We start from the raw sequence: 72,089 nt of genomic DNA, 5'->3' as shown, positions 1-72,089 counted from the left end.
TTTGGAGTACAACTGAGCAATTAACACCTATTAACTCACAGTGGGCAATCGACGGCAGCTGACAAATCTGGTCGCAGAAACCTGCAAAACAGGATAGGGGAGGTGTCGGATTGCAAAGAAAAGAGAACTGTCATAGCAGAGCAAAGCAAACCTGCAGTAGACCCGCCATAGAACACATTACACAAGATAAGCCAGGTTTTGGAAAGTACAAATGAAAGCAGGCTGCTGGATGCATGCCAGAAAATGGGAGGTGAAACGTTAAGAAATGTAAAGGGAAGGGCAAGAGGTATTCCACGGCAACCAAATGTAATTCAACACCAAAGGCACCACGATAGTAGTACCTGTCATAAAACACATAAGCTACTCTGTAGCTACGATCGTACATACACACCCTATGACATCATCAGTGTTCACAGCACAATAGTATAAAGTGTGAAGGCACCTCACACACACCTGTGTATTCCCAAACACTGCACCATCGGTGTAAACAGACGGGGAACTTTTACAATGTACATGTTGGGAGTTGCCATAGCTGTGATTCATCACCATGTGTTAGAGACTGAAGGTGTTGTGGAGGATGATGCTGACAACCACCGCAGGCCCCGGAGGAGGAGGAGAAGAGTGTTCAGACCAAGGGTAACCTACCAGGGGCTACATGATCTGGAGATAGTAGAGCGTTACAGGGTGGACAGGGACATCTTACAGCAAATAGTTGAGCTGTGCCGGCCACACCTGAGATCCAGAAACAACAGAGGGGAACCCATCCCAGTGTACACGAAGGTATGTGTAAGCTTGCGAATACTAGCCACAGGTACCTTTCAAAGGCCAACTGGAGATATAATGGGGATCTCACAGGCATCAGCATCCAGGGTACTACACCAGTTCCTGGATGCCATGTTACCACATGCCAATGAGCATATATACTTCCCCCGAACTCAGGAGGAGTTGGCCAGCAATATGTGTCTCTTCCACCATGTGGCACACTACCCGGAGGTACTGGGTGCGATAGACTGCACGCACATACATATCAAGTCACCACTCGGTGAGCATGGTAGGCGCTACATAAACCGCAAGGGATACCACTCCATCAACTGCCAGGCCATGTGCAATGCCCAGGGCATTATCATGGATGTGTGTGCTGGCAGCCCTATAAGCTACCATGACTCCCACATCTGGCATGCCTCACAGCTGTATCAGGTATTTGTCAGAGGGGACATCCCACATGGCCACCTTGTGGGGGATGCTGGCTATGCACTGGAGCCGTGGATGATGACTCCCATCAGAAATGCACACACACCCATGCAAGAATGCCATAATGAGGCACATGCACAAACCAGAATCATCATAGAGCATGTGTTCGGGATGCTGAAATCACAGTTCTGTTGCTTGGACATATCTGGTGGAGCCTTGCAGTACTCTCCAGGCATGTGTGCCCACGTCCTCATAGTATATGCCATGCTACATAATATTATCCTGTGGAAACAGCTGCAGCAGGGACATAATGGTGAAGGCCCTCACAGCCCACCACAATTGCCAAGGCCATCACAGGCACAGAGGGATTCAGACCATGAACACCCTGTGCCAGCCCCAGTAGGCAGACAGAGGCTTGCTCAATATGCCTACGCCTTGGCAAAGAGGGAACGTATAGCACATACTCTAAAAGTGTAGGCCCCTACGGACTGACACACCTCTCCACCTGCACACACAGTAAAATGGATGGCACACACACACGGCTACCTGTAAATTGTAATGTATAGGTGGCCTACTGTGTGAATCCAACATAGGCAGCCCTCAACCATTGCACACACACAACAGCTATTGGAACAAGGAATGTCAACACCTGAACAGTACACGCACCTATCAGCATATTTTGGTACTGTATGTATAGGTTCCTAGGTACATCGGTAGGTACACGCCCGATTGACAGAGGCCATTCATCAATTGAGGCAAACAGTGTCTGCTGTTGCCACCACATTGAGTAACCAACTGTCCCTCAGTGGAGCAGAGCCAATTGCGGGATCCATGTGTGTAATCACTGTTCCCCATGCACTCTGCATGGATTCCCTGGTGCGTTCATGAGGTGCTCCATATAATGTAATCATGGATGTAGTGGCAAAGCATGGGGTGTACCCACGACAGGTATCTGTCACCCCAGCATGCTCCACCTATAGTTGTGTGAAGGTGTAGCACATTATAATGTGTGGCTCACTGTGACATACATTCCCAATGCTGGAGCACATCCATTAAACATCACTTGGACATACCATTAATTGGTCTCTTCCATATATAAACTAACTGAGTTACCCATTTCATTGCAGTATGGAGTAACAGCCGTAGTACAGTCCACATACAAAATGCCATAACACATGTACAAATTCCAGATGCCCAAGTGGTAAATGCACTGACTGTCGTGCATGTTCCCAGTCCCACGTCCTGCAAGGGACGTTATGTAATTCCGAAGGCACGAATAATGGATGTTGGATGCAGGTCATCAGATCAGGATTAGCACATGTTAGCGGGAATATGCATTGCCCAGTGCGTGGTAAGCGTAGTTTAAACATGACTATACGGATATTAGCGAAACAGGGCTAAGCTTCTCTGAAGATCGCGCAGATCACTGTCAATGATGTCCAGAACAGGTGAAACTAGCATTATTCACCCCTGTACTAATAGTGCCTGCTCTGAAGGATAAAACGACCACTGCCAGGAGTAGAACATGCAATCATGTACACAATTACCTATCACTAAGCTACCCAAGATGTACCAACAGCAGGTGTGTAATGTGACAGGTTCAAACACAAACGTGCGGAGTCCAGGAAACACTATACACTGACATGTACACAATGAAAGGTGTATTCTCCCTCTCACTCTCTCTCTCATATATATATATATATATATATATATATATATATATATATATATATATATATATATATACACACACACATATATATAATAGAGATAGAAAGGGTGATAGAGAGATATATGTTGATGCATACGGATTCACCTATATCTGCAAATATATAGATAGGTCAACGACATGTACACAACCATGGGGGTACAAATAAATAGGATACTGCCAACTATGGAATGTGTCACATACCGACACGCGTAATCATGAGGCTTAAAGACCGAAAGAACACAGTACCGGAACACTAGAACCGCATGTAATATTATCACGATATTAAGGGACATTTAGTTATCTCTGTCGGTGTTGCGGTCCACGTAGGTACTGTGTTCAACTGTGTTTGTGATTGCTGTAGTCTGTGTATGTGTATGTTGATGGTGCCGTGTGCATTTCCTTGGGACTGTAATGTGTGTGTGTGTGTTTGCATCGTGTGTCTGTTAGTGCTAACTTGGAGGTAGATCATTACGGTAGGTGTGGTTATAGCTGGCCGTAGGCATACGTTTACCACCTGTCCCACTTTAAGAGGGACAGCCCCTCCCTGGGCAGTTGTGTCCTGACAAAAAATATTAAAAAGGGAAAATGTCCGAGATTGTAGGACATAATTATGACCCATATATTATGTAATAGTTGCATTAAATAGTTATGCCTGTATCTAAAAAACGTAAATGTTACATGAAACATGATAAGTAGCTAAAGTGCTACAAGAATAAGTATGTATTCAGGATAAAAGTATGCTCTATCCTGTGTACTGACCATGGGTATGTGTCGGCCTGTAAACACCGATGTGTGTCCTGCAAATGTCCCACTATGGCCATTTGAAAAGGTGGCAACCCATGCCAAAGAGGTTCAGTCACCAACACAACTGCAATGAGTGCAAATATCTGTGACAGAAATACATGAGACAGCTGTCATTTAGTAGCATTCCTTTACATATCGCTGTATTTCCGGAGGTATGGAAGTATCAACCTCACTTGCATACTAAATAGAAACTGATTAACAATGGCTCAATGTATAAGCCTGTAACAACCATAGTTTCAGTCTACTAACTGATAGGTCTTCAATTAGGGAAGGAGCCCACACACATATATGGAATATGTAGAAATGCAGTCCCCACAAACCTGTATATGCTATGTACACCCACCTACATCTCCCACACACCTGAAACAATTGCAATACAGACTGTAATAACATCACAAACATCCACTCACTCAATTACATCTGCAGAAGCGTTAACATACCTTGTGAGAGACACATTTGTAAAGACACCATGTGAAATCGTAGCTGTTGTATAATGGAACAGACGGCGATGTTACAGGTTTTGTTTGCAATAGTCTCTTATCAGATGGTTGAGATGACAGGTACACTCACATGTAGAACCACATACTCTAGCCATCACACGCAATCCACGGGGGACATGAATTCAAAATATCCGTATCTCTACAAATAGCAGTTGCAATTCCTCACAACAAAACATATACAGGCCGTCTCCCTGAAGGTAGGGCAAAAAGGCAACGCCCAAGTGGAGAATTCAATTATACCTCACTGTTGCCACATAATTGGCGAATGGAGTAGCTGCACAGCTGATGTGCATGTAATAATTTACTCAGGAACACCAATTGGTGGCAGGAAACCACATGTTACGGGTATCGACGTATATAAGGATGACTTGTCATACATTCAAACCGTATGCTCATACCATAGAACCGTTTAAACAGTAAAGGTGTAAGAGAGATATTTACGAAGATTCGGAACGCTAAAAAGATATGTAGAACACTCAGTATGTTAGTGTATGTAGAGCCTGTTTTGTAGTAATTAAACGTGTACGCAATGCATAAAGTGGGAAAAGTTTTATGTAGTGATGTCTTGTTGAGCACAGTAACGCTTGTAGAAATTGTGTGTCCTGCTGTAGGCCACAAGGTAAACATCACATACACCAGAAGGGATGCTACATGAGGGCATTAAACAGAACAATTCCATACCACCCGCCATCAGTGGTAGGGTATGTCCAACAAGTAAGTGCAATAGCAGGGGATAGAATATGTTGATATACTGTCACAGTATGCATGTGTATGGGCATATAACGACAAAAACATGCCTAAGGTGGTCCTGCTGTGCAAGTATGCTTTGCATTGTAGGATAATGTGTAAAATATGTGTAATGTACAGTATTGTAGGTAGATATGTCAGATATTCTGCACAGCATAACTGTTATATCATGCAAACAAAAGGTATTGTCTATTGGCATGTACAATACACAATAACAGGATACATATGGCTTGTAGTCACGGGACACTGTAACAGCATGATAGCTAATTGAAATGGAAGAGCTACTCAATTAACCATGTACAAAGGACATGTAATAGCATCACAGGTTCATAGTGAGGTACTATGCTGTCTGGCAAGTCTATGTGTAAGCCCAACTACAGTGTTTACACTGGTGGCACCTCTCTAGGGTAGTGTCCTGTCTGTGAACAGCAGAGCCATGTGTTACCTGCACCTCTGTACAGTACAGCCACTGCAGTGATCCCTGGCGTACATGTGTGTCTCCCATCCACCCATTGAGGTATCTCATGAACAGTGCTAGTGAGTGTCCCTGCTTGATGTACATAGGAATCATGTTCCAAAGCATGGTGAGTGTCTGGTTTTGGAATGTAACCCTCAAGCACATCCCACTCATCATTGCGTTTGTGCACATATCCATGAGCATGTTGCTCTCAGTGGCTTTTGCTTATGTCGCTTATGTGGAGTCCACATATCCATAAATATTGTTGTGAACATGGGCCCTGTATGTTCAGCAGAGGTCACCCCTGAGTATGCAGTATGCAAATGTATACAGTCGTGGTGTCCGTAGTTGTGCCGCATACGTCAACCTTCAGAGCTCAATAATCCTCATGGTGTGTTAATGTTGTGGTATGTAAAGCCGTTGCTGTTCTGTAAGGTACACCCCAAACAGGGTGTTGTACCCTTGAACGTGTTTATACGTCAGGAGTATAGAGGTACAATGGGTGCCTTTGTTCCAGCTACAAACCCAGTCCAGATAAGGGTGGCCATGTAGAAGGATATCCACTCCACATTGGCAATATGGTTATCAAAGGAGTGGGTGCTACATATGTGTGTACTAAGATCCCGTATAATGTCACATGTATGTAGGGGACTACCACCTATGGGATAGTCAGTGGGTGATTGGTGTAATCCAAAGGGGATGTTCATGCACCTTGTGTCATGCAGCTTGAGGCCATGTTATCGACATCAGGTATCTGTCACAGTGACGACCTTATGGAGGGTGTATGTATCGGCTGGTGGATCAATCATAGCGCCTTGTTTGCAGTTGTCTGGAAACCTAGTCAGGAAAAGTCCCTCTGTGCTAGCCTGTACCTCAGGGAAGCATATACCAAACATGAGGGGCCCTATGACTGAGGACTGTGGTATGCCAAGTGTAACTGAAATACAGTAGGTATTATGGTGTGCTACTCTCCTTGTGTGGGTCCTGTCCGTGAGCCACTTTGCATAACATCCTGAGATGTACGGGTCAATGTGCAGGTGGATGTGTATGTTGTCAATACCAGAATGGAGAACGGTGCTGAAAGCCAATGAGAGGACAATGTAGGCTGTGTAGACCCCCTTACCATCATCAACTACCCTGGTAACTGTATCAAAGGAGTCCACCAGGTGTAGGAGCCATGGTCTGGCCCTAACAAGTCCAACCTGGGTGGCATCAAAGGTCTGGAGCCCACCAATGTCTCTGTGAATGACTTCCATGATGATGTGCCCCATAGCCTTGCAGAACAGTCCAGTCAGGCATATAGGGAAATAGTCCCTCTGGTCCATTGTGGCGCCACCTGTGTGGAATGTGATAACTGTTGCAGTGTGCCATTCAGGGGCCACAATGTCTGATACAAGGCTATTAGTGAATCTGGTGGCCAAGTGGGGAGACATGTCATTCTGAGGTTTGTGTAAATCACAGCCTGGGATGTTGGACGGTCACATGGAGTCTGTGTTCCAGGCCTTAGAGAGTGCAGGTTGGAACTGTGTAGTTGTGACCGCAGGGACCCTGCAATGTTCCTGCATGGATTATGGCCCTGTAGGGAGTGAGAGGGTGTAAAGTTAGCATTGAACCCATCCGCCAGGATGTTGCCAATATCACTCGGTTCTGTAATGCTCCTGACTAACCATCGTAAGTCAGAGCAGATGTGGGTATTGCCATTGACTACTGACATACCTCCATAATGCTTTGTGGAAGTCCCTGGAATGTGTCGCAGTAATGTTTACGTAGCTAGCTTTGGAGGATGTGATAAGGGATCCCGGATTCCTACTGAGGCTGATCAGTAAGCTACCCCACCCATGGGATTGTACTCCACTTTGCAACAGCCTCCACCTTTTGTTGTACATTATGTCCATGGAACTGGACCCCCAGAGTGGCGTCCATTATCTGGTGGGTACCATCATGGCTCTGTTTAGAATAGCATGATCCATGCAGTCGTGTAAGTGCTAATGAAGTGCACTGGGGTATGTTTCAGCATTTGTATGTGCATTGTCCATCTGCACGGGTGTCATGACGTTTACTACTGCTGTCATAAGACGTCTGTAGTAGGCATTGTAGTAATCTTGTACTGTGTATTCCATGAACGGTGTGGTGTCGGGATGTGGATAACAAGGGTGATTAGCATATGTTTGGAAACTACCAATGAGGGGATAACCCCAGGTGTGGAACACCAGTCACATGTTGGTAATGTCCATGTCTAGGATATCGTTGGTCTTGGTGGTGGTGTGTATGGGTTGATCCAGCCGAGTGGAGGTTATGAATCCCAGACAGCATTGGCCTAATGTGTCGGTACATGAGTAGCTATCCCAGTTAAGTGTGGGGTAGTGTCAGTCTCACATCAGTAGTACCTGTCTGAACCCTACTGTCCAGTACACCAAGAAATGAGGGCCTGTAACCGTGGGGTATGTTGTTGAATCCGTAGCATGTTACAATGTGTATAGCAGTTCTGGCCACAGTTAGTTGCATGTGGATCACCTCTGATGCATTGTGCTAAGTAACCAGCCAGGAGGTGTGTACAACATTGTGAAATATGGACACACCTCCGCTGTGGGTGTACTGGTCCAGGTTACATGACTGAAAGGTGTGGTCTGCATATAACCTGTCAGTGCAGGTGTACTCTGCGGAGCCTAGAGGCAGGTCCCAGTCACTGCAGAGATATCGAAGTGGTCCATTATAAGGAGTGCCTTGCCTGAGCGCATTAGAGATGAAGATGTCAAGCATTGAGTAACATTACCCCAGGTTTTGCTTGCCTGTTCCCATTCTGGTGGTGAATGTTATTGGAAACTGTGCAAGACAGGCAGTATAGGAGCAACAAGAGCCTTACATGTTATCCTTACTCCCAGGGCTGACAGGTGCAGGTCATCTGTGCCAAAGCATCGTGTTTTGTTGACCAGGTCATTCAAAGCAGACAGATACTGGATGCCTGTGGAATGACAACAGAATCATAGGCAACTGTTGAAGTGAAACAGTCAGTCATTGTACAGTGGTATCAGTCTGGATGAATGCAGAATGCTTCTCAGGGCAATGCTGATACCTTCTGGGCTACAAGACCGGAGAGCTATTGCATGTCCCTGTACATGTAGTCTGGGAAGTTACATCTCAGGGCAGTCACACTAACATGGAGAATGACAGTCAAATTGTACCTGGTGAGGTGTGGCATGGGTGCATAGGTTATGTTGCAGATCCTGTTATCCGACAGCTTGATGTAAGCGACTATCGCCTTGTGTAGCCTGCTGAGTGGGACATCAGTGTGACTGCCTGCAGAGTCATCTACGACCGGTGTGTTGGGTATGTTATAACACCCTATTGGCTGTAGTTGATGGCCACACATGAGTCTGTGGGCTATAGGTAATTGTTGTTGTGTTTGGTGATGGGGGCTGCCTCTGGTGCCTACACAGAGTATGGAGAGGTTCTGCAAATGTCGTACTCATACTATGTGTGGCCTGTGGTGGTGGATATCTAGTGAGTCTATGTGATGAGTGGGGTGTGTTGCAAATATTAAATGTCCCCACATGAATGTCAGGTTCAGTCTGGGTTGGTGAGAGCATTACCCCCAGCATGACTACATATGTGCATCTCCCACAGGCTGTAGTGTCTTATGTTGGGAGGTGAGCATTGACTGAGTACATGAGACAATGCTCTACTGCCACATGTTTGCCATATTCATCATATAGACAGGCAATAGCACTGGCAAGTGACACTTGGACATGCCTGCATATTCAACCATGTCTCACAAGATATGTGAGTTACGTGTGTACAACAGCTGTTGTACTGTAAGCAAGCTGGAAATGTAAGGACAGACAGTGTACTTGTAAGAAATTAATTGGAATGGGTGCTATAGTAATTAGTAGCTCATGAAGTGCTTACATGTTCTGAACAAGTGCTGAGCATGAATATGCAATACAGATAGGGTGTTGGATAATATCAACCCACTGCAACCCACAAGTGGAGATGACATTCATAATTGGAGGCACTGCACTATTACCCTGCTGAGTATGGTCTGCAAGTCTATGAACCTTTATCAACGTAGATGTTAGCAGTACAGAAGTAGATGACAACATGGATGATTTCACACTGCATAGCATACCTGTGACAGGTCATAGGACATCATCACCCATACTGTGTTCCAGCTACACTGAGTATACTAAATGTACCTTCGTATGTCACAGGAATGTTCTACCAGTGGCCTGTTGACAGAAGCAACACTACAAAAGGTGTCCGAGTGACATGTGCATATCACACCAGTGGCAGCTACAGTAAAACAAGGTTAATGTTTTGTACTCCCCCCTCATTGTAGCCCATACCACACAGACAAATGGGAGGCATCTGTGTATGTAAGGATGTGAATGGCCATGACCTAGGAGCAATAGCTGTCTCAGTGTTATGGACAACATACAGAATGGGCTTTGTGGGTGTGGTGTGTTACATATGTGCACAATCTGACAGCTGATAATAGCATTGTCACCGCTACGTGAATAACCCTGTACCCATTAACTACCACCTAGGCAGCGGTCAACATTATGGACACTGTGTAAGGGATGGTGCTGTGCAGTTCACCTCCCTGAGTTGGTGACATCTCCAGGCCTATTAGGTAGTCATACGAGGCACCCATGTCATGACAGAGTGCCATCCATGAGCATGGAGATCATTGGACAGGCATACTCAGCACTCAGGTGACCAATATCGGATCACATATCACCTTTAAGGGGCATTGGCCATGCGTGGATGGGCGATACCAGCCTTCACAATCCTCACCTCCACTATGCAGCATGCTGGCTACCTTGCATAAAGACATGTGCTACACTGTGATGTTGGACATGCTACACATACATATCCTGATCTGAAAGACATACATCATGGACAGCCACCGTCCTACTACAAGGATGGCCACATGCTGGACAGATCCCTGTGCCATACATGTTACATACTCCTGCCATACCATGCAACCCTGTCCATCAAAGCTGCACATGTCATCTCTGTCATACATGGTGCGATGACCACATGGTAGATGTATTATTAACTGTTTGGATCAGTAATGTGGCACTGATGCACCTTGCGGTGGCAAAATGGCTGTTGGATACAGCTAGAAAACCTTGCCCATACATGCTATAGCTGATAACCATCCCTGCGAATGATGTCCAGCTAGCCATTGTCCCATGTCTATCACATGTGCAACACAGGCGATACTTGGCAGGATGTTGAACTGCTGTACAGTGCCGTGTAGATGTATATGGCAAAACACATGCATGTAAAGTTTTCCATCCGTATATGTGCATTGTCATTGCTCATGTCCATTAAGGCAGTGTATGTGTTGATATGTGACATATACACAGCATCAAGGTCAACAGCATTACTGTGGACACATCCAGGCATGTGCTGATAGGTAAGAACACCAGACAGGCAAACAGACATGCCCACATCAAGACAGCATTCACATGGAGTTTGAACAATGCAATGAGGTGACACACATATATGGTGATGATATCCAATGCATAATGGGTGTTACATGTGTGTGACACAAACATGTCAGTCATGTCAGTGTCATGACGATTTGCAAAGATAACTGTTCAGATGTACTAGATTTAATGCAAATGTATGTGCAGCTGTATCTCTGTACATCTCTGTGATACTGTGACCTGTCTCCATCATTATGTCTTCCAGATAATGCCTTGTTCATGCCTGCTAGTGTATAGCCGCCTCGAGGATGATGCCCTCATCCCGTACCTCCATGAGAGCTATGAGGTGTTGTTCAGCCATGTGCCACAGCATGCTCAGCAGTGTGATGACCTGTGGCAGGAACTTCGCAGGAGGGTTAATGATGTGGGTGGCCATAACCACACCTATCAGTAGGTGCACAGACACTGCATGGACCTGATACAACATGTGAAACAGCGTGCCAATGCAATCACCAGGGAACAAGGTGGAACAGGTGGTGGGCCACCAACCCAGCCCCCACTCACACCCACCGAGGAGCTACTGGCCAGCCTGGGGACACCCTCAGAACAGCATCCACAAACACTAGCTGCCATCGTGGAGGTGGGTGTCTCCCAACCAATGAGCCTGGAGTTGCCTGGTAAGTCACTACTGCACATATGACTATTATATCCCATTTAGTTGCATGTGTCACTGTACAATATGTAATGTAACATTATATGCAAGGTATGTTTACACACATGCCGCATACTACATACAGTATGCTACCCTGTGTATGCACACATGTGCATATTATATGCTATTGTACAGGTGAATGTGTTAACATGCACAGTGCACCCTGTGGCTGTCATACAGTCATGGATAATGTTCAAACTGCTGTGTCACCCCTATACAGGTACCTCTGCCGTGCCGCACAGACATCAGTCCATTGCAAATGAGACAGTTATCAGTATCAGGCATGTTAATGCATATATCTATTCGCCATGTGGCCAGTTAATACATGTACACATAATGTATGGTCCAGTCACAATATACAGGTCACATCTGTCATCATTCAGACTGGCTACCCATGTGCAATATACACAAACTAAATGAAACACCAACATGAAACCACAGTATCTGTCATTGCTAGATGTGTGGACAGCTGTACATACAATGGTGGAGGTGTTGTTCAATGTAGGCATATGTACTATACATTGGAACAACACATGCGTGGTATGCAAACAGTACCACACAGTGAGCTGGGATATGGGCAGCCCACAGGAGTCACCATTGTGTAATATGCCCCTGCAATGGGTGCACACATTGTGATGTGCCATCTGACATGTCCCAGACATGTAGTGTTCCGGCTGCAATATTGTCTCACTATCCCATAATACATACCCCACATACCAAACATACAACCATTTGTCTGCATAGCCCTGTGGACAGTGACATATCTGACATCTATGGGTGTATGTCATATGGGACAACACAGACATGTGAGATAGATGGCCATCACAAACATTTGGCCAACACATGTTCACACATAGCCATGGAGGGTGGCCAGAGACATGTAGCCACACAGTAGATGTGATGTGTATACACCCTGTTGCACATTGTCCACACATGGTCCAACTATAGCCTTAGTTGACTGATTATATAGTTGATGTGGAACACTGGACATCCTAAAAGCCTGTTCACAGCTAGTGGAGGTGTCACTTAATTCGACAATATAAGATGTGTTGAACATCACGACTGTGTCATAGCATGACAGTAGTCACCTGTACAGCTTCCACAGACATTGACACCACATCAGGCCACAGATACCGTACATTTCCCTTGCTGCTGTAGGACATCACTGTCAGCCGTGCACCTCGTGTGTGTGGTACATTAATGTCATGTGGGACATGGTGTATTGACAAGTCTGCCATGTGTGGACATGGTTGCCAGGCAGCTAAGACTTTGTAGTAGATGTGCAGGGGTGTCATCCATAGGTCTTCCAGTGACCTGTCACATGACACAGCATGGTTTGGTGTGTATACACCTCAGCGACGTGGGTCACAATCCACAGTTATGTAATGTGTATGCACGCAGTTATGGCAATGCACTGTGTGCGTATTACACACTGTATAGCAATATAGATGCCTCATGATGCCATGCAATGACGCAGTGTCTGTACTTCACACTGTATAGCAATGTAGACACCTCACACTATCCTTCAATGCTCATGCACATTTGCTAAAAGTGCATTCTATCTGTAGGGCATACAGACGACACTGCAATGTGATACCCATTACAATGCTGTACATGTGTCAGGACACTATTGTGTCAGACATGTATGCATGTCAATGCACATGTCAGCAGATTACATGTCAAGGTCACTTCAGCCATGTGTACTGTTAACCTGTGCTGGTCCACATGGTGTATCACAGGGATGCATGCTTACTACCATGATTGTGTGAACTGCATGGCTACTGATATGACACCTGCTTGCTGTTGTCTGCAACCCAGGAAGGTATGCTAACTACCACTATTAATGTCTGAGCTGCATGCCTTCTGCTGTATCACATGCATGCTTCATGCCATCTGTCAAATCACATGCATGGTGTGTCTGTGCCTGCGTGTGTGTGTCTCTGCCTGTGTGTATGTGTCTGTGTGTATGTGTCTGTGTGTCTCTGTCTGTGTGTCTGTGTGTCTCTGTCTGTGTGTGTCTGTGTGCTGTGTCTGTGTGTGTCTGTGTGTGTCTGTCTGTATGTGGCTGTGTGTGGCTGTGTGTGTGTGTGTGTGTGTGTGTGTGTGTGTGTGTGTGTCTGTGTGTGTGTGTGTGTGTGTGTGTGTGTGTGTGTGTGTGTGTGTGTGTGTGTGTGTGTGTGTGTGTGTCTGTGTGTGTGTGTCTATTGTAATGTAGAGTCTTTCTTTGCATTCACAGGTGATGTAGGTGCGTTACCCTCCTGCAGTCTGTTTGATGTTAGTGTCCCCACAGATACTAGCAGTGAAGAACATATGCATGAGGTACAGGCAGGGTTGTCAGGGGCTGAATCTGTGCCAGTGGTTGCCATCCCAGCTATGTCCCCCTCTTCCCCGCACACAGTTCTCATGTCAACACATACCCCATCACCAGTGGCCATAGAGGAAGGACAGTCAGCGTGTGTTAGCTTGGAACAGGATTGTGTGGTGGCTACAGAAGGTGTGTCTCCACACCATGGTGTCAGTGTAATGACTGCAGATGTGCCACACAGGCATGTGGCTAGTGCTGCTCATAGGAGGACCTCTGGCAGACATGCACCTGCAGGACAGAGTGCATCAGCTGGTGTCACCAGGTGGATGTTCCAGACTGTAATGGTGGCACAGGCACGTGCTGAACAGCAGAACAGAGAAGGGCTATCCGTACTCTAAACAACAACATCCAGGCATTGGCAAATGTACACCAGCAGATTGCTGATGTTCTGGACAGGCGATTGGGTGAGATGGTTGGAATCCTTGACCGTAGCATGGCAATCCACGAGTATGAGCAGTCTGTGCTGGAACATCTGGTAGGATTGAGGCATAGGCCATGTGGACATAGGCCAGCTACACCACCAAGTGCAGGTCAACGTGAACGAGCCACCTCACATGCCCACTCCCATAGTGCCGGTAGCAGTAGCAGTGCAGCTGGTGCTGCGCTGTCCACACCAGGACACAGCAGGCCACGTGGATGTGGCCCTGGATGTTCCCAGTGGGGACACGGTTCCAGTGGATATGTGTCATCGGACAGTAGCCAATCTGTACCTCCACCTGGTAGTGCCCGTGCAACCCCTGGCAGGAACTGGTCACGTGGCCGTGGCCGGACACAGTGAGCTGTACATCCTGGTCTGTACAATCTGGACCTGTCAATAATACCCCTGTGTAGGCCTGACAAAAGGCAGAACTGTGTGCACACATACACGCACACAACAGAAACATCTGTAGTGCACCGCAACACCCACATGCATAACGACCACACATGTCCAATCAGATCACTGGCCCTTACCCACACACATGATGTCATCCACTAGTGCAGCCTATGCCCCTGGCCAACATTATCACCCTGTGCATATGATGATGCCTGTGCCGCATCCCTGTCATCCACACCATCGGTGCAGGGACATGCTCATATGGTCTGATGCACAGGGTGAACAGAATAGTGAGATAAGTGTATATTACATTAGTTGTGTACTGTTGACATGCACCAGACATACCATGTAGTACAGGTTTATAATGCATTGTTATATGTTCACAGTATGTGTCTTGGTGACAACAATAACAGCATTTTGGTAATTATGCCCTGCTTCTCTCCTTAAGGTCTAATTGCATGTGCCATTATGTTACAGTGTTTGCAGTTGGAGTGCATTGTTATATGTTCACAGTATGTGTCTTGGTAACAACAGTAACATCATGTTGGTAATGATGCCCTGCTTCCCTCCTTAAGGTCTACTTGCATGTGCCAATAAGTAGCAGTGTTTGCAGTTTCACATGTGTAAATGTGGAGTACTCACAGGCATGTATGGCAATACCAGCATGCTATACGTAGCCTCAACCTCACTGTTAGAAAGGCTACCATTCCACAGATGTCCACACATCTACTGATCTAGAAGCATGCGGGCTGTTTAATAGGCTACAGTGGCTAGAGACGTGACATCCATACCAGGTCACATCACAGGTATGGTGACATGGTGCGGGAGGTTTACACAGCGGTCTGGCCGATGATAACGTTAGAGGCCACTTGATAGCATGAGGCCTCACTGTGTAGCAGTAATACACTGTCACATTACAGGATGAGAACACACACAGACATACACAGAAACACACAGTAACATGCCCACACTCATGGGGTCAACAACACTATAACGCACACTCTATAATGTTGAGGTGAGGACCCCTGCCTACGTGGTAATCACCCTCACAGTACTGTGCACCCACATGATGTGACACAGAGAATGAACATGTACAGGTAGCCAGTAGGCCTATGGCTATGAGTATGGCATCAACAGGGTAGTAGATTGCATCACCATGAGGGTTTAGGGATCCTGTCTGTTTTGCATGGTAGCATACACCCTCACTCCATGCACCAGACAGCCATACATACATACACACACACACACACACACACACACACACACACACACACACACACACACACACACACACACACACACTGTGGAGTCCACAAATGTCATTCACATACAGATAGCTGACATGTGTGTGATACACACATCACCCCTGCCTACGTCATGATTTCCACACTGCAGTATGTACAGATTTCTACAACAGTGTACAGGGGTGTGTAACAGTTGGGATGTATTCCCCACCATACATGGCATATATAGTCACACAAGCAAACACACTTGGCAGTACTGTGAATCATACACCTGCTATATGGTGATACGTCTGACAGACATGCAGCAGTATTGGCCGCATTATGTGTACCAGTGCTACCTTCGGCAATTGCACTATTATATGCACACGGGAGGATGTAAGTGTTACAGGTGTCAAGTGATTTACAGTCAGTAACACCCTGACCGCTGTGTAGGTTGTATGTCTTCACCTTCAAGTAGCAGTAACATAGCGTACTGTTTGCACATGTAATGGTAAGATGGCTTGTGACACACCGGTGAGCCGTCTTCAGCAAACATCCATCTGCAAAGGTGGATCACCACTTTATGTACACACATCCATCCATACCTGATGTACATCCTACCGTACTGTCAGTATTTCACCATATACAGGTGTCAGTGATGGGGCTGCATTGCAACTGCATGTTGTAGTTAGGCCCAGATGAATGACATACATCAGCTACTGCACATGCATGGTAGCTGCATGCACACCACTACATGTACATGTGTGTTGATCCTACATTCCTGTCATGTAGCCATGTTTGCATGCATTGCAATTGGTGGACATGTGTGATGACATACACAACACATGGACTGTTGTATGATATGATGGTTGTCATGGGTAACTAGTACAGAGGGAATGATTGCTACCTTATGTACTGTTAGCATTCAACACCCATGGACCTATCTTCCATGTGCATGCGTGTGATTGCTGTAGCTGCTTGTCTGCATGGAGGACAGCAAAATCTATGCTGTGTACATATGTGTTGTGTGTGTGTGGGCCATGTACATATCCACTGCGATTACATGTATGTCATATCCAATCATGAGTGTTCTTTGGTGTACAGTGACAGTCATCTGTTACAACTGTGTAAGACCCAGGGCCCCTGTTATGTGTAGAGCCGACCTGGTTATGAACAGTGGTATCATTGCATTGCATAACACATGATGGAACCCTGTCAGTACATGTGTAGTCTGCACAGTTGCTGTAGACCTATGCACAGTCCACTGGTCATGAGTCACATGGTGTTGTAGTAATGTATGGATGTGTGTTGCTGGTCCAAGGACATGGTGATGTCTGAGGGCTACATAGTAGAATGTGACATTTACCACTGTGGTCTGCACCTGTGACATCTGTGATGGCTCTTGAGTGTGTACTGGTCAGTACATGTGAGTGGCCTTCATGTACGTGGGGACACTAACACCAAACTGTGCCCTTCCATGTTTAGAATCCATGTGCATGCAAGACAACCCTTCGCTACTACTAAATGTGTGAGCATGCCCAGTACGCCATTGTGTAGATGGACACACAGTACATCCCAGACTGTGCCCTTCTGTGTTTAGAATCCGTGTGCATGCAAGACAGGCCTTCATTACTACTAAGTGTGTGAGCATGCCCAGTACGCCGTTGTGTAGTTGGACACACAGTACATTCCAAACGGATGTGTGCTACTAAGTGTGTGAGCATGCCCAATGACACCTTGTGTCAGTTATGTGCCACTGTGTATGGGCATGACCATTGAAATCCTGTATAGTGATGGTGGTCATCCAGGCAACAGATGTCCATACCCCACGTCAGGATGGATTCCTACACTGAACACACTGGTTGACTGTCTTGAAGGGTGTACTGTCTGTGGCGCATCTCGTATCTATGTAGTGTTGTAATAGTGCTCCATAGATAGGTGGTTGTCCCACTCACACAACTGCCGTGTGTTTGTCTACGTCTACCTTGGGACAGTAATATGCTTTTAGACTGCTCACTCTCTATACATTCCCTATCAGTGTCTTTGCCTTTGCGGATGATGTCATCCACCTAGAGATATGCCTCTGGGAGTGCTGTGCTCCAGTAATCTTGGTAGTGCATTCTGTAACTGCATAATGCTGTAGGGTGATAAGATAGTTAGGTGTATGTTCAACTCCCAGCAATGCCAACTGTGTGTGTGTGTGTGTGTGTGTGTGTGTGTGTGTGTGTGTGTGTGTGTTTCCAGCTGCCTGGGGACAGAGTAATGCTTTTAGACAGCTCACTCCCCATACATTCCCTCTCGGTGTCTTTGCCTTTGCGGATGATGTCATCCACCTAGAAGTATGCCTCTGGGAGTGCTGTGCTCCAGTAATTTCGGTAGCGCATTCTGTAACTGTGTAATGCTGTAGTGTGATAAAGTACTTAGGTGTGTGTTCGACTCCCAGGCCTGCCAAGTGTGTGTGTTTCCAGCTGCCTGGGGACAGAGTAATGCTTTTAGATGGCTCACTCCCCATATATTCCCTATCTGTGTCTTTGCCTTTGCGGATGATGTCATCCACCTAGAAGTATGCCTCTGGGAGTGCTGTATTCCAGTAATCTCAGTAGCATGTTCTGTAACTGCGTAATGCTGAAGTATGATAAAGTAGTTTGGTGTATGTTCGATTCCCAGCTCTGCCAACTGTGGGTGTGTGTGTTTCCAGCTGCCTGGGGGCAGATTAATGCTTTTAGATGGCTCAATCCCCATACAGTCCCTATTGGCGTCTTTGTCTTTGCTGATGTCATCCACCTAGAAGTATGCCTGTGGGAGTGCAGTGATGCTGAAACTCAGTAGCTCGTTCTGTTACTGTATAATGCTGCAGTGTGGTAGACTAGACAGGTAAGTGCTTGATTCCAAGGCATGGCAGGTGTGTGTGTTTGGCAATTATACCGTATGTGTTGGTGTCTGTGGGTGGCTAGCTGCGGGATGTGTTCAGCGTGTTTTGTTGCTGACCTATATAGTGTCCACAGCCCGCATATTCTGCCAAGACACTGGGTTGTCAACACATACATTCGCCAGTAGGCCTGGTGAGTAAATGTCAGCAGCCCTACTCTTACCCTTGATACGGTCTGACCCGTGTGACGCAACAAAACACACGTGCCTTGATAGTAACAACACTACATGATGCAGGTGGCACATGTAGTTTCCTTTTCATTCCTGTCTAATGCTTTGCTTTCATGTGGTCTGCTGTTGTGATATAAATGTAATATCTACATATGTGTGTACATGTATATGTGTGTATGTATATATATATATGTGTCCATGTATATATGTATACAAATAATATATATGATATATGTAGCTATAGAGAGATAGACATAGATGTGAACATATATGTCTGGGGACATCAGCACTATTGAATGTTTGTGCCAGATGATCTGTACGTGATAAGCTGGGATCTATGTATATCTGCCATGGTGTAGTGGTAATGCACATTGTCTGTAATGTGCAGGGTCATGGGTTGTAGTCATGTAGACACCGGTTATTTTGCTGCTGGGAAGACCATGGAACATCGAATATGGTGATAGTAAGGCACCTGTTGCCAGTTGTGTACGGATCTGAGTGACGCTGAGCAGTGGTTATTAATTTCGAGGTTTGGTATGGGTCATATAACTATTCATTAGAAGACTATACTATGCAGATGAGGTTGACAATAGTGTATCCCATTTATCACCAGGGTGTGATGCAGGTCCCTGGAATGTATGTGTGTAGTCAGCCGGGTGCAGGGCTCGAATATAGTTGACAGCATGGGAGGGGGGTCAGGCATACTGTACGTACATTGCAGAACTGTGCCTCGGGAGTGCTCCTGCCTTAGCATGCCTAAGCTAGGGGTGTGTCTATACCTGCCTGGTGACATTGGGAGGGATGACAGCAGTGGTGGGGTAGTCAGGGTGTACAGGCTGCACAAATAGGTGTTGATTAGCACAATCAGCAGATGACATGGCCAGCTCACACCTGAACAGTACGGTAAAGTGAGCAAGCAGCATACACACAGGTTTCTTCTGCACTCTACACCACTGGTGTATACCTGCGGGGACATTTCATGACACAGTCCAACCAAATGTGAAGGGCTGCAGCAGGCAACATATACCAACATATACCAACATGTGCAGGAGATTGGGGCATTGAGGATGTGTATGCTGCTGAACAAGCCTTACTGGGGTGAGATAAGACTTCATAAACCCAGGGTGACTTACCAGGGGCTACATGGGCTGAGGATGGTGGAGCACTATGGGCTGGACAGAGACCTCCTACAGCGGCTTGTTGACCTGTGCATGCCACACCTAGGTTCATAGGTTCATACTAGGCTATCTGCCCTAGGGCATTTATAAGCCTAGCCAGAGTGTGTATGGCTTTCACCACCCCTTAGGATGAGAATACTATACCCATTAGTTTGCTGTGCCTCTGTCCAGCAGTGACACAGAGATGATTCCCGGGGTAAACCTACGATCTCCCATCCACTCGTCAAGATTTCTCTTGAACAGAATCAGTGAGGGGCTCTGCCTCACATGGACTGGGGTTCTGTTTCATAGTGTAGGGAGTCTCTGGGTGATGAATCTGTCTCTCCAGCATGTCCTATTTATCGACACATCAAACAGGCCGAGGGGAAACCCATCACAGTGGATACCACGGTATGTGTTGGCCTAGGTGTACTAGCCACAGGTCCCTCACACAGCACAACAGGGGATATCATGGGTATCTCACAGGCATCTGCATCCAGAGTATTGCACCAGTTCACAGATGCCATGTCAACACATGCTAGTGAGCACATACATGTCCTCAACACACGTGATTAGTTGACCAGCAATATGCATCAGTTCAACCACATGGATGACTACCCTGGGGTACTGGGTGCTATAGCCTGCACACACATACACATCAAAGCACCACCCGGTGAGTGGGCTAGGGCCTGCAGTCACTGCAGGGGCATACCCTCCAACAGCTAGGCCATATGCAATGGCCAGGGCATGAGATTGAATGTGTAGGCTGTCTGCCCTGGAAGCTATGATGATTCCAATATATGGCTTCTGACACAGCTGTACCACACCAATGCCAATATGGACATCCCCTACAGTCTCCTAGTGGGGGATGCTAGGTAAACACTGGTGTCGTGGCTGATGACACCCATCAGCAATGCACACACACCTGAACACTCACACCAGAATGAGGCGGATGCACAGGCAAGACCTATAATTGTGCATGTGTTTGGGATGCTCAGTTCACATTTCTGGTATCCGGACACATCTGGTGGAGCCCTGTAGTATTCCCTATCTTCATGCATACAAGTTGTTATGGTATTTGCTATGCTATACAATCTTATCCTGCAGTAACAGTTGCAGCAGGAACAGCATGGGGCAGGGCCACACAGTCCAACACCACTGCCAAGGCCTGTACAGGTGCAGTGTGACTTGGTGAAGGAACTACCTGAGCAGGGCACAGACAGCGAAAGTCCGTGCACAGTATGACCTGCTCTTGGCAAAGAGGCAACACAAGGCATATGCACTGACACAGTAGGTACCCATGGATTTCCCCTCTCTGACCCGCACACAGTACAATGGATGCCAAACATGACACTACCTGTGCTCGGCCATGTATAGGAGGTGCACTGTGTGCTTCCGACATAGGCAGCCCTCCAGCACCGTCCTCAGGTCCAGAATACACCCAGGCTATGTCTATTGACCTAACAATTAGCAGTTGTATTAGAATGTGTATTTACCCATTGCTGTGGTATGTATGTGAGCATACAAGTGACTGTGGTGGCCGAATGTTAGGGCAGCAGACAGTACACATCCATAGTGGCACCATGACCTCTGTAGCACATATGGGGGTCACAATGGTAGCCAGTAATACACAGGGTGTCCTAACCCACTGCAGATTATGGGCTGACCATCATGTGTGTCCATACAGCCCACACACGTTCCATGCAGCTGGACAGATGTAGACCAATACAGACAAATGGTATACAATGGACTATGGATATGCCCAATGAATGACCCCAACCCCCTAAGACACACACAGACTACAGCAGGCCAGGCAGTTTGATGTAGGTTATGTAAGCTAGGACGTCCAACACCACTGTGCTGGTATTTAAAGCTGGGAACTGACGTACACTGGTATCCCTCCAACCAGCAATTTAGGTAGGTCCACACACTGACATGGAGTACCTGGAATACCAGTACATAGCAGCAGATGTGTACAACTGTCAGCTGTGCCCCCCGTCCAACCTACACATGTGAGAGTCATGTGCGCCACCCATAGTGCTGTGTAGGACTGTGGTTGTGGTTGGATGTCTCCCCACGCTATGCAGACATGTAGCAACTGTCAATGCCACATGACCATTAGCTACCCTGCAGACACAGCATGACACCTGTGTAGAACGGAGGGGTCAGCAACATAGTACTAACTATCTGGACATGTGACACATGCGATACAGCTGACCATATTTGGCATTCTCACACACATGACGGTATGACGGTAATGTCGGCCGACAACATGCGTAACAGTCATACTGGGCATGCTCACACACTGAAACACAGGACGGCCAGGCATGCATACTCCAGTGGTCCGGACATATCTGCGAGTACATTGCTATACTGTTGGATGACTGCGCTGTATGGTGTGTGTGTGGTCTATTGTCTGTACATATGCCATAGTCTATTGTTAATTCACATGAGCTATGTGCACAGGGTACTGCTACCAACACGTGAATAGGGTGGTTCTTTGTTTGTGGACAGACCGATGCCTTTGGATACGGACTGGGTAAGGCACATTCCAGCTGGTGGGAGCAGTTGTGCGTGGGTTTGCACAGTGTTAAGCACTGCTAACCTCTGGTCACAGCACCTTATACCCGTTTAGACTCCACATTTCTTTGACAGTGCACTACTGGCATACTGGTAGACAAACACGCTTACAGCCGCTCGCTCACCGACATTTCTGCTTACATTTGTCACTCACGCTGGGTGTGTGTGATCCCTTGTGATGCGTATTACATCGGACTACATGACTACAGTAATCGGGTATGTATAACCATTTGGCGACGGCAGGCGTTCGACTGTACGGACTTGGCGGCCTGTCCAGTGACATCATCATATTATATGTGTGTTCCTCATACGATCTGCTCCCATCTGCCTGATACATGGGAACCGATACTTTGCAATACTGATATCTGAATATGATTTTGTTAACGCAGCTGTCCGCCGAGTCATGCTACCACATATCTACTGTACATTTTCCACCTTTCAGATTGCACGACGGGAGACTGTAGGAGTGACACCTTTCCCACTTTGCATGGGACAGTCCCTCATTAGGCATATCTCATGTGACAATACCAGACCTCTCCACCAATCGGGGACACATTTCTACAGAATCAGGGACAATCAGGGACACTTTTACAAAAGTAGTGCTATTAACTTGAAACATTGACAGAATCAGAGCATATGAATTAATACACATTTTCTGAAGTAAAAGAAGTTTATAACTCTTACTTATTGTCATTAGTCATTAAGTGTAATTCACCACCTTTCCTCCAAAAGTCACTAATTTTAGGAGGGATTAAGAGGGACAGAGTTAAACTTTCAGTCAAACTCAGCGACGTACCTGAAAATCAGGGACAGTTAAGAGGTATGGACAATACTCTAGCCATTGCAACTGTCCTGATTAAGGGACATTCTCATGTTGTACATGTCTGTACTGGTTGCTTGTTACAGGTCTTGTATACCTGACACGTCGATATGTTATATGTAGTAGCATAAGCAACTTTACTGCTGCTAGACTACGCTTTGATTTGTGCTGATATGTATATTTCTGTACTATGCATGGCTGTAGATATGTTCTGCCCTGGTACGTCTGACATTTCTACAGAGCAGGTTCCACTTTGGCCATTCAGAATGGTGGCGGCCCTATAGATCCTATATGTAGAGCTATCACATGTGTCAAGGCAACACATACCCACAGCCAGTAGTAAACTGCTGACTTCCATGGTTTGCATACGTTAAGGTTTTTCTTGTAGCATTATAATTGATAATACTGTTTCCTATTACATGTAGCTGTTTCTGATACAACAAATTAATTTCTGACACTACTACACACACTATATAGCCTCCTTTCCCGAACTCACAGGCCATGTGCCATAACTGTCATTTTGCAGGACACAACTGCCTAGACGGGTGTGTCCCTCGAAGGCGTATGGGTGTTGAACCTCATCTATTATGCTATCATCTACCTAAGGTGGTCAGCAAATTATGCACTTTCCGTCAGTAGCAGAACTCACATACCAATGGGTGTGAATGAACACTGTATCAGGAACAATGCATAACACCCTGTGGGACACATTTAGATGATTGGTTCCATTAACCAGACACATTTACAGTCACAGAGCATATGTATTCATTCACGTTTGTCGAGGTACATGCTGTTTATGACTCATACATGCTGTCATCTGTCATTATCTGTATTCCGCCACCTGTTCACCTAATATCACTAGTTCTGGAAGTGTTTAGTTGGACTTTGTTACATTCTGATACATAACTATGGACGTCCATGCTAATCAGGTACACGGCACTGATTTGGTCTCTATGTATTCCCCCGATGGTTTACAGACTATCCGGTAGATGTGCTCTTCATGTTTGGGAGGTATAGGTGTCTGCTATGCCCACATAGGAATATTAATGACTTCCACTGGGCAGGCCTATTACATCTCTGCCAACCAGCACCTGCACACTTAAGCCCATTATTGCATACTCATGGTTCACCTACCTGGCACCCCTCTACAGCACTCATGACAAATACTAACTGTGAGCACAGCTGGGGTATGAGCACACCCCTACACATTGCCCACTCTCCCCGTCTCAGGACACGTCGTACGTTTTGTCAACCCATGTATTATCACACTTGCACAACCTACTGTTCCATGTACACCTACATCCTACTCATATCAATGTCAGCAGGTTCACATGTGCCCTGAATTTTTGGGGTCCCGCAAGGGACACCGTTATCCATGTTTAAAGTGTAGACCTTGCAGATCTCTCCCACTGGTACTTTCCTACCGGTGTTTTGGACAGCGGCAGTGTATTGATCTGTATTGCCTGTCTGTATGTCTGACTGGCCTAGTTGGGCGGTGTGGGGGGTACAATATTTATTTATTGGACCTCCCAGTCACATATGCCCGGGCTGTAAATATGTTACCCCTAATTGCTGTGAAATAACCAAGTTATGTACATGTATATATCTACAATGACATATATATTTTGTTTTGTGTGTATGTGTATATATCAATACCTGTTGATATATATATATGTGTATATAAATTAATATATAGTATTGGGGCCCTACACACATTTTGTACCACCTCGTGTATTCACAGGCTCACCATCCATTCATATTTGCACATACGTGCCTTTCCTGGTGTTATGGATTACGAATGATTTGCGGATTACAATTGTAGGTGGTCGCAACATGTACTACATTCCGTCTGTTTACAATGTTGACGTAGCACTTTAATGATGTTATGGCCACTGGTATAACCCTGCCTCTGGTATGAAGAGCGCTGTTCTACTCACACTTGTGCAGCTTTATCTGACATACGGTGCGAGCACTTTATAATTCCTTACTTATATATATATATATATATATATATATATATATATATATATATATATATATATATATATATATATATATATATATATATATATATATGTGTATATATATATATATATATATATAGATATATATAGATAGATATATAATTGCATATTTCTGTTATGTCTGTAGATATTTATCTATACACACATCTATCTATCTATATATATAAAAGTTACAGCTGTACAAGACAACATACATTTGCTATGCTAATAGCTGCATTCACCCACGCAGGCACACTTGCATCTACTTATTCTGAGTTACATATGTTTAATGGCACTTCTTTGGGATTACATGTGCCTTATTCCTTATGAAAGTACCACTTTGATTGATGGAATCCGGTTAATGGACCCATGCGAACTCGGTCACCTTTACATGTATAAATGTTGGCTTTACAGCACAGAGGCATTCATTATACAATTAATATGTGCTATAGTCGTACTTGAACCGGGAATGCCTTTACGTTAGGCGGATGCTCTAACCACTACACTATTGTTGTTCTGGCTCATTTATATGTATACCCATGGTTCATAGCTACTCTGACATATGTTTCACCACTACACAACAGGCATCCATTCTCCTGCTGGGAAAACCGCAGTACTACACTTATGACATTCCCTGTTTCCTACTGCTCTGGACCTGTGCTGCCTGTCTACTCACTCCAAGGATATTCAGAACTCCTACGCTTATAGTCCTCGCACATACGCGTGCTTGATTGTCAGGGTGTTCATGTGCTGGTTCGGATTTAGCCTTGGCCGACTGGTGACTTGAACTGCCCTGGCACTGTTAAAATATCAGACATAGCACATGGACAGAGTTAGTCCAGATTTTAACATTCTACCTGTGTTTACAGATGCAGGTGTTTTGGCACCTCTAACCACATTATTAGGTTGGTGCTACATAATTTAGGGCGTGGAGTGGTTCCACTGCATAGTGGAGAGGGATTTCCACGTTTTTCCCTTTCCATTTGACTATTTCATTAATTTATAGATGCAATGAATATTATTATGGACGTCAGTTATAAATTCACTACAGGTATGCAATATTCCTGTCAACAGATGTGACAGTTGGTTGGTGTACTTATGTGTACGGACCTCTGTGATACTCAGGGACTCATTTCTACAGTGACAGGGACAAGGCTATGACAACTCAGGGACAATCACGGGCACTTCTACCATATTAGTACTATTAACTTGGAACATGTTGACAGATTCGTAATACTACTAATTTTCTGCAGTTAAATGCATCTATTACTCTTCATTGTTGTAAGTAGTCATTCTCATTCAACACCTTTCCTCCAAAGGTCACTGGCTTTGTGAGTGGTTAAGAGGCTGGCCAGTTATTGTGCGAATTCTCTGACCATTGGTAGCGTTAACATTGTCATATGTACAGGTTGGGATATATTCTGGGGACTAGTGTTGCCACCTTTTCAAATGGCCAAGATGGGACATTTTCAGAACACACATCAGATTTTACTGGCCGACACATACCCACGGTCAGTACAAATGATAGAACTTTACATTTTTGCCTAAATAAAAGCTTATTCTTGTAGCGGTTTAGTTGCTTATTCTGTTTCTTGTAACATTTAGGTATTTTAGATGCAGAAATAATTATTTTATTCAAATATAATTATGTCCTACATTTGCCATTTTTAATATTTTTTGTCAGGACACAACTGCCCAAAGAGGGACTGCCCCTCTCAAAGTGGGACAGGTGGTAACCCTACTAGGACACCAGATTGTTTAGGCCAACACATAGCCACGGTCAGTGCAGGTTTAGAACATTCATTAGTTTCCTTGATGTGAGCCTATACCTTTAGCTCTTTTGTTGTTTGCCTGTTTCTTGTACGAATTACGTTTATTCTATCCTGATTTGACCGCTTTAGGCAACTGTTACATGCAGTATGGTACATAGTTATTTCCTACAATCACAGGACATTTGGCATTGTATCATTGTTGGTCAGGTCACACCTACACACAAAGTAATTGTCCCTCACACAGTGTATCAGGGGGTATCCTGTTTACGTCAGTGCCTTCATCACCCTTATTCCATGTGCCACTATGCGAATGTGTGCAATATATTCTCTCGCTTATTCGTGTCGGGACACGTGCATCACAGGCAGGTGTTTGATCCTGGGTAGTAGGTTCTGCATGACCATCTAGGGCTGGACAGTGTCATGCACCACTACTGCACATTCCAACTTGTGTCCAGATGTCTGCAGGACTGGACATTATGTCTTGATACCCATTCTAATGTTTACACAGGTTACTTATCCCATGAGGGATATCCAAAAATTTAACAGGACCGATACCGACTATTCTTCTGGCATTATGAAAATGTGCTGGGGGTTTTACATGCAAGAGATACATAGTTTGCAATCCTGAAACTGCCTAGGGTGACACTACCTACTACATATGCATAGTGGTCACTATGTGTAGATGTGGCTGTGCCAAACTAGTAGGCCAAGTATGGTTGGATTTGGTGAACGTTCAGGTATGGGGGCGGGTTGTGTGCTGTGGAGGGGATGCTGGGTAGTCCATTATGCATCCAGGTGTGTTGCATTTGATATGGCCAGTTCCATCAGGACCAATCTGTGGGTATGTGCCGGTGACATTTCTGTACATTTGTATTGCACATTTTAATATTCATATGTTTGTGGGATTGTGTTCTACAGTATGGCCTGTCTGGTTGTATTGCGGATGTGTATACATGTTTTTGTGTTTCTTTCTGCTTCACCTGCTGCTCCCTAATACACCTCCAGTTCACCTATTCTGCATACGACACAGTCTTGCCTTTGAGGATTATACCATTACCCACCCCCCCACACACACACATATTCCTGACACTCCATCCATCACTGCTTTGGTTGATGGCCCATGACACAGTCAAGGTAACACATTGCATACCCTACATATGTCAGGTACCTGTATGGTTATGTGGACTACCCTGCCATGTTTGACCTTCCACATGCTATACCTCACGCACATAGGTACACGCCCATAATTAACTTTCATTACATGGTTGGTATACCCGGGTAATATCCATTCAACTGTGACACATCCTGACAAGTTCAGCTTGGACCGCAGATGTGCGGATTTTGGCCGACTGTTCTAATCATTGGTAGGATGCCACCTTTTCCTATGTCCAGGATGGGATATATTCCGGACACATATCCGATTGTACTGGACAACATGTACCCACAGTCAACGTTACGGATAATACTGTTCCTTTCAGCCTACATGTTGCCTTATTGTTGTAGCAGTTTATATCCTCCTGTTTTGTTTACATGCTTATTCTATTTCCTGTCACATACGGTATGTTAAATATATACCTATTGTATGTGACTATTACATGCATTGTGGGATATAATTCGGTCATACGGTCGCTAGATATTTACATTTATCATGTTTTTTGTTATGGACACATCTGCCCAGCTGTGTACTCTCCCTCACAATATGGGTCAACTGGTGACCCTGACCATTGGGCTGGACGTACCTATTGTCGGTGCCCTAACATATGATACGTTTCAGTTCCACTTGGTATAACTATCTACACTGCGTTGGACTACGGGCACACGGTTTTCAATGTCATTTGTTCGAGGGATAGGGACCTGTTATTTCCTACCGTGCATTTGTGTTTGCTTCTTCATTTTGTGTTCGCAGGAACTGTCTTGCATGCTTTGCATATGTTTCAGTATCCACGGACACAGACAGATGTGATTACTATTGCTTGCATATTGTTATATGCAAGCATTTTAGGTTGCATGTCGACAGCTGACATTTCCAGGCCTCCGTACTGCACTTCGACACTCCCTATGCACTCGCGCTCCTTTCCTATGCACGTGGCTGTGGCGGCAGCGCGTCTTCATTAATATGCATTTGGCACTACTGTGCCATCTTCACGCCACACAGTCGGCGCAAGCCTAATGCCGGCCTTGTGCCGAGCTTCATGAATCCCAGGGTATGCTTAATCTTTGTCCAGCTTGCTTATTTCAGTTTTCAAAGTTGTAGTTTGACCTGTCTTCCATTTCTTATATTTTTTGTCTCTCCCTGATGTTGTATGCCTAGATCCTGATGTTAATTTTTTTTTTTGCACCCAAACAATTTCTCTTTCAAAACTTTCTACATTCCTTCTGAAGTTTTTACACTGTACACCGCATTCCAGTTAGTTTTACATAGTGACTGTTTCGCTTCCATATAATCTGTAATTAACCTTCTTGTGCATTGGTTTAGATTTCAGTTTGGCAGAATTATCTAGCAACAAATTAACCTTTATGACCCCATGATCACTACACATCAACTGTGGCAAAACTTGACTTGAAGTAATGGTAATTTATTTAGGAACACAAACAATGTCTAGTATTCTCCATCCCCTTGTAGGTTTTTTTTACAATCTGAAGCGATTGTTGTTCCTGAATATATGTCATGAATAATTTCCTTACTAATGTTGTTCAATCAATATTATTCCAGTCAGTTTCTGGTAAATTTAAGTTCCCAGCTAATATTATTCTTCCCTCCTTTGTTTCATGCAAGAAATGTATGAATTTCTGTAGGTCATCTGCACTTGACTTTGGTGGTCTGTAAACTCCAACAATTGTCATATGTTCCAGGGTTGTCTTTATTGTCATAGTTACACAGTCTATAGTATTGGTGTTATCAGTGGACATGTAATAATCACATGTCTCATAACTATCTTTAATCTGTATCATAACACATTCACCTGATTTTTTGTAAGAATATCTGTTACAGTAAAAAATTTATATCCTGACAGAACTGGTTTCCAGTCGTTGCTCTTTAACAGTGTTTCACAAACAATAACAGCATCACTATTGTGGGAACGTAGCAACTTTTCAAATAAAAAAAAACTTTATTATTAATGCTCCTAGCATTAACAACCATCAGAGAGGCATCAAATGTTGCTACCTGTGGGCTTCTAAATTTTTGACCTGGCAAAAATCCTGCCTAGTGTTTGTTCAAATATTGCAAAATATCTGTTGCAAAAATTATCTTCCTTGATCTTGACAAATGCATGCTATCCTGTCTGAACACATTTATTTATTAATTTTTATTTTATTTTACATTTGTTGACCGGGCTAGTCCAACTGGATATATGTCCATTTTCAGTAGAGGCCCGGGGAGAAAAGCTCCACTAAAGTTAATAGCAATATCAGATACAGTACATTTTTAAGGCTAGGCAATACATGTTATTTACATAGTAGCTAAACAATCATATAATTGACAAACATTTCTACAAGATAATAATGAACACATATGTAAGAGGTAGAGACAAGTACATATTATAGAGAGCTTGCTAATCAAGAACAAACTCTGTAGTACCTTCTAAGATAGGCTAAGCTAGTACCAACTTTTGTTATCTGTCAGTTAATACATTCAGAGGTTAATAGGAAGGAGGACCAAGCATAGCAGTAGTGAGATAAGTTTACAATAAGTATGAAGGAAGGAGGTGATTAATCTGGGTTGGTGCATGGACTAGCCAGTGATTTTTAAGGTATTCTTTGAGGTGCTTTTTGAAAAGTGGTGTAGAGGAAAGAAATGAGAGTTCCCTAGGAAGCAGGTTCCAGGTTTTCCCCACGGTGTTGGAGAACAGAGAGTCCCCAGCCTTATTGTAAGACTTGTGTATTGATACTAGTAGTTGATTTGCTGATCGTAAGGTAGAAAGATTTATGTTGGGTGTAATAAGGCTAGTGAGTATTTGCGTATTACTAGGATGATAAAGGATCTTGCATGTGATAATAAGTTGGTAAAAAAGAAGTTGATTATGGTGTTCCAGCCAACCCATTTGTTTTAGATTGTGACAATGGTGGGTTCTAAATGGGGAACTTGTGGCAAATCTGGCAGTGTTACTGTAAGAGGTTGCAAGTTTGTTGAGGTTGCTTTTAGAAAGATTGGTATAAATGGGTGAGGCATAGAGGAGGGTAGAGATAAGATGGGTGTGGGCAATAGTTGTTCTAGCTGTAGGAGTATGGAAAGATTTAATTCTATAAAGGGAGCCTATCTTTCTGTTCACTGATTTTATTGTGGTGTTGATGTGAATATCAAAGGTCAGGTTGTTATCAATTGTTACTCCTAAGAGTTTGGTAGTTGGGTCGGGAGATATAATAGTGCCATTACTGGATAACACTGTGAAGTCTATTTGTGTGGACTTTTTTGTAGGATTAAAGAGCAATAATTTGTTATTTTTGGAGGTTCAGAGTAGGCAGCACTGTAGGAACCAGTTTTCCACTATGTTAAATACCTTTCGGGTGAGGGATTGGAATTTTGATAATGAAGTAGTGGAGCATATTAATGTTGAATCATCTGCATATTGTATGCAGGTAGCTTGAGGAATTGTTAAGTTGAGGTCATTAACAAAAATTGAGAATAGGAGGGGGCCCAAAATAGAGCCCTGAGGGACACCTAGGGTAACAGGAAGATGTGTGGATAGTGTATTATCCCAGAGCACAGCTTGTTGACGGTTCACTAGGTAGGAATCAAGCATTTTAGTGCTAGTGTATCAAGGGAGAGGGATTTAAGTAGATCCATAAGAAGCTGATGGTTAACCATATCGAAAGCCTTTGAGAGGTCAATAAAAAGTGTGAAAGAGTGTTGTTATTACGATTTTTGTTGATACAGTCAGAAAAAGATTAAAGGGCAGAGGTGGTGCTGTGGAAGGGCCTAAATCCATGCTGACAGCTAGCTAGTAAGTTATTTTGGAGAAGATGGTTGAGTAGTTGTCGGTAGATATATTTTTCCATTATTTTTGCTAAGGGAGAGAGTAAGGCTATTGGTCGAAAGTAAGTTAAAATGTTCACTAGAGTTACCACCCTTATGTAAAGGGATAATATGGGAGATTTTCCAGCTAGATGGGATAGTTCCTTCAGAAATTGTCCTACTTATTTGGATGGAAATGGGATAGGCTATGAGTTTGGCTGCTGTTTGCAGATATTCGGCTAGTAGAAGGTCGGCTGAAGGAGTGTTTGGCTTAAGTTTTAGGAGAAGGGTGCAAATGAGGGATGTAGGAACTGATTGTAGGTGGAATGAGGGCAATAACCTAGTTAAGGTGGATAACAGACTTGGTCTAACAGGGTCTTGAGAATTTGCTAGTGATTGGATGGCCTCAGTAAAGAAGGTATTAAAGGTATTGGCAATATGCTTAGAATTATTACTGGTGGTGCTTGATGGGATTGGTGTTTTAGAGTGACCTGGGTGTAAGAGTCTGTTTATGCCTGACCAGAATTTTTGTGGTTTGTGTTTGTGGGTCTGCTGGAGTTGAAAGTAAAAGTTTTTTTTGTCAGTCATTATAGATCTTTTGGTAGCATTTCTCAATTGTTTAAATTCTAGATGATCTGTTGGGTTTTTGGAAGATCTCCGTTTGGCCCAGATTTTGCTTCTATGTGAAATTTTTAGTCTGGTTTCATTTGTAAGCCATGGAGCAGATTTAGTCCTATTTCTGATAGTGCAAATGGGGGCATGGTAGTCTAGAATTTGTAAGACTTTACTATTAAAGTATAAGACTGCTTCCTCTATTTGGAGGTGTTTCAGTGGTGACCAGTCACATGCCTTAAGTTCAGTCTGGAAGCATTCCAGGTTAAAAATTTTGTTGGATCGAGTAGTTCTAAAGAAATTAGAGTTAGGGATATTGAGTCTTTGTCTGATGACATAGGTCAGTGAGTGGTCACTAAGGTCATTAGGAAGAGTACCTGCTTTATATATAGAGGGATGCTTGTTAACTAGGATCCAGTCTAGGGTGCTTTCTTTATTAGGTTAATTGATTCTAGTGGGGCAGGTAATGATTTGGGAAAAGTCATATAGGTTAATATGGGTAGTAGGCTTGGGTGAGCTACATGTAGTCCAGTCTATATTAAAGTCACTCAGCACTATGGTTTCTTGTGGTAGGTTAGTAGAGAGCCAGCTAAGCAAATTTTCAAGGGTAACATTGTTGTTTCCAGGAGGGAGGTAGGAGCAAATTAAATAGATGGATTTAAAGGCATTGATTTGAAGTTTAGCAGTAAGGATTTCAGCATTACTGTCAGTAGGGAGTTGCACATCGAAAGAAGTGATGTGTAGCCATGATTTATAAAGAATGGCTACTTCCCCACCTTTTTTGGTTTTGCGGTCTATTCTCAATATATTGTATCCAGGTGGGGTGATTTCACTGTCCTGGGTTGTTGGTTTAAGCCATGTTAAAGTAAGACATAGGATGTCAAAAGAATGCACAACTAAGACAGCATGAAGATGGGCTATTTTATTGATAATGCTGTGAATATTGAGGTGTGCTATAAGGAGATGTTTTTTCTGGGGTGTAAGAGGTGGAGGGAATGAGTGTTTGGGGATCAGAGTCATCTGTATTGTTGGGACCAGGGTTGGGGTAAATGTCTCCATCTAATAGGAGATAAGGTTTAGGTCTATGTGTGAACTTCAGAGTTTTAGAGTAGATGTTCAGAGATTTACTGAATTAGAGATAAGTAATGTGGGCTGATCTATGATACTTTGGAATTAAGTAGATAGAAGTTGATGTTATATTAATATGGTTATGGAAGGTAGCCTGAGTTGCAAGTAAAGTTTGATGGAAGGGATGGTGAAAGCCAGTGAACATGTTATGTTCATAGGCAGTTAGAATGTAGGATACAGATAGGAAAGGAGGGGTAGTATATAGGAGTAATAGTGGTATGAGTATAGATATAGGTAGTAGGGCCATAGTAAGGATGATATAAGAGAAAATAATAGTGATAGGAGTAGGGAATAGTATAAATATAAGTAATAGGGTGTGGGTTGGGAGAGAGGTAGGAGAGTGGTTATGTCTAGTGTATTAGAATATTAAGGAGTAGTAGTTAAGTGCCTGGGGGGTAAGAGTGCAATAGGTTAACAAGCAGAAGACAAGGATTGGGTATTTAAGGGCAGGGGTGTGGCTTGAGAGGTATAAGGATAGGACCACTGGAGGTGGGTGAGATTTGGGGGGGTAGGGTAGGGGAGCGGTGTGAGCCAGTAGGGTGAACGGAGTGGGAAGAGCCAAAGGGTGAAGTAGCTACAGAGAAAACAATCTGTAACCAAAAACTAGAGACAGCAGTAGAGATGTAAGTATGCAACTATGGAGTTTTACCACAAAGGATGGGGGGGGGGGTATTTTAGGCATGAGAGAACATATGAAATAAGACTGGGAAGGAGAAAAGTGAGAAAAAAGGGTCCAGCTTCAGTAGCAATTAGTGGGAGAAATAGACTATAGTGTGAAATAGTGTATTCCTGGGTGAATAGTGCCACCTAGTGGTGATAGGAGAAAAAGCAAAACAGGGAATGATGCTTTAACATGAGAGCCTTATATATTACTTGGAAAGAGAAAAGATTAAATGTAATCGGGGGGTGAGAGGGGCACGCAGGCTGTGGTCGGCAGCTTAAGCACTCTAGAGGCAAGATGTTAAATCACTGGTAAAGAGTAATTAGTTTAAACAGAAAAAAATAAATATCTTGGTATAAGGCTACATACACTGAGCCTTAGGTACTTAGGGGATAAACCACACTGAGGGTGAGCTGAACCCTGTAGGTGTCTTCCCCGATAACAAGGCTTGGATGCTCTACGATAACAAGGCTTGGATGCGCTACACATTTCCATTTTTTAAAACAGGACATTTTTTCCATGTAGGTATTTACCCAAAAAATCTTTTCATTCATGGTGCATGACTATCTTTCTATAGGTGATTTGTGAAAAATACATCCTAACACCAGTACAAGCTATACTATCTAATAGGGTTGTCAGTTCTCTACTAATAGTCAGAAAGTCCTTGCGGATGAGATCATTTGTACTGACATGAATACAGACTTCTAGTTTTACTCCTCGCAAGCAGACCACTGTTCGATGTTCATTATCTTATCTGAAAATATAAGTATCAGTTCCTCTAATAACTGACTCTCCAATTAAAAGAATATTTATGCTGACCAGCTCTGAAGAATCTTCAACTTCTAATTCAGTAATATCTGCTCTATCAATTGTTGCAAAGGATAGATCTTCATCGCCAGTAGTGTTATTAACCCCACTGTTTTCACTGTGTATTAAATTGTCATACAGCTGGTATTGTAAATCCACAGTTTGAGCCATGTAGTCAACATCTGTCTTTTTCTTCTTTTTTCTTAACAGCAGTGTTCTTCAATCCTTCCACGTCAATTTTGATTTCTTGGTGGTGCTGCGGTAGCGTTGTCGTCTCACAGTTAGACATTGCCCGTTCGATTCTCAGTTAGAGCGTCTTCTGTGTGGTGACATGCGTGAATGGGCGTTCCTTCGTTGAAGGTTGTGCATTAGGCCCAGCAAGCCAGCACGTAAAAATCTACTGCCAATCATTAGCAGACCGGAGTTCCACTGTGGCGACCCATAACTGGGAAAAGCCGAAAGAAGACTTTTCACCTGCCCTTTGCTTCTTTTTTCTACCTTCTCTTTTGGAAAAATTATGCCTTTTTTCTGTAGACTGAAAGTTTTCTGACAGAAAAATATTATCATTCCCTGTATCCTGTGTGTTACATAACAAAGCAGTGCCCTTTTTAGTATGTATTCTCTTCACTTTACAGACATTAATCAGTTTTTTCTTCATTGTTATTTGTTGTGAACTTCTTCCTTTCTTCTTTTTTTGTTTCCTTCTAAACAATCTGGATCTTCAGTATTTATATGCCCAGCAGCCATCCAGTTATTGAAACTTTTTTGGTTGTATATGAGAGAGAGAGAGATTGAGGAAGCACTTACTAATTCATGCAGAGCTGGACATTTTAACTTGTCATTACATGAGCGAGAAGCCTTAAATGATTTAATACATGACAAGGGCATTACTGTGAGACCAGCAGACAAAGAAGAGGGCATGGTGGTTTTTGATACTCAGAAATATATTTCTGATTGATATGCTCTTGATGTTACATACAGATGCAGCATACACCACATTGAACAAATCTGAGCTGAATAAGCTCTTAAGTGATGTGAACAAAGATTTGCATGATTTTTTTATGTCCAATATTATTTCTGTTGAGCTTTATGAATATTTTTGCGTGTTACATCCAAAGTTACCTAGTATCACAGGTCTAACTAAGATTCACAAAAATTCCAACCCCCCCCCCCCCAAGACACACAGTAGCTGGTTATGGTGGGGTCACTGAACTCTTTTCCCTTTTCCTTTCCAGATGGAAAAGTGTTCAGTGACCCATAGTAGCTGGTTATGGTGGGGTCACTGAACCCTTGTCTATTTGGGTTAAATTGAGATCCCTGGTCAATTCTACTATCACAGTACTCAAAGACGCAGCACATTTTCTTGAAAAACAATGCATTTGAGAACACCTTGACTGTTGATACCTCCTACACTTTGGTAACATTGGACAGTGTGAGATTATTTACCATTATTCCTAATGACATTGGTTTGGACTTTGTCATTATAATGATAAGTTCTCTTTTTAGAGAAGGATATTATGACATGTAGTATTCATTTGTTGACGATTATTCTGCATAATAATGTCTTTTGTTTCAATGATGTGATATGCCATCAGTGCAGGGGTCTCGCCATGGGAACACACTGCACTAACAGCTATGGGAATTTGGTCTTTGGAGAGTGGGAGCATGAATTTGTTATAAATAAATAATAATCCCTGGTATGAGCAGGTATTATTTTACCACAACTTTGTTGATGGTGTGGTCCTTTTGTGGGGAGGTAGTAAACAATTGTATGATTTTATAACATATTTGGAGTCTACCACAGCTTGTTTGCATTTTACTTCATGTGTAGACATGAAATATATTAAATTTTTAGATGTGAAGTTAGAATTAGATGCTGAAGAAATGCTGACCATGTCATTATTTTGCAACTCTAGCTGGAGGAATACCTTGCTTGTTAGAGGCAGCATGCACCCTGCACAGGTTTTTCAAAACGTTGTCAAGAACCATATTCTAAGAACTTCTAGATTATGCAGTAGTGAAGAAACTTTTCTGTCACAGAAATACAGAACTGTCCATAATTTGATAGAGTGTGGTTATAAGGAAAAGGCGAGACATGCAAGCACTGGAGATCTAGATGTTTTATACAGGAATAAGGGGAAACCATGGTTCTCTGTTGGGCATGCCAACAATCAAAAAAGTGGGGGTGGGAGCTTTCAGCTGCTCTTATGTCAGAGTCCCACACACATATAAGAGTGACAATAGATATATTTGTAACATTATACGTAATAATTGGAAAATGCTTTTAGTGGATGAACAGATAGTGAATATAGTTGGCTCTGTACCTAGCTTCACTTATAAGAGGAACAGTGATTTGAAAGATCAATTATGTTACAGACCAACTAATAGACATAGCTTTAGATTTCCATCAGAAAAGAAAGGTACATACCTTTGTAAAAGATGCAAAGCATGTCCTTTTATAAATATTTTAGATAAATGTTCACATCCAAGTACACATAAGGTTTATTTTTATAAAGGATATGCTACATGCACTACTAGAATGTGATATATATTACTAAGTGCAACCATTGTACATGTTTTTATGTGGGTAAATCGAACCAGATGTTTAAATAACAAATTTTACAAGATAAATATGCTATACGTAACAGTTTAGAACACAATGCTTTGTTTCAACATGTAGCATTTTACTCTGATCATAGTTTTTCCTTTATGGCTATAGATACCATCAACAATAATATTAGGGGTGGAGATTTGTAAAATGCCACTGAGGTAAGGGAAACATATTGGATAGCAAAACTGCGTTTGCATGTTTTGCCAGGTTTTAATGCTTTTCTTCCTTTAAAACCTGTGCTGAAATCTTGAAGACTGTGATATGGTTATGTTAAACACATTTATGAAATTTTATACAATTTTAATGTATTATGTTTATGTTCTTTAAATGCTTTATATTTTATATATATTTTAGTATGTGTTTTTCACATATGTGTATTTTTATTTGTTTTGAGAATGGGTAATGAAACATCAGGAAATGACATCTGCTGTTTTCACAGGAAATTGCATGGGTCATTTGAGTTCTGCTGATTGGTGTATGACATTTTAAAAGTAGTATATATAGTTATAAGTATGTTAGCTGATGGTAGGATCTGATGAAGAAAAGTGTTTTCTGAAAGCGCTTATCCTGTTACTAATAATTTATTTTATGCTTTTTGTCGTGGTGACCCTGCTGCTGTTTGTGTGGATATCATTCTAAAACAGGCATTTTAGTTCAGTAATTATAGCAATGAAGTGATTTTAGAGGAATCATTTCTGAATCATTGTCATAATATGATGTGTTATCATCTACAGTCCATGTTAACAGGCTCATCTGTGCAGGCCCTGCGGCTGGGAAATCGTGCATATGCTATGAGTTTGCACAGCCTCTATGTAGCTTATAGTGCTGCCGATCTGCAGTACCAGTTCATTAAATTGTACACCTGTGCTGTCCAGTCCTGGGCATCATATAGCATCCTAGGATGTGGTCATGCACTTTGGGCTAACATCTTCCACCTCATTCTGAACAGTAGAGGGGACGTGTCCTCTTCAGGCAGTGGATATAGCAGAACTCCCATCTGATGCAGCAAGAAAACAAAAGTCTTTTTGTACAAGTTGCACAGGTGAAATAGGGAGTGTGTTAAAGGGCTGATGGTGTCCCCATATATAAGAGTAATGCCTGTTACCAGCTTTCTAGAGTGGTGTTTGATGCCACTGACATCACCTGTATTGGTGAACACACTGACAAGGCTACATTAACATACTGATATCAATATGCCAAACTGCTCTGCTAATGTTATCATAGGTTGAGAAAATTAAGAGACAGCATTTTTTGTAAGCAGTTTGCCACTGGTTTTAAGAGCATTGTTCTGACCTTACATTTCTGTTCTTGCCCTCTGTTCTCAGTGATGAATTTTACTGTGCACTGATTTTTTTTTGTTTTTCTGTCTTGCAATGCTGGTAGAGGTGGCATTAAATCATGTGGCCTACCTGAGGAGGCAGGACAGGCTCTTCAGGATGTGTGGTAAGTGCTGTAGGTAATCATGTATTGTTTGTGTACTAATTTGCTGGATTTTTTTTCTGTCTCTAGAGGTTTAGCTATGGTGCAGGAGAAGATGATGAGGCAACAACCACCTGACCCTGTGTCAGCCTGTGTGCCTGCCAGTGAGTCATTGCTAGCTCAAGAAGAAAGGAGAGCTGGATGGTTCAATGGTGCCTTCCATGGACACCCATCCAAAGGGAAGCAGAGGATGTTCACCTTGGAATGTTGCTGATGGTTCCCCCTAGGTGACTTGACAGCAGGTGCTGTGACTGATGATGCCAGATAAGCTGGTAGCTTTATGACTGCATTAACATCCTAGAGTATTTTCTTATACAGATAATAGGGTCACATGGCTGGATGACACCATCCATTGGATCACTTAAAGGAGTGCCTGCCCAGGATGTCTGCCATAAAGGTAACTGAGCCCTGGGTGGGATCTTCTCTGAGTCAGTCTGGCAGACTCACTATGGCCCAACCGGCTCCCATCATGTTGTACCCCTTCTTTCTGTTTCACTCCCAATATCTTGTTTGCATTTTATTTCTCCCCATCATCACTTGTTCTGCCTCCATCTGTCTGCAGGGTTAGACTGTCAATCCCTCTTATGTCTCCCCTATTTCTCTCTATTCTCATTTTATGGTAATTTGTCTAGACTACCCCAGTTCCTTCTTCATTATTCTCCTTGCTGTCTTCCCCTCTACTGAAAATTTCTTGCTAAAAATGCAAAATAGGCATCTACCCCTCATCCTTCCCCTACCTTCCCTTCATGTTTCCTTGTGTGTATTTCTCTGCTTATACATGCCCCAGTTTTGCCTATCATATTGCCCCCCCCCCCTTCTTCCACTTCTCAGTGATGAAATGAACTAGTACTTTGTTGTTGTGGTCCTATGTGATTTGATTGCAGTGATTGTGTTGCTGTTATGATGCACTTTGTTGCATGTGTGAGTGTGCATAGCATTAGATGTGCCACCTCATTGTGCTTCTCGTCTTGGTCATGTGACCAAATATAGTCATACTTCTCAACTGTCCAGATTTATGGGGAATGCCCAGATTTTTATCTTATATTCTTGGTGTTTTCCTCATAAAATTTGTGATTTTCTTGCAAATCACTGGGGATTGAAGTCACTAAATAATGACAGACATTTCAGTTTCAGACTTCATATCTTTCAGAAAATACATGCCAACACAAAACCTGTTATTCCAGTTAGTTTGCAAGTTTATAAGAGCAATATTTAAATGCTGTCCCTATTTTTGGGCCTTTGTCCTCCCAAATATTGTTGGCTTTATCCAGATTTCTTGTGCTAAGAGTTTGAGAAGTATGAACATAATCCAACCACTGTATTAGTGCGCTGTCTTCCTTTAATGTGTCTGCTGTCATTTTTTGTGCAGTCCTTTCCATCACATACTGCTGATGTGTACTATATATGACAGCAGAATCAAGTTTCATCATGTTAATTTTTTTGCTATATTTATCACAGAGTAGTTATATGTGGATCATTTTGAATGCTTACCCATTGTGTAATCCTCTGGGACCAATGATTTTTTTAGGTTTACAGACTGTTTTTTTATTCCTTCATTTTGTATATACTGTGCTGCTATATCACATGTTGCACTGTAATATTATTCATTTAATTTATTTTTCCTTTTTTATTTAACAAGAATGTCACCTACTCATCAGTAAAAGAGAAATAGTGATCCAGTTCACCTTCTTGTACAAAAAAATATTTAAAAAAATTCCAAACAGTACTGAATCCCTGTAGAACTATATTTATCAGTTACCTTTCTGATAACAATCCTTTCATCACCCTCGACCACTGCACAGATGACCTGAGTATGATTAGTACAACAAAACCACCTAGCAACACCCAAAAGCCAAAACTGGAAGAATTAATAAGCAAAATGAAGGCAAAAAACAGTAAGGCAGCCACATTAAAGGTACACTATAATTTAAAATAAAAAAAATTATTAAAACAACCATGGATGAGTGCTTTCGCGTACTACATTCTTCTTTAGATCCTGATATAATGCTAATTCTAAGTCATTATATACATCAAAGCATCCTATCACAAAACAACGCTTAAAGATAAGAGCCACCTCTCATTAAGCATTAAGTTCATGCCTACTTGGGGCAGGATTTATACTAACACTAGCATTGATGCATGGATGTCTATGAGCCTGTAGTCTCGTGATCCAATGTGATTCCGCTTGTTCTAGACAATTGTTAATGTCTCCACCCCTGATAGAACCCATAATGTGCTGTTCGTAGGTTCATAGGTAGGTACTAGGCTATTGGCCCTAGGGCCTATATAAGCCTAGCCAAAAGGTACCCTGGCTTTCGCCACCCAAGAAAATTATTTTCCTATGCCACTGTCGAGCAGAGCCACAGAAGTGATCCCCGGGGTGAATTTCCTATCTTTCATCCAATCATCAAGATTTTTCTTGGAGTGCTAATGAGGACCTTTGTTTGATATAAATAAGTAGTTTGTTCCAGACTATGGGAAGTCTCTGGGACAGGAATCTATCCCTCCAGCATGTTCTGTTTATTGTGGTGACAAGGTTTAGGTTCCTAGAGTGTGTAGCTTGTAGGGATTGGGATTTCTTTAAGTGGAGCATGTCCAAAAGCTCTTGGTTTGACATAGCTTTGTGTGTTAGGCAGAGATCTCCTCTGAGTAGGCGATATGCGACGGAGTAAAGCTGCAGTTTTTTGAGACGGTTTGTGTAGGGCATCTGTTTGAGGCTGGTAATCCCCTTTGTGAGGTATTTCTGTGGCCTTTCCAGTTGTTGTAGATGTCTTGTGAGGTACATACCAAAAGGGGCATTGTACTCTATAATGGGTCTAATGAGTGATGAGTAGAGGGGAACAATGACCTCTTTTTTCCTGGATGAGAAACCTTTTGTGATGAGGTGTGCCATGTAGAAGGATTTCCTGACTACTGTGGCGATGTGATTATCAAAGGAGAGACTACTGTCCACCTGTGTCCCAAGGTCACTTATCACACTTTCAGTGTTAAGTAGACTACCACCTATGTGGTAGTTCATGGGTACAGAGTTTTTACCAAAAGAGATGACAATGCACTTTTTGATACTGAGCTTGAGGCCATGGCTTTGACACCAGACATCTGTCTCAGCGAGGCCCTTTTGTAGGTTGTCCACATCTTTTGGAGGTTTTATTATGGCTCCTAGTTTGCAGCCATCTGCGAACTTTGTTAGCCAAAGACCTTCTTGTGTTAGCCTGTACTTCAGAGAAGTAGATACCAAACAGGAGAGGACCCAGGACTGAACCCTGTGGTACTCCACTTGTCACTGGTCCGAAGTTGGAGTTGGAGTCTGCTACTTTCACAGTGTGGGTTCTGTCAGTGAGCCAGTTGGCAACCCATCTTGTGACATAGGGATTTATACCTAGTTTAGTGAGTTTATCTATAATTCCAGAGTGGGGGATGGTGTCGAAAGTCTTGGCGAGATCTAGAGAGGCTGTGTGAACCATCTTACCCTCATCTATGGCTTTGGTGACTGCTTCAAAGAAGTCTATCAGGTTTAGGAGACATGATCTGCCTTTTACAAACCCGAACTGGGTGGGGTCCTGAGTTTGGAGATTACCAATGTCATTGTTTATAAGTTTCATGATGATACGTTCCATAGTCTTGCAGACCAGGCTCGTCAGGCTAATGGGGCGGTAGTTTCTGGGGTCCATGGTGGGCTCCCCCTTTGTGGAGTGGGATAACCATCACTGTGGGCCATTCAGTGGGCACATAGCCTGAGGTGAGGCAATGACTGAACATGGTACTTAGGTGTGGTGCCAGTTCGTTCTGTAGTTCATGTAGAACACAGTCTGGGATGTTGTCAGGTCCCATGGATGCTGTGTTCTTGGCTTTGGAGAGTGTGTTTTTTACCTGTGCAGGTGTGATTACAGGAACTTTGCATTCTTCTGGTATAGAGATGGGCCCTTTAGGGGATGAGAGGGGGATAAAGTTAGCACTGAACCTATCTTCCAGGATGTTGGCAATATCAGTTGGTTCTGTATATTTAGTGCCATTGTGCTGTAACTCAGAGCAGATCTGAGTGTTGCCATTGAGATTCTTGACATAGCTATAGAAGGCTTTGCGGTTGTCTTTAGAGTCAGTGGCAATTTTGTTTTCATAACTAGCTTTGGAGGATTTTATGATGGATCTCAGCTTCTTACTGAGGCTGACCATGGAGTTTCTCCAATCATGGGATTTTACTGTTTTTTTCAAAAGTTTCTTTCTTCTGTTGTAGAGTTTGTTTATGGCAGGGGACCACCAGATTGGCTTCCTTTTTTTGGAGGATAGCATTTTGGTTCTGTTAGGGATTGCACGATCCATGCACATATGTAAGTGCTTATAAAGTCCATTTGTGTAGGATTCAGCAGTCATACCTCTATTGTCCATCAGCATGGGTGTTATGAAGTTTGCAACTTCTGTCTTAAGAAGTGTGAAGTTGGCTTTGGAGAAAATTTTTACAGGGGGTTTCCCTAATGGGGGTGGGGGAGGGATGTGGATGTCTAGGGTGATTACCTTGTGGTCGGATCTGACCAACAAGAAATTGACCTCTGGTGTGGAGCACCGGTTGCCCATGCTGGTAATAACCAGTTCTAGGATATTGCTGCCCCTGGTGTGGGTGTGGATAAGTTGATCCAAGGCATTGGAATTTATGAATTCCAGAAAACATTGAGAACAAGAGTTGGTACATGAGTAGTTTTCCCAGTTAATGGTGGGGAAGCTGAAATCACCCATTATTAGGGTGTTAGGTTGTACCCTAATGTTTTCCAGTATATCCAGAAATGAGGAGTGGGAATACTGGCACATGGTGGGGGATCTGTAGCAAGCTACAATTTGGATTGCGGTCTTGCCCAGAGTTAGTTGCACTTGGATAATTTCGGATGCATTATGCTGAGCAACTAGCCTGGAAGTGTGGATATCCTTAATGAATATGGACACGCCTCCTCCTTTAGTGTTTCAGTCCAGGTTAGGTGGCCGAAAGGTGTGGTATGAATTACAGCCTTGTAATGCAGGGGTACTCTCTGGAGCCTTGAACCAGGTCTCTGTCACTGCACAGATGTCGATGTTCTCCATTTTAAGGAGTGCCTGGAGTGAGTGTATTTTGTGGTTTAGACTTCAAGCACTGAGTAGCAATACCCTCAGATTCTGCTTGTTTGTACCTGTTATGGTGGTGAATTTGTCATTTGAACCATGCCTAAAAAAGGCACTATAGGGGTGGCTAGAGCCTTAGCCAGTATCTGGAATTCCAGGGGGCGACAGGTGCAGACCATCTCTGGCAAAGCATTGTGGTTTGTCGATCATGTCATCCCAGGCAGACAGATACTGGATCCCCTTAGAATGATACCAGAAGCTTAGCCAATTGTTGAAGTCAATCATTTTGTCCTTGTACTGTGGTATCATTCTGGGTGATGGCAGGATGCTACTCAGGGCTAGGGTCTTACCTGCCTGGGCTACAAGATCGGACAGCTCCTCCATGTCCCTTTTCATGTAGTCCAGGGAGGTACATCTCAGGTCATTCACACCAACATGGACAATGACAGAGTCATATTTGTACTTGTTGTGGAGTGACCTGAGTGCATACATTATGTGGCGGATCCTGGCACCCGACAGGCAACTGACAGTAACTTTCTCCTTGTTTAGCCTGGTGAGTGGAACATCAGTGTGCCTGACTATAGAGTCACCTATGACTAGAGTGTTGGGTACATTGTTATGCCTTATGGGCTGTGGTTGAGTGGCACACTGAGTTTGTGGGCTATGTGTTATTTGGGTTGAGTTAGGAGGGGTGGAGGTTGTTTGTATTTCTGCTTTGGAGGTCCCTGTTGCTTGGGCAGGTTTTTACTGAGTGCCTCCTTGAATGTAGGTGTGTGTTTTGTGTTTCTGTCTGTGTGTTTTGGTGGTGTAGGTTTTGAGGCACTATGTGCTGAGTGTGGTGTGGTGCAAGTGTTTACCTTCTCCTCTTGACTGTCTAGTCCAGTCTTGGGTGAAGAGAACTTTGCTTCCAGTTTGGCTATATAAGTGCATCTCTCACAGGTTGTAGCGTTGGGTGGTAGGAGGAGAGGGTTGTCTGTGTACATGAGGCAATTGCTGCATTGCCCCTGGATGCCCAGATTCATCAGGTAGACAGGAGAAAACACCGGGAGCTAACCCTTAGACATGCCTGGATAGGTGCTTATTTGTTAATTACTAGAAACTGTTTTCCTCTAGACAAGTGAGGAGAGTTGAGTGCTATAGTAATTTGAAGCTTACAATGAGTTCTGAACAAGTGCTGAGCTCAAAGAAACAGGCTTGAGTGCTGAAATTAAAAAACTGGCTAGTTCTAAGAAACAAAATTAAGCTAGAAGGCTTCCCTCCAACACATAAAGTCTTGGGGGCTCAGAAGCTTACAAACAGTCCTGAATACAGCAAATCTGTATCTCAGCTAGACTACCCACAGGAAAGGCAGGAAACAAGCTTAGAATTTTTTTTTTTTTACGTGGAAAGAGAGAAAGGAGGAGCAGAAACTGTAACACTCTAAAGCTGAAATTAAGATCTGGTTCTTCAATTATGTGTTTGGCTAATGCATTGTTGTCATTCTTGGTTCTGATCTCATAAAAGTGCCTGGTTACCCTATCTCTCAATCTCTTGATAGTTTTACCCACATAAAAACAAGGACAGAAGTTACAGGTAGCTAAATAAACCACTTGTGCAGTGGTGCATCAGCATAAAAATCTCAGTATGAATGTAAATGTTTTGTTAGGATGGGTAAATTCTTGTTGTTTAGTTACTGGGCCAGATTCAGGAAGGCTTACACGGAGTTTAAGAGTAGTGTAAGCCTCCGTGTAAGCCTCCCGATTCAGGAACAGCCCAAATCTCCGTGTAAGAGACAGCTAACACGTCTCTTACACGGACTGGGCGTGGAAATGCTCAATACCTCATTTGCAGCTGAAAGATATGCAAATGAGGTAGCTGAGTGATCCAAGAAGCCCAAACTAGTTCGTGTAACGGACGTGTTAGCTGCAGAAATGTACTCAGCTGACAACTGAGTACATTTCTGCAAAAATGAAAACAGAGCTATGTCAGCTCCAAATAAAGGGTGCATATGTTCCATTAAGCATGCCAATGGCCAAATATGTGGCCATTGGCATGAAAAAGTGTTGCAAAAATATTTTAAACAACTTTTTTTTTTTCGTGGGATTATGATGTTTAACTGCAGCGCACACCCGCGCAAACGGGGTGCACTACCTAAAACTGAAAAACGAAGCTTATAAGCCCACAATTGTGGGATTTATGTATTACATGGAATGTCAATGGAGGGACTTGCAGACCAAAAACAATATGGCCTCCGTTTAGTGGTTGTCAAGGGGGGGAAGCTCCGTGTAAGACATGTAACTAAGCATTACTAGGCAATCCTATGTAAATGAGGGTTACAATACTGAATCACACTGCCACATAGGTAATGAGCACTTTCTGAGTAGTGTAAGAGTTACAGAAGGGGGAGGAACAGAGTAAGAGGTAGGTGACATCACGGGGGGAATGATAGAAATACATGTATCAGATTGGAGGGCAATGTAAGATGACAGATGACAGACAGACATCAGGGAGAGAGGTGTGTCCCAACAGAACACTAGAAAAGTCAAGAAACAGAGGGTGCACACTATCCCTACACTCCAACTTTCTTGATATACGTGCATGCGCGCGTGTGCGTGCATGTAAGGCAGGTTCAATATGTGGGAGCGTGTTGCAAACCGTTTACAACAGTTTGCGTGGGCGTGCACATGTCATCCCAGGCAGACGGACATTGGATCCCCTTTGAATGACACCATAGATTAAGCCAACTATAACAGCTGATCATCTTGTCTCTATTGTGGCATCATTCTTGGTGAAGGTAGGATACTGCTCAAGGTCAGGGTCATACCTGCCTGGGCTACATAAGCAGAGAGCTCCTCTATGTCTCTTTTCATGTAGTCCAGGGAGGTACATCTCAGGGCGTTCACACCAGCATGGACAATGACTGAGTCATACTTGTACTTGCAGTTGAGTGACCTGAGTGCTTGCATTATGTGGTGGATCCCAGCGCCCGATAGGCAGCTTACTGTGACCTTCACCTTACTCAATCTGGTGAGCGGGACGTCAGTGTGTCTGACTGTGGAGTCACCTATGACGAGTGTGTCTGGCATTGTGTTTGGCCTTAAGGGCTGTGAATGTTTGGCACACTGACTCTGTGGTCTATGTGTTGCATGTGCCATGCCCTGTGGAGGCAGTTGTTTGGGTGTCTGCTGTGGTGGCCTCTGCCGGTATGGTAGATCTGTGATCAGAGCCTCCGAGTATGTCTTTGTGTGTTTATGTGTATGATTTGAAGTTGTGATAGTGCTATGTGAGACTGGGTCTGTGGTGTGCGTGTGGTCACCTTCTCCTCCTCTCTGGTCCTGCCAGTCCTATGTTGAGAGAGCTCAGCCTCCAGGTTGGCCATATAGTTGCATCTCTTGCATGCATTTGTGTTTTGTGGGAGAAGGAGAGGGTTGTCTGTGTACATGCGTCAATTGTAACATTGCCTCAATATTCCCAGGTTCACCAGCTGAGCAGGAGAGGACACTAGCAACTGATCCCATGACATGCCAGAAGGAATAGACAACAAACTGTTGGAAGACAGGAAGATATCAAGCCCCCCAAACCACATGTCTGATTTGTAGTCTGATTTGTATTCTGTGCTCAGTGGGTTGCTGTCTATGTATTGATTTGTGTGTACTTTTTTCCTCCCAAAGGGGATGACCACACATCAGTTGCAGTCAGTTTCAGGCCATGATTCCGGCACCAGCTATCTGTCTTTGTGATGGCAGTCTGTAGGATGTGTGTGCTGGCTGATGTATTCACATATGGTGCCTAGGTTGCAGTCATCTGCAAACTTTGTCAGCCACAACCGTCCTATGTTTGCTTTCACATCTGAAAAGTAAATGCCAAATACGACGGGTCCCAGGACAGATCTTTGTGGGACACCACATGTGACTGTCTTTGAATCTGACAAGGCACCTGCAATGTCGACGTCATGGGTTCTGTTTCCTAGCCATTTTGCAAACTATCCTGTGACATATGATTTGATATTTCAGCTGTTGAGCTTGTCTATGATGCCTGAGTGGGGTATTGTGTCAAAGGCCCTAGCCAAGTGCAGGTAGGCTGTGTGGACCGCATAGCCCTCATCAATGGCCCTACTGACAGTATCAAAATAGTCAAACATATGCAAAATGCAGGATCTGCCCTGTACAAAGCTGAACTGGGTGGGATCAAGGGTCTGTAGGTCACCAATGTCTCTGTTTAAGAGCTCCATAATGACTCTTTCCATAGCTTTGCAGACAAGGCTGGTTAAGCTTGTGTGGTGGTGTCCCCAGGGTCTGTGGAGGCATCTCCTTTGCGGAGTGGGACCACTGTTGCTGAACGCCAGTGTTCAGGTACATATCCTGTAGCAAGGCTAAGGTTAAATAGCATTTGTATATACGGGTGTAGCTCCTTCCGGAGTTCACATAGCACGCAACTGGGGATACCATCAGGTCCCAATGATGCTGTGTTCTTGTCTTTGCTGAGTGCGGCTCCCACATGGACATCTGAGATGACAGTGAGGTTACATTCATCTGTGATAACTATCTTCTGTTGGGGGTGAGGGAGGGGGAAAATTGCACTGAACCTGTCTGCCAGAATGTTGCCAATATCTGTCAGGTCACTGAAATATATGTTGTTGTGTACCAACTCAGAGCATATCTGAGGGTTCCCACCCAGGTGTCTGACATAACTGAAGAAGGCAGTGTGGTTATCTCTACCGTCTTTGGTGTTCATGTCTCAAAGTTGACCTTGGATGTCTTTATGAGAGAATGTAGCTTTTCACTAGTGCTGCTCACAGCCGCCTTCCCTTTATGAGATGTAGTTCTGTCTTGCATTAGTATCCTTCATCTGTTATACAGTCTGTGTATGGCTGGGGTCCACCAGACAGGCCACATTCCCTTGGCGGAGAGGGCCATGTTTCTATTAGTGATTGCATGGTCCATGCTATCTCAGAGATGTCCGTAGAAAGTGTCTGTGAAGGAGTCACCATTGTGTGTTGTGGTTTCCACTGGCCCAGTGGGCTTAACGGATACCATCTCAGTCCAAACAAGTGTGAAGTCAGCTTTTGAGGTGTATGTCACTATACTCTTTGTATTATACTAGCACTGACACAAGTGTAGACAATTTCCCAGAATCCATCAAACAAAACAGACATGCAAAATGTAACACTTCCACAAGAGGGGTAAGCATACTGGATGTGCTAATCAGAAATATGTGTACTGGATGTCAAGATAAGAAGTGTATCCCTCACTGGTAAGACCAGACCATAGAGTAAGCACACTGTAGTTACACATCACGACCCCAGTCCCTGGCCAGACTACCACAGTGAAACACATGTATAAAGCATAGCTTGCACCCCTACAAACCAATGTGGAATCCATGAAAAGCCCTGTGCAGGTCCAGAATATGGGACACACTGCAGAACATGTTATACAGGCATACCAGGAACACAGCCAAGAGTGCTTGGAGTCTGCAATCACAAACAACAAGACACAATGCCATACACCCAGGCATCTGGCATGCTGGACACCATAAATTACTAAACCATTGAAGAGAATGAGGAAGCTACCACATGATAGATCTAACATGAAAAGTGAAGTAATCAGTGATCACTAGTATGGCAATAAAATGTGTCCACACATACAATCCACTAAGGGCAGGCAAAACAAGTAGAATCTGTGAATCCAGTGGCAATGTGACACCTGTCCCAAGTACACACACAACAACAACCCACCCCAATAAATACAAATGTATGTGATAGACGCAACCAGGTAGCCAAACCAGGGCCTGAGCACCCCCAAATCAGTACTGTCAAAACTAGTCAGGAGGACAAGGTAACCACATACACCACAAACCCAGTCCCACATAGACCTACAACGACTGTAAACCAAACACATAAACACAAAAACATTCCCAGAGGCCCTAATTACAAACACACAACACCAACACAAGCCTCCAAAGCAGACACCCAATAAAACAAACTCCAGACATAGCACATGTAACACATAGTACAAAAAGCTGGTGTGCCAAACAGTCACAGGACAGAAGGAGAAACAACATGCCTGATACAGTTGTAATAGGTGACTCCATAGTGAGACATGCTGCTGTCCCAGGGATGGCTTGCACCTGTTACCCATGAGCGTCTGGATATTGCCTAAGGCTTTTGCAAAATACAGAGATCCTCCCATAGGCAAGGCCGAAAAGAGCAACCCACCACCATAGAAAACAAAACTGGAAAGAAACAGAAGGGTAATGCTGATCAATGCCAGATGTGGAAACCTCAATATGCATGCTCCTGAGGCCCTCCCCAGTATGGAGAACAGTGATGTCAGTCCAGTGATACACACCTGCTGCAAGCCTCGTGACAGCACACCAGCACTACCAGGTAATACCACATATCATGCATTATGGCCACAAAACCTGTGACAAAACATAAAAGGAGGGTGAGTATCCATATTCAGCACAGACAGCCATACGTCCATTTAACTGACAATGCCTATGTCATTGCAGTCCACCCATGTGCAACTACCTGTACGCAAGACTGCTGTACAGTCTGTAGCATGCTACAGACCACACTCTCACACACAGGAACCCCACCCCACTGTCCTGAAGACAGTGGACAGGATGAATGTACCACCAAATACAAAACAAGGTACACACAAATTACCACATAGGTGGTAAACCATTATGTGTGGAAGGAGTAATCAGGGACCCAGTGACACAAGTGGACAGTCACCTGTCCTGTGTCAGCCACCTCGCCAATCTGTCTAGGAAGACTGTCCATATTGGACACTGTATCATGAAAGGAGTCACATCTACGTCAACAAAGGTCATTGTGCCCCTATACTGTTCCCCTATCAGACCATATTGTAATACAATGCCTCATTTGGGATGTGCATTACCTGGCACCTGCAGCAGTTAGAAAGACCTCAAAGGTACCTCAGCAAGAGTCATAAAGGGTCTCAACTATATCTCACATGCCACCTGGCTGTAGACACCACAGCTGAATGCAGTCACATACTGCCAACACAGAGGCATTGTATGTCTGTTGTACAAGTCCATGTCCAACACAGAAGTAATGGACATGCACCACCCCAGAAGACCCAAAGCCATCGGAGCTGTGTGAGTCAGAGATGTCAACCTTAACACATAATCAAATAGGATGTGCTGGAGGGACAGATACCTAACCCTGAGTCTCTCCACACCCTGGAACAGACTACCACTACATGTTAGGCAGAGCCCCTCATGGACACTCTTCAACAGGAAGTTAGCAAAATGGATGGATAATTGTAGATGTACACTGGGGGTCTTTACTGTGTCATGTCCAGACAGAGGCACAGCTAAGTAAATCATACATGGCCATGATATTCACATAGCAAGGGGTGGCAAAAGCCACACGCACTGTGGCTATGCTTACAAATGCCCTAGGGTGGATAGCCTAGTATGAACCCATGAACCTACTATGATACAAATTGTATGGAACACTAAGGATAACTCCAAGGCTGCTGCAACTGATGGTAGTAAGCGTGTTGTGAATTCCTGGATATGCTCTGGATCACACAAATATTACAAACAACATACCAAACACACACACGTATTGCCAACATACATCCTGATAGGTGGAGTGCAAACCCCCCCCCCCATAATGCCAAATATCTTTCCCAGCAGATCGCTGCCTCCCTGACATTATGTCAGCCTTACCACAGGATATGTACCCAAAGAGCAGTGTACAACAACAGTGGGTGTTCTCAAGAAAGGTGTCACCTGAATGGATACTAAAAACAACCACCACAGTTTCCTGAGAAGCTTGGTCTGCACAGCCATGGTAAGGATCAGCATGTACCGCAGACATAACGATATTGGGGATCTATTGACACCCGACCCTAGCCAGTGTGGGTTTATGAAGTGCAGACCCCACCCCTAAACATGTGTGACTCAGTTGAAACAGTGATTGAGGTCACTGATGAGGGCAATGTGGCCCACACAATGTAGCTGGACCTTGCAAAGCCTTCCATACAATACCCTATGTGTTCAATATAGATATGCTCACCAGCTTAAATATACACCCCAATGTCACTAGAGGGGTTGCAAACCAGACCAACGACAGAACTGACATGGCCAGACATGCTGTAGCCATGTCAGACTACAAACCACATATAACAGGCATCCCACAAAGCTTGGCCCTGGGACCTTTCCCATCTGGTATATATGCCCCATAGGTACAGGCCAACATGTAAGGACTGTGCTTGAACATGTTTGCAGAGGACTACAAACCGCCTAACATATCTGACACTCCAGCTGACACAAGCGTCCCACAAAAGGGCCACATAGAAACAGACAACCGGTGCCATAGCCATGTCAGCATGTGAAATGGAGATAACGGTATAGTCAACCTCTGTGGATATACAGTAAGTGACCACCAATTACCACATAGGTATTAATCCATTACATACATCACATGTAATGACGGACTTGGGTACACAAGGGGATAGATATCCTGCATAGGACAAACATGTGGCTGTAGTGTTAACAGAAATAATCCATATACCAACCTAATCATGAAGGTTATGACATCTAGATAAGGGGAGGTCATTGTGCTTCTGCAGTTATCCTTCATCAGCGTTACAAATGACCACAACAGCCCCTGTGGGGTGTACCTCAGCAGACACCTCCATCAACTGTAAAGTCCACAACAGTACCTCACCAGGAGTATCAAAGAGCTTGAACACATGTAATGTGTTGCCTGATTAAACAGAGTGCAACTCCACACACTGCCATGCTGGCCACCCAGACGCAAGCTGTGCCTGATGTAGAAAGCCATGTCCAAGCTGGAATCAATGAACATGCTGCACCTTGTACAATCTGAATGGCAGTGAACTATGCACATGAGGGACCTGAACCACAGCACTGACATACATAGGACAAGCTGTACTGCATTATCCATAATACAGAAGCCACCCCCACGCATGAGTAAACTACCAGTACAGGTTATCCATAGAGTCACTCATTAATTCTCCTCAACAGGAATCTTAATGAGTGGATGGGGGATGGTAGGTTTACCCTGGGTATCAATGTTATGTCACAGGTAGACAGAGGCACAGTATACTACACAAGACATATGTCATGGCAAACTACACTTACAATGTGTCAAAGGACAAACACACTCTCAGACTAGCATTAGAAATGGCCTAGGGCACATCGGTAGTGTTTGCCAATGTACACCTATGTTGTGGAATACACTACTGATGTTGGATGAGGCTGTTGTAAGTAGTTCATATCTGAACATAATGCAACATGGTCAGATAGGTTCATAGGTTTATACTAGGCTATCTGCCCTAAGGCAGGTATAAGCCCAGCCCAGAGTTTTGCGGCGTTCGCCACCCCTTATATGGAAACAATACTGTGCCCATTAGTTTGTCGTGCCTCTGTCCAGCAGTGGCACAGAGATGGTCCCCGGGGTAAACCTATGATCTCCCATCCACAGGTAAAGATTCCCCTTGAACAGAGCCAGTGAGGTGCTCTGCCTCACATGGACCGGGATTGTATTCCACAGCATAGGGAGTCTCTGAGTGATAAATCTATCCCTCCAATATGTCCTACTTATATCCCTGCTAAGGTTTAAGTCACTTGCCCTAGTGGTTCTGGTGGATTTGGCAATTCTGAGGTGGAGCATGTCCATTACTTCCTGGTTAGACATGGCCTTGCATATCAGGCACATGTCACCTCTGGAGTGTCTTCATTCTGGAAGCATATGACAGATGTTGGAGACCCTTTATCCTTTTGGTGGGGGACTTTTGGGGTCTCTCTGATTGCTGCAGATGTCAGGTGAGATACATCCAGAATGGGGCATTGTACTCGATCATTGGTCTGATAAGTGAAGAGTACAGGGGAACAATGACCCCACTAGATCTGGATGTGAATCCCTTCCTGATCAGGTGGGCAATGTAGAAGGTCTTTCTAGCCATGTTAGCAATGTGAGTGTCGAGAGAAAGGCCACTGTCAACCTGGGTCCCCAGGTCCATGATAACCTCCTCTGTGCTTACAGGATTGCCACCTATATGGTAGCTTGGGGTTACCTTGCTTTCCCTGCAGGGTATGACTATACATGTTTTGGCATTTAACGTCAGGCCATGGCTCTGGCACCAGCTATCAGTGTCCGTGAGTCCCTTCTGAAGGATATCCGTGTCTGATGCACTGTCCACTATGGTGCCCAGTTTGCAGTCATCTGCAAACCTTGTCAGCCAAAGTCCTCCCATGTTGGCCTGTACCTCTGAGAAGTAGATGACGAACAATAGGGGGCCAAGGACTGAGCCCTGTGGGACACCACTTGTGACCAGCTCGGAGTCTGACATAGCGCCAGCAACTCTAACCCTGTGGGTCCTGTCCTTAAGCCAGTTTGCAACCCATCTTGTGACATATGGGTTTACACTTAGGTTGGTAGGTCCTTCTACAATACCTGAGTGGAGTAATGTGTCGAAAGCCTTTGCAAGGTCAAGGTAGGCTGTATGGACTGCCCTTCCCTCAGCAATGGCCTTAGTGACTGTTTTGAAGAAGTCAACCAAGTTCAAAAAGCATGATCTGCCCTTGACCAAGCCAAACTGGGACAGGTCCAATGTCTGCATGTCCCCTATATCTTTGTTTATGAGCTCCATTATGATCCTCTCCATAGCTTTGCAGACTAGACTTGTTAAGCTTATGGGGTGGTAATTACCAGGGTCCGTAGAGGCACCACCTTTGTGCAGATGTGCACAACTGGACTCTAACCAGGCTGTCGTGCACACTATGGAAATGTAAAGCAGTGATAGGACTAAAGCCCAGGATACTGACCACCACAGTGAAAGTACTGAACCACTACACTATACAGTACTACAGTGTTAGGTCAGTATGAACGGATGTTGACAATTGTGTGCAAAGTATCCCATGCAAAACCTGCAGGCACAGTATACTCCCTGTTGTGTCCACACAAAAAGCATTTGGACAGTAACTACACAACATGGCACAGAACACACAACCATAAACTGGAGGTATTTTTTGAAGGTCACACTCATCCCCAAATGTGATGGGCTGCAGAGTTCAACATATGGAAAGCTCACACTGGGCATGCTCACACACTTAGATAAATTAGACATTCTTTCACACAACATGCCATTGGAAGGCTGAACTGGGCATGCTCACACACTTAGTCCAAATGTTACTCTTAGCAACTGTGAAAACACACCAGAGGATGCTCATTCCCCTTTCTAGACACTGATCATGTCAGCACCCTATATGTATATCAGGAGAAAAGGAATGTCCCAGTAATCTGAATAGCACGCTCCGCTAATGCGTCTGTCTCTAGTGTCATAACATAGTCAAGTAGGGGTTTGAATCCAGCCAGTGGCAAGTGTGTGTGAAGGGGGGTAAGTGTGTATGAAAGAAACATCCCTTTTGGCAACTGTGAAAATACACCACAGGATGCACATACCCCTTTCTAAACAATATCACAATTATTTATGGCTTTTGATTACAGACATGCCACGTGTGTTTTGCCCACACAGAATGCCCATGTGTGCGGGTTGTCTCTCACAATAATGCATGACATTGATTAAACCAGTTATGGCAATGCACACATGATGTATGTGTGTGCCAAATACACATATGTACCTGTGAGCTTTAATGGTTACCATGTGTGATGCCTGCCACATGTGAATACATGGTATTTGCACAGGGTAACATTATGACTGTGGTCTTCTGTGCAGGTGCTGCATGTGGGATGTGTGGTCTTCTGTGCAGGTGCTGCATGTGGGATGTGTATATACAGTGTGGGATGTAGATGCTATCAGCCTAGTAGTGAGGGATACACACCTGGTCTGGGGCATATAGTCTACCTGTTGTTGATGAAAAGGTGTGCATGTTTTCACCTGTTGTGGGAGTGGTAAGACGTTATTCCATAGCAATGGAGTGACCGCATGCTAAGAACCATTCAGCTAGGGTGTTGTAGCTACAGTAATTCATTAGCATTCAGTAATATGTCAGAATCCCTGGTGAGGGTCTGATGCCAACCAAGGTCAGGGTTCTACCAGCCTGTTTCACTTGCTCAGAGATCCCTTCCATGTTCCCTATCATGTATCCCAGTGAGGGACATCCCACATCAGCTGTGGTGGCATGGACAATGACTGAGTCATATGTGTCCATGCATCTGACTGACCTGTATGCTTGTGTTATGTGGTGGACCATAGTGCCCCATGAGCATATCACTGTAACCTCCACCTTGTCCAGCCTGGTGAGCATGTCCTCACTGTACCGGACAATAAAAGTACCTGATACAACTGCAGCAGTAGTGTTGTATAGCTGTACAGACTGTGCTTGTTTGGCACACAGGATTTGTGTGCTATGTGTTATGCGTGCTGTGTGCAGGCCTAACATATGCCTGTGTGCCAGCTGCAGAGGTGTCTGCCAGTCATGCAGGATGCTATCCTTAGGCTCCATGAGTGGCCCGGTGTGTTTCCATGCTTGCATTGCTGTCAGTGTAGGTCCACATCAGACTGGTATTGCTGTCACTGTAGTATTTCATGCTACCTGACAGGTTATGCCAGTACTGGGTTCATAGTGCTTAGTCCACAGTTTGGCCATGTGTTTCCATCTCATACATGTGTTGTACATCCATGGGTAGGGGATAGGGTTGACTGTGTACATGTGACAGCTATGACATTACTACATGACTCACATATTCCACAACTGTACCATAGAGGTGACTGACAACTGACCTTTGCACATGCTACCATAGTATTGAGATTGCACTGGTGATTAACAGCACATAGGGCCAATGGTGAACGAGATACATAGGTCCATAGGTTCATACAGGGATGTCTGCCCAGGGCATTTATCCACCTAGCCAGAATGTGTGTGGCTTTCACCATGCATTGTAAATCTATCTTGCTATGCCCTTTTCCAAGGTTAGTATACTGTGCCTCTGTCTAACAGTAACACATAAGTGATACCCAAGGTAACCCTACAATGTCACATCCAGTCATTAATATCACTCTTGAAGATAGTCACTGAGTGACTCTGCCTAACCTCTACTGGGATAATATTCCAGAATGAAGGGAGCCTCTGAGTTATGAATGTGCCCCTCCAGCATGTCCTATGTATATCACTCCTGAGGTTCAAGTCTTTCCAGCGTGTATCCTGATGGGATCTGGATATTCTGAGGTGCAGCATGGCCATTAAGTGAGGGTTTGACATGGCTTTATATGTCAGGCACAGATTGCCTATGAAGAGGCAGTATGCCACTGAGTAGAGCTGCTGTTTCTTTAACCAGTCAGTATGTGGCATCTGTTTGAGTCCTTTGATCCTCTTGTCGAGGTACGTATGTGGTCTTTCCAGTTGCTGCAGGTGTCTGGTAAGGTGCATGCCGACAGGGTCATTATAGTCATTTATGGGCATGATGAGGGATGAGTAAAGGGGAACAATGTCCTCCCCTGATCTACATGTGAATCCCATCATGATGATGTGGCCCATATAAAATGTTTTCCTAACCACTTTGTCCATGTTGTTGTCAAATGGTAGAATGCTATCAACCTGTGTACCCCAAGGTCCATAATTCCTTCGTCTGCACATAATGGATTAACACATATGTGGTACTTTGTGGTCACTTTGTGTTTGACAAAGGGGATGACTATATGCTTTTTGTCATTCACCTTGAGGCCATGGCTGTGGCACAAGCCGTGTGTTTGCAAGAGGCCCTTTTGGAGGATGCGTGCGTTAGCTGGAGAGTTGGTTATGGCGTCCGGTTTGCAGTCATCTGCAACTTGCTCAGCCACAGTACTTCCATGTTGGCCTGTACCTATGATAAACATATAATGAACATGACAGCTCCCAGGGCTGAGCCTTGTGGGACACCACTTGTAACTGGTTTGAGGCTGACATGGCTCCAGCAATCCTAACCATGTGTGTTCTGCCCTTGAGCCACTGTGCAATATCCATAGTGACACACGGGTTAATATGTACACTGGTGAGCTTCCCTAGAAAGCACAAGTGGGGTATTGTATCTAAGGCTTATGCAAGGTCCAGGTAGGCTGTGTAGACCTCCTTCCCCTTGACAGTGGCCTTGGTGACTGTTTCAAAGAAATCAAACAGGTTTGAGAGGCAGTATCTGCCATTAACAAAGCCAAACTGTGTATGGTGACATGTCTGTAGGTCTCCAATATCTATATATGTGAGGTTCATGATGATCCTTGCCATAGCTTTGCAGACCAAGCTATTCAGACATATGGGGTGAATAGTGTCCAGGATCCGGTAAGGCACCACCTGAATGTAGAGGGACCACTGTTGCTGTACGCCACTCTTTGGCCACATATCGTTTAGTAAGGCTGGGATTGAACAGTAGTGTTATGTCTGGGTGTAGCTCTTCTTGTGGTTCATGTAGGACACAGCCTGGGACACTGTCTGGTCCCATTGATGCAGTGTTTATTGCTTTGGAGAGGGCAGCTCTTACCTGAGCATCTGTGATGTCGGGGGGGGGCAGCACTCTGCTGGGAGACATATTTGCCCTTTTGGTGTGGTGGGGGGGAGAAGGTAGCAGTGAACCTGTCCACTAGGATGTTGGCAATGTCTGTGTGTTTTGTATTTTGTGTGACATCTTGGATTACCTCTGAGCATATCTGGGTATTACCACCCAGGTTCCTAACATAACTACAGAAAGCCTTGTGATTATCCTCAGTGGCTTGTGGAATCTTCTCTCAAAGATGGCCTTAGACAATTGTATGAGTGCCTGTAGTTGTCTTCTAATACTCATCAGTGATACCTTCACATTTTGGGAGTTTATTGTATCATGTAGTGGCTTCATCCTTCTATTGTATAGTTTGTTTATGGCTGGTGTCCAGCACACAGGACGTCTGCCTTTGGAGGATTGGCTCATGCTTTCAGATGTGGTTGCATGATCCATGCATTCCTGAATGTGTCCATAGAATGTCTTTATACAGGTATCTGCAGTCTGGTCCATATTTTCAACAGGCCTGGGGCCTTTGAAGGTTTCCACATCATTTATGAGGGGTGTGAACATGCTTGACATGAGCTGTTGACTGACGTCCCGCCCTCCAGACTGAGCAAGGTGAGGGTCACATTTAGCTACCTGTCGGGTGATAGAATGTGCCACATAACACAGGCACACAGGTCACTCCACAGCAAGTACAAGTATGAGGCAGTCATTGTCCATGCTGGTGCAAACAACCTGAGATGTACCTCCCTGGACCACATGGAAAGAGACACAGAGGAGCTCTTACAGCACCGTCTCAATCTCAGGACTCCCACACAGCCTTCATGCTCGCACTGGAGAGTATAGATTTCTCTGCAAACACCATCATACTGGGTGACGTCAGCTACCCAAACATAGACTGTGAACACTAAACAAGCCACAATACCCAAGCTCTAGGGTTCCCATAGATCAGACACTCTTTAGCTATGGAACAGGTAATCAACCTTCCCACAAGAGGGGCAGATATACTAGACCTGATCATCACAAACATGAGTACAAAATGCTCACCACTGGAAGTATATCCCTCATTGTTGCAATCGAACCATATACTAATCACACTGGATTACTGGATCCCCCACATATGCAAACCTCAAACACATCGATGTGTGTGTGGGAAATGCCCCTATTAGCAACTGTGACAGTACACTACAGGATGCAGATTCTCCTTTTGAAACACTGATGATGTCAGGACTCTATAACTATATTACCTGAGTTAAAGTCCTCCAATAATTTGTATAGCGCGCTCTGCTAATGCATCTTTCTCCAGTGTGATAGCATAGTTAGGTAGGGGTTTGAATCCTACAAAGGAAATGTATGTGTGTTAGCATGAGTGGGGTTTGTGTGTGTGCATAATGCTGGGAGGGATAAGTGCCTTTTGCCAACTGGGAGAACACACTACAGGGTGCACATCCCTCCTCCTACACACAGATGATGTCAGCACCCTCTAAGTACAGCATTAGAAAGGATTTCTCCCACTAATGCAAGTAGCACACTCTGCTAATGTGTCTGTCTCTACTGTCATAACACAGTTAGGTAGGGGTTTGAATCATGCAAATGGAAGGTATGTGTTTTACTGTGGGTGGGGTTAGCGTGTGTGCACAATGGTGGGGGTGGGATGTGGCTTTTGCCAAATGGGGCTATGCACTGCAGGGTGCACATTTCCCTTAACAAGCAGTGATGTTGATAGCACCCTATACAAACAAAACTACAAAAGAGAAGGTGGTGGTACCAATAACACATGTAAGGTAACACTTCTTTAAGTAATGTCCACAAAACAAAGTAGGATAAACGAACAATCCTTTTACTCTATACAAACAACATGACAACAGACAACTGCCAGTACTCAGTATAGTGTTACATGCTACTGTCATATGCACATGTACCAGAATATACCTAGATAGTGTTTTGAAGCCTGGATGTGGCAAGTGTGTGGATGTGGGATGTGTCTGTGTGTGCATTTCTGTATGGGAAACATGTTTGATGTGGCAATCAGGGTACCACAGTACCTGATGCACAGTACACCTTTGAACTAATGAGGTTGCCTGCACCCTGTGAGTACAGGTAGAGAGGAGGAAATCAGTAGTAATCAACATAGTGCACTTCTCAAATGTGTACCTGTCATGTATCGACAGCTACTCATGTAGGGTAATAAATAATGGGAATGGCAGGTGAGCGTGTGCATGTGTGGGGGTATCAGGGTGTGTGTAAATGCATGTGTGACAGAACAGATACATATAGCTGAATCTACATAACAGCACATGATGCACATTCCCATAGTCAATGGTAGCATGTGATGGTGTGCAGCTGGTACACTTTGGTAAGTAGTATGGGTGCAGATAATTGAGGACATTCATACAGTTACTGCAGCAGGACTGCTGGGATATACACACAATCATAGTGGAACAGTGAACAGTTACCAACATGTTACTACTTATACACATCTATGTAGTCACCCTGTGCATCAGCAACGTGTTTACCTTTTCCTGCACCAATGTTGTAGTATGCAGGAGGTGGCACAGTGTCATCATATGCACAGGGTGTGGGTTAGGTATGCCCAAGCCAGCCACTGGTAACACCAATTGACATGTGTGTGTATGTGTGTTTGTGAGGGGCAGCAGTACAGGGTGGACCGGTGTTGGTGCAGTGTGTGCGTGTATGTGTTTGCCCTAGGTGTTAGATTTCTGCATGTGTGTAAGCACGCACACAGTCCCACATAATGGCTGCCATGTACAGGGTTTTGTGGACAGCCACAGACTGCACCTGTCAGGTCATCCAGATCAGTGTCTGTGGGCACGGACACGGTACCTGTGCCTGGCAGGGGTGCTACGGGCCGTATCCGGTACTAACCCAGACTGGGTACTGTCATCAGAAGTGGGGGTGTGTTGACTGGACACAGTTCCCTGTTAGGACTGTCCAGAGCCACGTGCACGTGGTCTCCTGGGGCGTCCTGATGACAGCACAGACCCAGCATTGCTGGGGCTGGTGCTGGCACTTGAGGTGCATGAGTGGGCCTGTTGTCGTCCGCGGCCACTGCCAGCTGGTGCTGTTGCTGGCATACGGCCATGTCAATGTCGCAAATGCACACCATCACCCTGGCCCATGGACATCTGGTTGTGGAGCAGTCGTTGTATGTCCCCACAACGTCTGTCAACGACATCTGTGAAGTTACGGATAGCATTCGTAACGTCACGCATGCCGTCTGTCATGGCTGTGCGACATGCTCTCAGCTCCCTCAGACCCTGTCTGGTGTACCTTTCCATATGTGCCAGTGCCTGCATAACAGTCCTCCACATTGGTGGCAAAGTACCACATAGGTGTTAGGCCATTGAGTACAGAAGACGTAATTGGGGACCTGGGGAACAAACATGATAGCAATCTGTCATTTGTCAACCACATGGCCAACGTGGATTGAAAGACATGTTATATAGCCCAGCTAATCATGAGGGATTCACATGTACGGCAGGGGAGGTCATTGTGCCTCTTTACTCATCCATCATCAGGCCTATAATTGCGTACAATGCACCTTTTGGGATGTACCTAACCAGACACCTACAGCAACTGGTAAAGGCCAACAGTACCTCATCAAGAGGATCAAAGGGCTCAAACAGATGCCATATGCTGCCCAGTTAAAGGGAATCCAGCTGTACTCAGTGGCATACTGCCTGTTCAGAGGCAATCTGTGCCTGCCATATACAGCCATGTCCAACCCAGAAGTAATGAACATGCTGCACCTCAGGAAATCAGAGTCCCATACAGCCACACGCTCAGGAGACCTGAATCTTAGCACTGACATAAATAGGACATGCTGGAGGGCCATATTCCTAACCCAGAGGCTCCCTTCACTCTGTAATGAACTCACACTACAGGTTAGGCAGAGTCCCTCATTGACCCTCTTCCATTGGAATCTGGATGAGTGGATGGAGATCATAGTTGTACCCCGGGTATCACTTCTATGTCACTGTTAGACAGAGGCACAGTATACTAACGTTGGACAAGGGCATAGCAGCATAGATCATGATTGGGTGGCGAAAGACAAACACATTCTACTAGGCTTATCAATGCCCTAGGGCAAATAGCCTAGTATGAACCTATGAACCTATGTGTACTGCTATAGTACTTCTGCCATATGTTGCATGTGTGTGTGTTGTGGGGGATGCACAGGTAATGGCCAGATATTTCTGCACAGGTGACATGTCTGAAATACTCTGTGTGTTCATCCCTACATAGTGGATGTGTGTTGCCATCCAACCCTGTGATGTGGACACACATTACTCAGCCTGGATATACATATCCCAACAACACCACAAGCACTGTACACTACCTTGCTATGTATGCATGTAATTACACAGTTATTCACTAGTTAGGACTGTGATGCTATCCATGCAGCCCATTGGGCCAGTGGAAGCCACAACACACACTGCTGTCCCCTTTGCAGAAGCTTTCCACAGACATCCCACATAGTGCACATACTGTGCACACACATATCTAACCCGGAACATATGCACACCACTTATTTATCCTGTCCAGTGGACTACAGATACAGGCACATTGTATAACAATAGCAGGAGGCTACTGCAGCACAGGGCAGATTCACATGAAGGCAAGGCATCTGTGGTCAGCAGTGTTAAGATGCTTCACATTCACCAAATGCACAGATATTGGCAACATTGTTGCAGACAGTTTAGGTGCAGGTACCCCCCCCCCCATTCTCCTATACAAGTGGAATTAGTTATCACAGATGACTGTAACCTCCCTATCCTCTCACATGTCCAGGTGAGGGCCACCCTCAAAATTGCAGAACACATAGCATCACTGTTACGAAATGGTATCCCTGGATGTGTGCTATGTTCACCCCTGGAGGACATAGCACCACATGACAGACTGATATTAATCCCTGGCCATACTACAGGATATGTACCTGAACAGTGCCATACATACACAGTGGTCCCACACCAATGAGGAGTAACCTCTACTGACCCTGGTAACTACTGCATCATATGCACAACTGGCCTTGTGTTCTAAGCTATGGAAGTTTTAAGTATGGGCAACATGTACAGCTATATTACATATGTATATATTTCAGGACTATGTACACACAACCTATCTCATGGACATACCTATAGATAGTGAACTATGATACATTTGGAGGTATCACAGTAAACACAGTATTAACCTGCTACTTTGCATTACTTGTGTTTGTGGCAGCTGTTGCTGTGTCAGTGGCGCTGCTTGCTGCTTGCTGTTTGCTGCTGCTGCTGCTGCTGGTTTTGCTGCTGGCTGTCTGTATATATTTTTTATTTCTCTCTCTGTCTCTCTCTCTTTCTTAGTAGGTTTTGTGCAATGACTGTATTGCATGTGTGGAGTGTGGGTACTGGATGCTTTTGTAGGTATCTGCATAGGTCCATGTGATGGCCTCTGCACCAATTGTAAGGCAGCATTGGCTAATTGCATACAGCCAGTTGTGTACTGATTGCATGTCTCACTGTGATTTCAGGACAGTGCTATAAAAGGGTATGTGAGATAGGCATTGCCCTTTCAGATTGTATGGGCGTGGACCATGCTGGTATGCTGTTGACAATGTTTTGTGAGTGTGAAGGTTAGTACATCTCTCATGCTTCATGCTGTGTTGTGAATTCAGGTTGCTGCATTTCTCTCGCCTGTTCCCTGTAGTGAGTGTGTATGCATACTGACACCTACGACTATATTTCATATGTATTGCTATATATACATATGTGTACATATGCATACTTTCATATATGTACATTAGCTGACAATATTGGGTACAAGCTAACAATTTGCAGGGCTGTTTCTGTTAACACTACACTAGTATGGGAATCCAGTAATTGGGACAGTAAAAGTCTGCCTGACATGCTTTGGGTAGTACACATACTATATTGCCTTTATCTTCATTCCTACTATTACATGTTCCACTTATTTAGCACTATATTCCTGTATGAGTCATGGCTTACTGGGAGGTCATACAGACTAGTGTTACAATGGTCTTGTGGTAGGGCCTACTAGTATGCTTATATTTTGCTTTCAAATTGAGTAAAGGGCCTATCAATCAGAGTGCTGGGGGCACCTTTAAGCAGTTAAAGGGGTTAGAAGGTCTCACAGGAGTCAGGCTGTGTTGCAGATTCTGGTTGCTGCATTTATCTTCTCTGTTTCCTGTAGTGAGTGTGTATGGATACTGACACCTACCACTATATTTCATATGTATTAATATATATATATAATTAGCAGGGCTGTTACTGTTAAGACTAAACTAGTATGGGAATACAGTCATTCAGGCATTACAAATCTACCTGACATGCTTTGAGTAGTACACATCCTATATTACCTTTATATTGATTCCTACTATTACATGTAATATTTATTTCAGCACTATGTTCTTGTATGAGAGTTATGGCTTAGTGGTAGGTCATACAGACTAGTGTTACCAAGGGGCTTGGAACTGACAGTAGGGATTTTTTTATTTCAAACTGAGTTTAGGACCTGGCAATCAAAGTGCTGAAGGCACCTTTACGCAGTTAAAAGGTTTATTAAGTCTCACAGGAGTCAGGCTGTGTTGTAGATTGTGGTTGCTGCATTTATTTTCACTGTTTCCTTTTGTGAGTGTGTGTGAATACTGACACCTACCACTATATTTCACATGTATTAATATATTTATATATATATATATATATATATATATATATATATATATATATATATATATATATATACATATGTGTACATATAATACTTTCATATATGAACATTACCTCACATTATTATGTACAAGCTAACAATTAGCAGGGCTGTTTCCGTGAACACTAAACTAGTGTGGGAATCCAGTAATTCAGGCATTAAAATCTAACTGACATGCTTTGGGTAGTACACATCCTATATTACCTTTTTATTTATTCCTACTATTACATGTTATATTTATTTTAGCACTATGTTCTTGTATGAGAGTCATGGCTTAGTGGTAGGTCATACAGACTAGTGTTACCAGGGTCCTGGGTTCGAGGCTGACAGTGGGAATTTATTTTTCTTTCGAAATGAGTACAGGACCTGTCAATCAAAAGTGCCAAAGGCACTTTTAAGCATTTAAAACCAGGACTGCGCTCGCTTGCGCGGAGCTCACACATGCGCACTGGCGTTTAGCTCCGTGCACACAAGCGCACACCCGCGCTATTTTCTTTGAAAGAAAAGAAAAAGGGGTGACAGGAAAGTGGCGAAAAAGGGGTCACAAAGAGGGTAAGACAGTAGGGAAACAAGCTTGGTATTTGCAGGAAGGATGTAGATGAGACCCATAGCTGCCCATGTCTTTCTCAGCAACAGCTGTGCATTTGTATGCAATTTGGTGTGACATTTGGAACCTTCCACCCCTGAGAGAGGTGTCAGGACAACATTAATACCTGTTGTACAGCCAATTGTAATTAACAGTTTCGATGTCCAGCGGACATGTGTGCAACATGGACAGCTATGTATGGGGCGTAATTTTTTGTGGGTACAGAGTGCCCTTTTTTTTTTATCAGGTGAGAGTGGTATGTCAGGTGAGGTAGTCGGTATAGCTGGGGAGGTAGGTTGGGTAGGTTAACAGACAAGACAGACAAGACGCATACAGGGGCGGTGTATGACACATGTGGGGGGGGTTACACAATTGACGGGGACGGAGGTTGGGATATCCATGGCACATGAGCTCACAGATGGCAACAGTGGAACTGATATCCCCACCCATAGGCAGTTGCCACTGTTCCTTCACAGCCCAGGATGGGGCTGTGCTGGGGGCTGTGTGGGCAGGACAACGGGCAAGCCCGTAAGCTGTGCCACCAGGGCCTCAAGCTGGCGTAGGGGCCCAAGGACAGAGTCTTGGATCTCCCTTTGCACCACAGACCGGACACCTTGGAGGGTGAGTGGATGTGCTCCTCCGGCCACGCTTGCAGAGGGGGGACGGGCCCCATCCCCTGCAGCGCTTCCACCCGAAGGTGGCACAGGGCCACCGGAGGAGGGTCCAGCCTGGGCACTAGTGCCAGGTGCACTCACCAGCTGAGGTGGGAGAGGTGGGTCCGCTGGGACCTGCCTTCCCAAGTGTTCTAGGTTTGTGTGTATGTTATGTTAGTTTGGGTTAGTGGCATATTATTCCATTCAAATTAGTTGTAACAGCATGCATTGGTATTCCCATTAAACAAACACCCAGATATTAACACCATTGAACAATGGGCATATCAATATCACATGCATTATTTGAACAGAAATACACAATTGAACAACATGCAGGATTGATTAATGGCAACAGGCCATCAGGTTTGCTGGTTTGCAGGTATGACCAGGGCACATGCAACAACAGACATGCATATATTTTTGAAACAGGGCAAATGTCCATGGTTAATGAAATGTTCACATACCAATATTTAGTGTTTTTTTTTTATTTGCAATTATAGGGTGGGGTGGAGAAAGAAAATGATGACACATTCATAAATTATACATTCATATACATTTGTAATAGAAACACAATTAACTTGTGGGTGATACTTTCCCACTGATTCTTACTTGACTGTCATGCTAGACCTGCTACAGATACATCACTACCCTGGTTATTTTGAATTTGATCAGATACATCATCCTGCTACACTTTGATGACAGGGCAGGGGACAGCTATGGATGTTTAGTATGTCAGACAATCATTCATTCTATCTGCAAATCGCTGACTGTGATCACCATATACAGAGTTTGGCCTGAACATTCAAGAGTCAGACACACTGAAATCAGTTTGAGATGTTAAGTTTTAATTCCCACATGCATTTATTTCTATAGAACCACACTGAAGCTTATATATTCAGGTGCTATTACTACGTTATTCATTGATACATGACCCTTTCTGTTACTCTCACACATCCTGCAATTTCACAGTTCAGGTTGGTACTTCTAGGCTTTGTTCACATATTAGACCTGTGGGGATTCCAACACTTTCCAGCAGCCTCACTTCTGTCATGATTTAGCATTTCAACAGGGGATATATCTCACCTGTGATTACCTCAGCTTCTGAAGCTGTACTCTTGAGACTACTGCAGGTTATACTACATTTAATTGATTGTGGGACACCTGTATTACAGCACTATTTATTTCTATCACTTATATTCCCAGTTTCACTTGCATACTGATGAACTTGTTGCAGCCATACCTGCAGACTTTTACTTGCTGCTTGCACATTCTATTACTTTTAATCAATACACTGCAATGTTCTGCTACGTGCTACACTATAATATTTATTTACAAGTACTAGGTGGGGTTACTAACCTGCATGGTGGTGCAGCCGCACCAGCCTCCGCTCATTTGCCATTCGATTCGCAGAGCGGACACCTGCAGCTGTAATACAAAACAAGTAATAATTCCTTACATACATAAGTAAAATGTAACTTACTCAGTAGTGGGGCATTGGGCATATCCCGGGCCTCCTGGATCCATTGGGTCAACTGGTCTTGCTTACGTCGCTTCAGGTCCGCATGGTGGTGACGGACCTGCTCACCAGTGTGTGGAATGCCAGTAGCACTGGTCAGATCATGAGCCAACTGGTCCCATGCCTCCACCCTGTACGCTCCCCATGAGACCTGGCCCTGCATGAGTTGGGCCTCATGATGGTGAACTAGGAGCCAGACCATGTATCTGGACTCCTCAATGCCCCACCGCTGTGCTCGAAAGCAACGTCCCTCCCCTACTCCACTCATTCTGCCTGCAGGTCTATTCTACAATCGTTTATGCTGTGTATTCCCGCCTATGGGGCTTATATATGCCGATTTTTCCCGCACATTTCTATGATTGGCCGGTTTGGAATTGTATCTACTTCACAGAAACTGCTTTATCATGCTCCATTTTGGCTTATATCCTATTTATATGCTATTTCTGCATTTCTTAGTACTGCTGTCATGGCTTAGTACCTTGACTCTAGTGCATGGTATCCTGGGTTCGAATCTGACCACTGACTTTTAAATTTTATGACTGTCTGGAAATGACTTCAGGACCTGTCAATCAATCATGCCAAAAGCACTTTTAAACACTTTAAAACCAGGTCTGCGCTCGTTTGCGCGGAGCTCACGCATGCACACCGCCGGTTAGCTCGTGGGAGCGTCGCGCAAATGGTGTGCGCTGGATTACACCTTAATTGGCTAGTAACACACATGTTAAATGTAGCACAGCTAGTTGCACACAGTTTGAGCCTGTTAAACCAGTGCTTAGCTACGGGCAAGCAGTTTGCAGCCTTTGAAACACTACTCAGCTACGGGCACTCTGTCTCACAGCAGCTTAGCTATCAGTACATTTCTAAATATTTTTATTATTGTATTACTTGAAAATATATGCTCCATTTCATTCCATTTTACAAAAGGAAATACTTTTACATTTGTACAATACTGTCAGGGGCCTTTTTAGTGCTTATTTACAAAAAAAAAAAGGTTGTTGTGTGGGCTCGAACTTTGCCTGCCTGCTCTTAGGCTGATAACTCTACCGCTATGCTATTACTTCTTGGCTTACTTTGCATATTTAGTTCTTATATCCTTTTCCACTGATTGCTAACTGCAGTTGCGCTAGTAGCACACTCGCGCACACGAGCGCACACAGTAGCAAACATTTACGGGGTTTAAAAAAAATAAAAGTTTTTATTTTCATTTTATAACATCTGTTCACTTTTTACATTGCTGGTCTGTGGGGGCATGTGTTGTGTAGTGTGGTTATATTCACATTTCCATGGCTTCCCTCATGGCTGTTTACTTTCAGCCATTCTAGACTTCTGAGGGCGTGTCTACGGACAAGCCCCCTACTCTCTTACACAGACCGTGTAGGTGTTACAGTGTGATTCAGCATGCCTCATGCACCTCATGCATATGCATGACATGCTGACATCACACCATTTCACTGCAGCCTCCGTGTAAGAGTTATAACTCTTACACGGAGGCTTCCTGAATCTGGCCCATAGTTTTACAAACCTTGCAAGTTCTACAAGGAAAAGTACCTAGCCTATTCCCTTTAGGCATCATATAGTGCTTACGGTCACATAACCTTTTTTAGATTTCTACTGTTCCTATAAGTAAATGTAGGTGTCTCCCCAACTACATCAGCCGTCTGTTAATCTGTAGTTAAAAGATGCCAAGTGTTCTTTATAATTTTATGTATTATGTTCACATCACACGTGTATTAGGTAGTGAACGATACCTTATGCCTGACAGGGATTGTTGAAGAAATGAAACTGAGTAACATTATTATTAGCTCTTAATGGACCCATCTTATTGATTGATTGATTGATTGATTGATTGATTGATTGATTGATTGATTGACTGATTGATTGATTGCATTTGTTAACTTCAAAAGTCCACTGGGCCTATAAAGAACCCATTTTCATTGGAGGCCCGGGGAGAAAAGCTCCGCATTAATTACCTACAAAAGTAAAAATAATAATGCATAGAACAGAGTGATATGAGCAGTATATTCACATTTAAAGAAAAAAAATAAATAGCAAAAACAGTGATAATGTTTACAAGCAGGTATAAATGTGGCAGTTAAAGATGACAAGCATTTAAATAACATACAAGAATAAATATGTCTGCAGAATTTTTATCAGAGTGAGTTGACTACAGGGTAGAAAGGGGGTAGCAACAGGGCTATAGGAAGAAAGAGTCACATTAATGATACAGCAAAAGTATGTAAGTATTTGCCAGTGAATCTTATTCAATAAGGTTTCACTGTAACCTCTGTCCTGAAATGACTCTGTGAGTATATGTAGCTCTTTGTCTAGGTCCTCCTCCTCAGTACATAATTTAGACATCCTGGTGAATTGACTCATGATAATGTTAGGGAAGACATGCCTAGGACTACCATTGTCTAGCAACCCATTTCTCCTGCATTCTTGACGGTATAGAGAAGTGGAGATATCTCCATGTGATTCTCTTTTCAGTAAGGCATCCAGAAAATCAATCTCTGAGCATGAATACGTGAAGGTAAACTTAAGAAGGTTAGTGGTGGATACTACATAGCAAACATATGATGGGTTCTATCAGGGGTGGAGACATTAACTATTGGCTAGAACAAGCAGAATTACACCGGATCTTGAGACTACAGGTTTGATATATATATAATGGCTCTGAATTAACATTGTATCAGGATCTGAAGAAGCATGTAGTACGTGAAAGTGCTCAAACATGCTTGTTGTAATTATTTTTATTTTAATTTTATATTAAAGTGTACCTTTAATGTGGCTGCCTTACTGGTTTTTGCCTTCATTTTAAGTATGAGTAGTGGCTCAGTCACTTGACTGACCTGGCAGACAGGATGAGCATGCCTTTGCAGGGGTGGGTGTGGTGGTGGTGGTGGGGTGAAGCTGCACTTAGGCTGTAGTAGTCAGTCAGCATATCCATATCCTGGGAGCATGAATATATTGCACTAAGCCATCTCCTGCTGCAGCCTTCATTGAGCAAGTACACAGGTGTATGCACTTGTGCACCTTCCTCCCACCTATGAGAAGGGTTTGGCCTATAACAAAATGCCTTCATTGCCAGAATGCCAGCAACAATGCAATCAACCTTCATGGCTGTCCAAATGAAACCCTTCCACGATAGTTCTGAAAAATGAGCTTAAGTTTGACTGGGGAGGCCTGTTGGTAAGAAGATGCAAAACAAAAAGCATAAAGGAAAAAATATGCTGCCATCACCCTGATTTTCTGGATTCTTCTGTAAAACAAGTTTCATGTTTTTCTGTCAGTCTGATACACAGCTCAAACTCTTTAAACTTTCATACAGACCCTAATTTGACAAAAGACTAGACCTTGCTGAATGTCAGATGTCAGACATGACATTGTCTGGCAAAATGTTTATTTGAAATAATGCTTCTA

This window comes from Protopterus annectens, chromosome 6.part0 (assembly GCF_019279795.1).
Source record: "Protopterus annectens isolate FY-2018-M chromosome 6.part0, PAN1.0, whole genome shotgun sequence".
Taxonomy (NCBI): Eukaryota; Metazoa; Chordata; order Ceratodontiformes; family Protopteridae; genus Protopterus; species Protopterus annectens.
The sequence above is the reverse complement of the archived record's forward strand: the minus strand, read 5'-3'. Positions refer to the sequence as shown.